The 72,089-nt window shown below is 44.2% G+C and overlaps 8 non-coding genes across 8 annotated transcripts; 4 read left to right on the top strand and 4 right to left on the bottom strand.

Annotated features, from left to right (window-relative positions):
• Positions 1-18,838: 18,838 nt before the first annotated feature.
• On the bottom strand, positions 18,839-18,912 carry trnan-guu (transfer RNA asparagine (anticodon GUU)). Its single transcript has one exon. It is a non-coding gene; the product is annotated as a tRNA-Asn (tRNA).
• Positions 18,913-20,798: 1,886 nt separating this feature from the next.
• On the bottom strand, positions 20,799-20,871 carry trnaf-gaa (transfer RNA phenylalanine (anticodon GAA)). The gene has a single exon. It is a non-coding gene; the product is annotated as a tRNA-Phe (tRNA).
• A 14,793-nt stretch (positions 20,872-35,664) lies between these two features.
• On the top strand, positions 35,665-35,749 carry trnak-uuu (transfer RNA lysine (anticodon UUU)). The gene is given in 2 exon segments: positions 35,665-35,701; positions 35,714-35,749. It is a non-coding gene; the product is annotated as a tRNA-Lys (tRNA).
• Positions 35,750-40,672: 4,923 nt separating this feature from the next.
• trnal-caa (transfer RNA leucine (anticodon CAA)) lies at positions 40,673-40,754 on the top strand. The gene has a single exon. It is a non-coding gene; the product is annotated as a tRNA-Leu (tRNA).
• An 8,041-nt stretch (positions 40,755-48,795) lies between these two features.
• On the top strand, positions 48,796-48,880 carry trnak-uuu (transfer RNA lysine (anticodon UUU)). The gene is given in 2 exon segments: positions 48,796-48,832; positions 48,845-48,880. It is a non-coding gene; the product is annotated as a tRNA-Lys (tRNA).
• Positions 48,881-58,455: 9,575 nt separating this feature from the next.
• On the bottom strand, positions 58,456-58,528 carry trnar-acg (transfer RNA arginine (anticodon ACG)). Its single transcript has one exon. It is a non-coding gene; the product is annotated as a tRNA-Arg (tRNA).
• A 6,236-nt stretch (positions 58,529-64,764) lies between these two features.
• On the bottom strand, positions 64,765-64,837 carry trnak-cuu (transfer RNA lysine (anticodon CUU)). The gene has a single exon. It is a non-coding gene; the product is annotated as a tRNA-Lys (tRNA).
• Positions 64,838-70,250: 5,413 nt separating this feature from the next.
• On the top strand, positions 70,251-70,340 carry trnap-ugg (transfer RNA proline (anticodon UGG)). The gene is given in 2 exon segments: positions 70,251-70,286; positions 70,305-70,340. It is a non-coding gene; the product is annotated as a tRNA-Pro (tRNA).
• Positions 70,341-72,089: the final 1,749 nt, after the last annotated feature.

Raw genomic sequence — 72,089 nt, 5'->3', positions numbered from 1 at the left:
CTCGCCCCACCCTGAAGCCCCTCAGGATGTTTTTATCCCCATTTAAGGCGTTGTATTATACAAGTTGTTGTTGCTGTTGTAATAACTCGGCCTGAATGGCTGCACACAGTATTTGGGCAGATGGTGGGAACAGAAGGTGGTTGAATTCGGACTGATATCCTCGTGTCAAGATGCCTTTAAATCTTTCAATGGCAGCATCCCTGCTCTGGCCAATTGTTAAACATTTCACCTCACACGCTAAATGCTCAAGAAATACTTAATATTAAAAATGGTACAGGGAAATTCAGACATGCCTGATTACTGCAATATTAATAGAATATAGTTCATCGATTTAAATATCGTTCTTAAACATTACTTAGCCTCCCCCTCAGCTTTCTTCCACATTCTTTAATTTATCTATTTATCTCTTTAATCTTGTTTTTTGTGCCTGTACCATCCATTTTAGGCCACATTGCTTTCAATCTCTACCGAACTGGCTGCTTCAGCTGAGCAATCAATGAGCTGATTGGCAGCTTTCGAAAAGAGCTGGGGTTGGTGGGGATGGTTTCTGTATTTGATATCCGAATGGGTGACTGTGTGGATAGAGAGGTCGCTGAACTGCGAGGGTAAAGAAGGTTTATTACAGGGAAGGAGAGTGGTGCAGGATGTGTAAAGCAGATATAAGCCCAGAATAAGCACTGGGAAACTTTACTCAACTGAGGTTTGGGTGTTGAAGAAAAACGTTTCAGGCCTCTTACTCCCCCCTCAAAATAATACCATTGAGGTTACGTGTTGGAGCAACTTCCTTGCTTTTTTAATTAATAAATCCCAGTGTCCCATAGGCTATGATTTGATCTATCTTCATGTGTGGGAGTTAAGTGGAGGTTTAAACCAGCGGCTTAGACACGATACTTTCCATCCTGCATTTCAGGAACAGAATTATTACAAGCAAGAATAATAGCTCGGCAGAAGAGTGCTTTGTCCAGTTGGAAATCTGTATGAAAGAACGTGCAGTCTGGCAGAGCTGGACGTCCAGCAGATTGAATTTTGTGCGAAGGAGATGATGAGGCTCCTTCTTGAGAGTTCTCTGGTCTTTCGTGTAACAGTTCCAGGGGTCAGAATGGCCTAACGGGTGTAAGTTGCTGAGTTCAGGTCGCAATCTTCCCTGCAGGCTTGGGCTCCAATCCCAATAATTCTCTGATTCTAATAAACTTGGGTGAGTTGCTTGCTTACGTATTTAAAAGCGATAAGTCCAGGGTCCAAGTCCCGGATAAAGCAAGCATTTTTAGTCAAAAATCTCCAATTCATATAAACGTTGAAAAAGACAGAAATATGTTTAATTACTAACTGCCACAAAATCTGATTTACGTTGAAATATTATTCATGTTTCAAACTAACAGCAACAAGCTTTGCATCAAAATATAAACGAAGGATTTTAACGAAACGCAGTAGAATGAATTCCAGCCGTTTTTTTGTCTCCTGTTCTTCACATTGAGAGGATTCAAATTCACAGGAGACACTTCGATTGTTGAGAGAATGCGCTGCAAACAAGGCGGGAACCTGAGCGGGGAAAACCGCAGTGAGTGTCGAGTCCAACGGCTTAACCTCCCGCCCAAGGTTTCAGCAGTCGGTGGGAAGGAAGTTGAGGCTGAGGCTGATCAGCGTCACGTGGGAGCAGACCACCAAATAATATTCATCGAATTACATCGAAACTGCAACACAGAAACAGGCCATTCGGCCCAACTGGTCTCTGCCGGCGTTTAAGCTCCACACGAGCCTCCACCCTCCCTACTCAATCTCACCCTGTCAGGATACCCTTCTATTACTTTCTCCCTCATGGGCTTATCTGGCTTCCTCTTCAATGTATCTCGACTATTTGCCTCAAATATTCCTTGTGGTAGCGCGTTCCACATTCTAACCAGTCTATTAGCGACTATTCCTTCTGTTTATATTCGTTATCCTGCAGAATATTCGATACTGTTTTCAACATCTTCTATTAGCGTTAATATTGGAAGGGTTTAGACTGTTGTAATGGTCGCTGCGATTATTTCCGATTTCATTAATTTCATGCAAATTGAACAATACAAACTAGCGAAACATTTCCTGCCGATATTAAAAACACCTTGAGGTGCAATCGTAACGTGTCTGACAACAACTTATAAAGCGACGTCTTTGAAACACGTTGGGGTCACAGTTTCTTATTGCACAGAACTAATCCTAAATCATTCAAGATTGGATTTTATTTACTGTATCAAAATAAACAATATCTTGCTATTAAGTTTGGCTGCTTAGTTCCCCAGTGTCAAAGGGAGAATTGTCTGATTTCCTCATTTATTTCATGTAAGGAACAAACACAAACATAAACACATGCATTAAATCAGAATCAAGTCACAGATGGACAAACAAAGAAAAACAGAGCGAGAGACACAGACAGTATCGGGAAACACAGAGAAACAGACAAAAGAAATGAATGATGACAAAATGGCGCCACAATCCTCAAACTCACCGTCTCGACTCAAAGGAAGCTCACATATCAGTGAGAAGATGTGGTGCTTCATCAATGTGATTTGGCGCCGTGTCATGGCTGATTAATGCGATTATCGAACTAAACAGCTGATCCTGGGTTTGATTCCTAGCGTGTGTCCTTTTTGTTTCCTAAGTGATATTTATAACTTTTGTGAATTTAAGCAACAAAATATCACAGGGCGGAATTGAGGTCCAGATCACCCATGATAAATTAAATAGCGCAGCAGGTTCGAAGGGCTGGATGGTCTTCTCCTGTCCCCATGTTCCCGTCCTGCTCAACGCGGAGCTGTATGACAGGTAAAGAACATCAGACTGACTCCAGATTGAAAATCAGGTGTTCAGAAGGAAGTCCCCTTCGATTGTTGGACAAATTGACCCAATGAAGCAAAGCCAATTGCTACCTTTCTGCCAGAAAAGGCAACCAATGTTACCAATGGGCCCGGCGATCTCTCGTCGTTTGCGCAGGAGACTCTTAATTTCAGGGTCGTGGGTTCGAGCCCCACATTGCATGGTTCACATTTTATTGCTCACAAAGGGTTCCAGGTGCAACCTCTTATCTGCAATTAATGAAATCCAGTTATGTGAACGGATGCAACAATGAGCTGTGTGAAAGAAAACCGTGAGCACTGGCAAATATCCAGTCCCGTCCCGATTCTACCTTTTCATTCCCTGCACGTGGGACACGGCAGATTATCTGTTCAATTCTGATTCATTTTTTGCTGTTATTAAATATTAAGAAATGTAATGTTTAGAAGATGACAACTCTGGATCCATGAGCCTCTCTGATACCTCCTGAACGCCCCTCTCCCTCTTTAATTCTCCCTGAGCTCATTGTCTTCTCTGATACGTTCTGTCTCTTACCTTCTCCGATAACCTCAGAGAGTCCATTATCCTCTTTCATACCCTGTCAGCGCCCTTTACGTTCTCTGATACCCTGAGTGCCCCTTACAAACTGATATGCCCGGAGACCCCTTACATTTTCTGATACCCTCTCACAATCCGTTCCCCCTATCTCAGATCCCCTTGCACTACCGCGTCACCACGAAGAAGCCATTAAACTCCCTGATACCATCTCAGAAGATTTACAGGTTTATTGTTCAATCTCGGGTTTCGGCAGCTCTCTCTGTTGGGAGAATCAAGAATGAAGGGGCTTAATCTGAAAAGTAGAGCAAAACAATTCAGCTGATCAATCGGGAAGCACTTTATCACAGAAAGTGTCGTAGAAATCTGGAACTCTTTTCAACAAAAGGCTGTAGATGTTGGGTCAATTCATATTTTGAAGACTGAGATCGATGGATTTTTCACCGAAAGTGTCACAATGGATATGTGTCACAGTCGGGTAAACAGAGTTGATGCACAGATTACCCTTGATTTAATTAAATGGCGCAGCAGGTTCGATGGGCTGAACAGTCTTTTCCTGTCCTCAATTTTCTACATTTATCAACGTCGGGCTCGATGACCCAAGTTTTTTCATCAAGTGATAAATGCGGGAAGGGCTCAGAAAGCCCTTTAATTTATTTCTTGCACAAATCAAAAGCACTGGACACCGACGAGAAAGAGCAAGAAAGCCGGATTTCAATCACTAGCCTCATGTTTCAGTAATCATAGTCTTGCTGCGTGGTAGTATGGCCGAGCGGTCTAAGGCGCTGGAATTACGCTCCAATCTCGACAGGGACGTGGGCTCGAATCCCAATGCTGCCAAGGTTTCAAGCAATGTATGTTTCGACATATTCGGAGAAAATCATGGTGGAGTGTGGTCCAGCGGAGGATTTTAAAGAAGCTGCATGTGCAGCACAGAGAATCATGGACTATTGCTGCACAAAGGGAGACCATTCGGGCCATCGTGTCCGTGCCGCTTTCAAATTCTTGCAGCGGTGCGATTCCATACCATGTACCCGGAGAGACTGGAGCTTTAATCCAGGATGAGTTTCATCAAGGGGAGAAGGCACTTTTTCATCGGTAAGGGCCGCTCACGTTTGCATCCTTTTCAGCAGAGTGGGACAGGTAAATATGCGGTATTTTTTGGTCAGGAAAGGCTCGGGGAATACCGAGATTGTGAGTTCGATTCCCACTTGGAACAAGCAATCGTTTTGCTTTTGAACAATTCGAAAGGAGTTGAAGGTACAATTGGTGTTTTTCAAACTACATCTCCTTATTGGTGTTGCCATGAGGTTCCTCCGTCTAATCGTGTTCCAACAGCAGTTGAGAGATTTAAAGTAGCGCTTCAGCATTACTTGTTCACAGGAGGGAGGCTGTGGTTTTGTGCCACAGGCTATGATTTTGATCCATCTACAAAATCTGGGATTTATCTGGAGCTTTGAAATGGCGCCTTAGTCCACTCAGACACGATACCTTCCAACCTGCACTTCAGGATCTACTGTTACAGGAATAGAATTACTGCAAGCAAGAATAGTACCTCTGAAGCACAAATGTTCGCAAGGCAGAAGAGTGTTTTATCCAGTTGGAAACCTGTATGAAAGAATATGCAGTCTGGCAGAGCTGGACGTCCAGCCGATTGAATTTTGCGCGAAGCAGATGATGAGGCTTCATCTTGAGAATTCTTTGGACTTTAGTGTAACAGATCCGGGGGTCAGAATGGCCTAACTGGTGTAAGGTGCTGAGTTCAGGTCGCAAACTTCCCTGGAGGTGCGGGTTACAATCCCAATAATTCTCTGATTCTAATAAAGTTGCATGAGTTGCTTGCTTTCGCATTTAAAAGCGAAAACTCCAGAGTCCATTTCCCGGAAAAAGCGGGAATTTTTATTCAAAAATCACCAATTCATACAAACGTTGAAAAAGACAGAAATATTTTAAATTAATAACTGCCACAAAATCTGATTTACGCTGAAATATTACTCATGTTTCCAACTAACAGCAACAAGCTTTGTATCAAAATATAAGAACATAAGAACATAAGAAATTGGAGCAGGAGTAGGCCAATCGGCCCCTCGAGCCTGCTCCGCCATTCAATAAGATCATGGCTGATCTGATCCCAACCACAAATCTAAAGAACACAAGAAGTCGGAGCAGGACCCGGCCACATAGCCCCTGGGCCCTCTCCGCCACCCACAGGGCATTGACCGATCCGAACTCAGCTTCATGTCCAATTTCCTGCCCGCTCCCCATAACCCCTAATTCCCTTTACTTCGAGGAAACTGTCTATTTCTGTTTTAAATTTATCTGATGATGTAGCTTCCACAGCTTCCTGGGGCAGCAAATTCCACAGACCGACCACCCTCTGAGTGAAGAAGTTTCTCCTCATCTCAGTTTTGAAAGAGCAGCCCCTTATTCTAAGATTATGCCCCCTAGTTCTAGTTTCACCCATCTTTGGGAACATCCTTACTGCATCCACCCGATCAAGACCCTTCACAATCTTATATGTTTCAATAAGATCGCCTCTCATTCTTCTGAACTCCAATGAGTAGAGTCCCAATCTACTCAACCTCTCCTCATATGTCCGCCCCCTCATCCCCGGGATTAACCGAGTGAACCTTCTTTGTACTGCCTCGAGAGCAAGTATGTCTTTTCTTAAGTATGGAGACCAAAACTGTATGCAGTATTCCAGGTGCGGTCTCACCAATACCTTATATAACTGCAGCAATACCTCCTTGTTTTTATATTCTATCCCCCTAGCAATAAAAGCCAACATTCCGTTGGCTTTCTTGATCACCTGCTGCACCTGCATACCAACTTTTTGATTTTCTTGCACTAGGACCCCCAGATCCCTTTGTACTGCAGTACTTTCCAGTCTCTCGCCATTAAGAAAATAACTTGCTCTCTGATTTTTCCTGCCAAAGTGCATAACCTCACATTTTCCAATATTATATTGCATCTGCCAAATCTCCGCCCACTCACCCAGCCTGTCTATATCCCCTTGCAGGTTTTTTATGTCCTCCTCACTCTCTACTTTCCCTCCCATCTTTGTATCATCTGCAAATTTTGATATGTTGCACTCGGTCCCCTCCTCCAAATCGTTAATATAGATTGTAAAGAGTTGGGGACCCAGCACCGACCCCTGTGGAACACCACTGGTTACTGGTTGCCAGTCCGAAAATGAACCATTTATCCCAACTCTCTGCTTCCTGTTCGATAACCAATCCTCCACCCATGCCAGAATATTACCCCCAATCCAGTGATTTTTTATCTTAAGTAATAATCTTTTATGTGGCACCTTGTCGAATGCCTTCTGGAAGTCTAAATACACTATGTCCACTGGTTCCCCTTTATCCACCCTATACGTTATATCCTCGAAGAACTCAAGCAAATTTGTCAGACATGACTTCCCCTTCATAAAGCCATGCTGACTTTGTCCTATTAAATTATGCTTATCTAAATGTTCCGTTACTGTCTCCTTAATAATAGACTCCAAAATTTTACCCACCACAGATGTTAAGCTAACTGGCCTATAATTTCCAGCCTTCTGCCTACTACCCTTTTTAAATAACGGTGTTACATTAGCAGTTTTCCAATCTGCCGGGACCTCTCCTGAGTCCAGGGAATTTTGGAAAACTATCACCAAAGCATCCACAATCCCTACTGCCACTTCCCTCAAGATCCTCGGATGGAAGCCATCAGGTCCAGGGGATTTATCCGCCTTGAGTCCCATTATTTTACTGAGTACCATCTCCTGAGTGATTTTAATCGTATTTAGCTCCTCCCCCCCGAGAGTCCCCTGTTTGTCCAGTGTTGGGATATTCTTAGTGTCCTCTACTGTAAAGACTGAAACAAAATATTTGTTCAGCATTTTTGCCATCTCCATGTTTCCCACCATTAATTTCCCGGTCTCATCCTCTAAGGGACCTATGTTTGCCTTAGCCACCCTTTTTCTTTTTATATAACTATAGAAACTCTTGCTATCTGTTTTTATATTTTTTGCTAATTTCTTTTCATAATCTAACTTCCCTTTCTTAATCAATCCTTTAGTTACTTTTTGCTGTCTTTTGAAGAATTCCCAATCTTCTATCCTCCCACTAAGTTTGGCTACCTTATATGTCCTTGTTTTTAGTCGGATACTATCCTTGATTTCTTTACTTAGCCACGGATGGCTGTCATTTCTTTTACACCCTTTTTTCCTCAGTGGAATATATTTATTTTGAAAGTTGTAAAATAACTCCCTAAATGAACACCACTGCTCATGTACCGTCTTACCCTTTAATCTATTTTCCCAGTCCACTTTAATCAATTCCGCTCTCATACCATCATAGTCTCCTTTATTCAAGCTCAGTACGCTTGTTTGAGAATCAACCTTCTCACCCTCTAATTGGATATGGAATTCAACCATATCCAATTAGATATGGTCGCTCGTTCCAAGGGGATCCTTAACTAGGACATTATTAATTAATCCTGACTCATTACACAGGACCAGGTCCAAGGTTGCCTGCCCCCTTGTAGGATCAGTTACATACTGCTCAAGAAATCCATCCCTGATGCACTCAATGAACTCGTCCTCAAGGCTGCTCTGCCCAATTTGATTTGTCCAGTTAATATGATAATTAAAATCCCCCATAATTATGGCTGTTCCCTTATTACATGCCCCGACTATCTCCTGATTAATACTTCTTCCAGCAGAGTTGCAACTATTAGGAGGCCTATATACTACGCCCACTAATGTTTTCTTTCCCTTATTATTCCTTATCTCCACCCAAACTGTTTCATTATCTTGATGCTTTGTCCCAATATCATTTCTCTGTATTACAGTGATTCCTTCCTTTATTAACATAGCCACCCCACCTCCCCTTCCTTCCTGCCTGTCCTTCCTGATTGTTAAATACCCTGGCATATTTGATTCCCAGTCGTTGTCACCCTGCAGCCATGTTTCTGTAATGGCCACAAGATCATACCCATACGTAGTTATTTGTGCCGTTAACTCGTCCATTTTATTACGAATGCTACGTGCATTCAGATAAAGAACTTTCAAATCTGTTTTGTGACGCTTAGTTCCTGCTTTTTCCTTTTTTAACACTTTACCTATTACTCCATACCTTCTGTCCCTTCCTGTTACGTTTTCCTCTCTCTCCCTGCTCAGGTTCCCAACCCCCTGCCACTTTAGTTTCAACCCTCCCCAACAGCACTCGCAAACACTCCTCCTAGGACAGCAGTCCCGGCCCTGCCCAGGTGCAGACCATCCGGTTTGTACTGGTCCCACCTCCCCCAGAACCGTTTCCAGTGTCCCAGGAATTTGAATCCCTCCCCCTTGCACCATTCCTCTAGCCACGTATTCATTTGAAATGACAGTTTTTTTACGAAACGCAGTAGAATAAATTCTAGCTGTTTTTGACTGCTGTTCTTCATAGGGAGAGGCTTCAAATTCACAGGAGACACTCAGATTGTTGAGAGAATGCGCTGCAAACAAGGCGGGAACCTGATCGGGGAAAACCGCCCAAGGTTTCAGCAGTCGGTGGGAAGGAATTCGAGGCTGAGACTGATGTGCGTCACGTGGGAGCTGAACACCAAATAATATTCATCGAGTTACATCGAAACAACAGCACAGAAACAGGCCATTCGGGCATTTGGTCTCAGCCGGCGTTTATGCTCCGCACGAGCCTCCACCCTCCCTACTTTATCTCACCCTATCAGGATACCCTTCTATTACTTTCTCCCTCATGTGCTTATCTCGCTTCCTCTTCAATGCATCCATACTATTGGCCTCACCTATTCCTTGTGGTAGCGAGTTCCACATTCAAAGCAGTCCCTGAGTAAAGAGGTTTCTGTTGAATTCCCTATTGCAATTATTGGCGACTATTATTTCTGTTCATATTCATTATCCTGCAGAATATTCGATACTGTTCTTAACATCTTCTACTGCCGTTAATATTGGAGGGGTTTAGACTATTGTAATGGTCACTGCGATTATTTCCGGTTTCATTAATTTCATGCAAATTGAACCATACTGAACTGGCGAAACATTCCCTGCCGTGATTAAACACACCTTGAGTTGCAATCGTAACGTGTCTGACAACAACTTATAAAGCGACGTGTTTGAAACACGTTGGCGTCACAGTTTATTTTTGCACATCACTGTACCTGAATCATTTAAGATGGCATTTTTTTACTGCATCAAAATAAACAATATCTTGTTGTCAAGTTTGGCTGCTTAGTTCCTCAGTGTCAAAGGGAGAATTGTCTGATCACCTCATTTATTTCACGTAAGAAACAAACACAAACACAAGAACATGCATTCGATCAGAATCAATTCACAGATGGACACACAATGAAAATTACAGCGAGAGACACAGACAGTATCGGGAAACACAGAGAAACAGACAAAAGAAATGGATGAATACAAAATGGCCCAACACTCCTCAAACTCACCTTCCTTGCTCAAAGGAAGCTGACAGATATCAGTGAGAAGATATAGTACGGTAGCAACGGGATTTGGCGCCGTGGCTTAGCTGGTTAAAGCGCTTGTCTCGGAAACAAGAGATCCTGTGTTCGATTTCCAGCAGTGCCTTTTTGTTTCCTTCGTGAATTTAAGCAACAAAATATCACAGGGCGGAATTGAGGTCCAGATCACCCATGATAAAATAAATAGCGCAGCAGGTTCGAAGGGCTGGATGGTCTTCTCCTGTCCCATGTTCCCGTCCTGCTCAACGCGGAGCTGTCTGACTGGAAAAAAACATCAGACTGACTCCAGATTGAAAATCAGGTGTTCAGAAGGAAGTCCCCTTCGATTGTTGGACAAATTGACCCAATGAAGCAAAGCCAATTGCTACCTTTCTGCCAGAAAAGGCAACCAATGTGGCACATTTGAGGTCCAGATCACCCATGATCAAATTGAAGAGCGCAGCAGGTTCGAGGAGCTGAATGGTCTTCTCCTGTCCCGATGTTCCCATATTGCTCAACGCGGGGCTGCACAACAAGTAAAAAAACATCAGACTGACTCCAGATTGAAAATCGGGTGTTAAGTCGGAACTCCCCTCCGATTGTTGGACAAATTGACCCAATGAAGCAAAACCAATTGCTTCCTTCCTGCCAGAATAGTCAACAAATGTTGCCAGTGAGCCCGGTTATCACAGTCGTTCGAGCATGAGACTCTTAATTTCAGGGTCGTGGGTTCGAGCCCCACGTTGGGTGGTTCACATTTTATTGCTCACAAAGGGTTCCAGGTGCAACCTCTTGTCTTCAATTAATGAAATCCAGTTATATGAACGGATACAACAATGAGCTGTGTGAAAGAAAACCTTGAGCACTGGCAAATATCCAGTCCCGTCCCGATTCTACCTTTTCATTCCCTGCACGTGGGACATGGCAGATTATCTGTTCAATTCGGATTCATTTTTTGCTGTTATTAACTATTAAGAAATGTAAAAGAATATGACAACTCTGGATCCATGAGACTCTCTGATCCCTCCTGAACACCCCTTACCCTCTTTAATTCTCCCTGAGCTCATTGTCTTCTCTGATACGCTCTGTCTCTTACCTTCTCCGATACCCTCAGAAAGTCCATTATCCTCTTTGATACCTTGTCAGCGCCCTTTACGTTCTCTGATACCCTGAGTGCCCCTTACAAACTGATATGCACGGAGACACCCTTAGATTTTCTGATACCCTCTGACAATCCGTTCCCCTATCTCAGATCCCCTTGCCCTACCGGATCACCACGAAGAAGCCATTAAACTCCCTGATACCTTCTCAGAAGATTTACAGGTTTATAGTTCAATCTCGGGTTTCGGCAGCTCTCTCTGTTGGGAGAATCCAGAAAGAGGGGGCTTAATCTGAAAGTAGAGCAAAACCATTCAGCTGATCAATCAGGAAGCACTTTATCACAGAATGTGTGGCAGAAATCTGGAACTTTTTTTGAAACAAAGGCAGAAAATGTTGGATCAATTCACATTTTGAAGACTGAGATCGATGGCATTTTCCCTGAAAGGGTTTCAAGGGATATCTGTCACAGTCGGGTAAATTGAGTTGATGCACAGATCACCCCTGATCTAATTGAATGGCGCAGCTGGTTCGATGAGCTGAATAGTCTTCTCCTGTCCCCAATTTTCTACATTTATCAACGTAGGGCTCGAAGACAAGTTTTTTCATCAAGTGATAAATGCATTAAGGGCTCATGAAGGCCTTTAATTTCCTTCTTGCAGAATTCAAAAGCACTGGACCTCGATGATGAAGACCAAGAAAGCCGGATTTCAATCACTAGCCTCATGTTTCAGTAATGGTACACTTGTCCCGTGGTCGTATCGCCGAGCAGTCTAAGGTGCTGGATTTAGGCTCCAGTTTCTGCGGAGACTGTGGGTTTGAATCCCACTGCTGCCAGTATTTCAAGCAATGTGTACTTTGACATATTCACAGAAAATCATGGTGGAGTGTGGTCTAGCGGAGGATTTCAAAGAAGCTGAAACGACAGCAATGACAATCATGGACAGTTACTTCACAAAGGTCGGCCATTCGGCCCATCATGTCCGTGCCGCTTTCAATTTCTTGCAGCGGTGCGATTTTATACGATGTAGCCGGAGAGACTTTCGCTCCAATCCAGGAGTAGTTTCATCAATGGGACAAGACATATTTTCATAGGTGAGGGCCGCTCACATTTGCATCCTTTCCAGCAGAGTGGGATGGTTAAATACGCGGTATTTGTCTGTTAGTTGAAGGTTCGGGGAATGCCGAGATTGTGAGTTCGATTCTCACTTAGAACAAATAAATGTTTTGCTTGTGAACAATTCGAACGGAGTTGAAGGTGCAATTGGTCTTCTTCAAACTACATCTCCTTATTGGTGTTGCCATGTGGTTCCTCCGACCCATCGTGTTCCAATAGCAGATGAGAGGTTAAAAGCAGCGCTTCAGCATTACTTATTTACAGGAGCGACGCTGTGGTTTTGGAGCCACAGGCTATGATTTTGATCCATCTAAAAAATGTGGGATTTATCTGGAGCTTTAAAATAGCGCCTTAGACCACTCAGACACGATACTTTCCACCCTGCACTTCAGGATTTCAGCAGCGAACCCAATGAGACAATCAACGATCCGGAACAGCAGACAGGGGGATCCGCGGTACAGCAACCGAAGAAGAAAGCGTCAAGCTGGACTCCTGAGGAGGGTCGCTGCCCTAAGCTTGACATGTATGCTCAAGCTGTCAGGAGATGCGTCAATGCCAGATTCATCAGCCGCACTCACAAGACAGTCCAGAATGTCACGCGAGCACAACGCAACTTCATCAATGCTCTCAAGACCAACCGCAACATCGTCATCAAACCAGCGGACAAAGGAGAAGCCATTGTCATACAGAACAGAACGGACTATTGCAAAGAAGCATACCGACAACTGGACAACCAGGAACACGACAGACGGTTACCCGCTGATCGGACCAAAGAACACACCCACCAGCTCAACAAACTGATCAAGACCTTCTATCCAGAACTTCAAAGCATCCTACGCACTCTCATCCCACGTACTCCCCGCGTGGGAGACTTCTACTGCCTCCCAAAGATACACAAAGCCAACATACCCGGACGTCCTATCGTATCAGGCAACGGAACCCTGTGTGAGAACCTCTCTAGATACGTCAAGGGCATCCTGAAACTCATCATACAGGGAACCCCCAGCGTCTGTCGCGACACTACAGACTTCCTACAAAAACTCAGCTCCCACAGACCAGTTGAGCCAGGAACCGTTCTCATCACGATGGACGTCTCGGCACTCTACACCAGTATCCCCCACGATGACGGCAACGCTGTAACAGCCTCAGTACTCAACAACAACAACAGCCAATCCCCAGACGCCATCCTACAACTCATCCGCTTCATCCTGGATCACAATGTCTTCACCTTCGATAACCAGTTCTTTACCCAAACACACGGAACAGCCATGGGGACCAAATTCGCACCCCAATACGCCAACATTTTCATGCACAAGTTCGAGCATGACTTCTTCACTGCACAGGACCTCCAACCAACACTATACACCAGATACATCGACGACATTTTCTTACTGTGGACCCACAGCGACGAATCACTGAAGAGACTACACGACAACATCAACAAGTTCCATCCCACCATCAAACTCACCATGGACTACTCCTCAGAATCGGTTTCTTTCTTGGACACACGAATCTCCATCAAAGACGGGCACATCAGCACCTCACTCTACTGCAAGCCCTCGGACAACCTCACGATGCTCCACTTTTCCAGCTTCCACCCTAACCACGTCAAAGAGGCCATCCCCTATGGACAGGCCCTACGAATACACAGGGTCTGCTCAGACGAGGAGGAACGTGATGGACACCTACAGACGCTGAAAGACGCCCTCGTAAGAACGGGATATGACTCTCGATTTGTCGATCGACAGTTCCGACGGGCCATAGCGATGAATCGCATAGACCTCCTCAGAAGACTAACACGGGACGCAACCAACAGAGTACCCTTCGTCGTCCAGTACTTCCCCGGAGCGGAGAAACTACACCATGTTCTCCGCAGCCTTCAACATGTCATCGATGACGACGAACACCTCGCTAAGGCCATCCCCACACCTCCACTACTCGCTTTCAAACAGCCACCCAACCTCAAACAGACCATCGTTCGCAGCAAATCACCCAGCTTTCAGGAGAACAGCGTCCACGACACCACACAACCCTGCCACGGTAACCTCTGCAAAACATGCCACATCATCGACACAGATACCACCATCACACGAGAGGACACCACCCACCAGGTGCATGGTTCATACTTCTGTGACTCGGCCAACGTTGTCTACCTCATACGTTGCAGGAAAGGATGCCCCAGAGCATGGTACATTAGCGAGACCATGCAGACACTGCGACAACGGATGAACCCTCCTGTCTGGCAACAATCGCCGGACAGGAGGGTTCCCTCCCAGTCGGGGAACACTTCAGCAGTCAAGAACATTCAGCCACCGACCTTCGGGTAAGCGTACTCCAAGGCGGCCTTCGAGACACACGACAACGCAAAATCGTCGAGCAGAAATTGATAGCCAAGTTCCGCACCCATGAGGACGGCCTCAACCGGGATCTTGGGTTCATGTCACGCTACACGTAACCCCACCAGCAAGGAAAATAAAGTTATCTGTTTTTAATACAACTGGAAATTCTCTCTCTCTCTCTGCCTTTCGGGTCTCTTTCTCTCTGTCTGTTTAATTTGACACATTGTGTATTCAGCATACTGGGACCTACTGTTTTCCGTGGCTAACCTGTCTGAACACCAACGACACCTTAGATTGGTGTGATGTTGTCCCAGCCTAATATAAGATAAGCGATTTGAGAACCTCTCATTCACTACTCACCTGACGAAGGAGATAATCTCCGAAAGCTTGTGATTTTAAAATAAAATTGTTGGACAATAACCTGGTGTTGTAAGATTCCTTACATTTGTCCACCCCAGTCCATCACCGGCATCTCCACATCAGGATCTACTGTTACAGGAATAGAAATACTACAAGCAAGAATAGTACCTCTGAAGCACCAATGCTCGCACAGCAGAAGAGTGTTTTGTCCAGTTGGAAACCTGCATGAAAGAACATGCAGTCTGGCAGAGCTGGACCTCCAGCAGATTGAATTTTGTGTGAAGCAGATGATGAGGCTTCTTCTTGAGTGTTCTCTGGACTTTAGTGTAACAGCTCCAGGGGTCAGAATGGCCTACAGGGTGTAAGGTGCTGAGTTCAGGTCGAAATCTTCCCTGGAGGCGTGGGTTCCAATCCCAATAATTTAATGATTCTAATAAAGTTGGATGAGTCGCTTGCATCGTGACTTGCACTGATTGAAATGCGAGAAGCCCAAGGTCCAAATTCCGGATAAAGCGGACATTTGTAATCAAAAATCTCCAATTCATAAAAACGTTGAAGAAGACAGAAATATTTCTAATTAATAACTGCCACGAAATACGAATTACGCTTAAATATTATTCATGTTTCCAATTAACTGCAACAAGCTTGTGCATCAAAACATAAACGGTTTTTTTTTAACGAAACGCAGCAAAATTCAATTCTCGCCGTTTTTTGAATCCTGTTCTTCACAGGGAGAGGATTCAAATTCAAAGCCGAAACTTAGATTGTTGAGAGAATACTCTGCAATCAAGGCGAGAACCTGAGCGGGGAAAACCGCAGTGAGTGTCGAGTCCAACGGCTTAACCTCCCGCCCAAGGTTTCTGCATTCGGCGGGAAGGAAGTAGAGACTGTGGCTGATCTGCGTCACGTGGGAGCAAAACACCAAATAATATTCATCGAGTGCCATTGAAACAAGAACACAAAAGCAGGCCATTCGGCCCAACTGGTGTCTGCCGGCGTTTATGCTCCACACGAGCCTCCTCCCTCCCTACTTCATCTAAACATATCAGGATACCCTTCTATTCCTGACTCCCTCATGGGCTTATCTCGCTGCCTCTTCAATGCATCTATGTTATTTTCCTCATCTATTCCTTGTGGTAGCGCGTTCCACATTCTAACCACTCTCTGGGTAAAGAGGTTTCTGTTGAATTCCCTATTGGAATTATTGGCGACTATTCCTTCTGTTTATATTCATTATCCTGCAGAATATTCGATACTGTTCTCAACATCTTCTGTTACCGTTAATATTAGAATGGTTTAGACTGCTGTAATGGTCGCTGCGATTATTTCCGATTTCATTCATTTAACGCAAATTAAATAATACGAAACTAGCGAAACATTCCCTGTCGAAATTAAACACACCTTGAGGTGCAAACGTAACGTGTCTGACAACAACTTACAAGGCGACGTGTTCTAAATATCTTCGGGCCACAGTTTCTTTTTGCACATAACTGAACCGAAATCATTCAAGGTGGCATATTTTATTTACTGCATCAAAGCAAACAATATCTTGCGATTAAGTTTGGCTTCTTAGTTCCCCTGTCTGATCTCCTCATTTATTTCACGTAAGAAACAAACACAAACACAAACACAGGCAATAAATCAGAATCAACTCACAGATGGACTCACAAAGAAAAACACAGCGAGAGACACAGACAGTATCGGGAAACACAGAGAAATCGACAAAAGAAATGGATGACTTCAAAATGGCCCCGCATTCCTCAAATTAACCGTCTCTGCTCTTCGGCAGCTCACAGCTATCAGTGCGAAGATGTGTTTGTTTAGCAACGTGGTTCTGCGCCGTGGTTCAGCTGGTCATAAACAGGCGATCGTGCGTTCGACTCCCAGTCGTGTCTTTTTGTTTCCTTACTGATATTTAGCACTTTGTGAATTTGAGCAACAAAATATCACTGGTCGGTATTTGTATCGGTTGAGAAGCCAACAAGGAAAGGATTCCAGAATTGCAGTGCGGAAGTCCTCTTTCGTTCTGCAGACAGGCCTCTAACAGAAAGTGTCCTGAATACATTTCGCGGTTACTGCTCTTGACGGCTGATTATACAAGATTCTTTACTTTCAAACAGCAACCCACCTCCCACCCAAAGATGCGATGCGAAACTGGTATGAGAGCAAGTTTCGGTGTTCAGCTTTTGTCCGCAATGTGCAATTCGGAGAAACTCATTTATAGCACATCTTAGTAGCAATGATAATGTCAGGCACAAGACAGTTGGATTGGATCCGTCTCTTGCAATAATTACAAAGGATAATAGATTACAAAGTAAAAAGCCAATCCAATCTCTCAATCTCTCCGTCACATTCTCGGTGAGTGGACGTAAACCAGTAGAAGAAGCGATAACAAAGAACTGAGTAGTTTAGTTTGTTTCCTTTTCCTTCAGGCAAGGACAGATGAAGAGAATGATCGCTGTTTCCTGCTAAACAAGTAACTGGAATGAGCATTGTATCTGGTTCCCACGGTACCATCCACGTGTATATCTGATATTTACACAGATACCTTCCTTCCTTACTAATTGTAGGAAACGTTTGGTACGGTTCGATCACACTTCAGAAGGACGGAAACACGTAAAATATAGCCACCGCCTGGTGACATCTTCTAGGTGAGAGAAGTTTTAGGTTTGTAGAACCATAGAATCTTAGAATTTTACAGCACAGAAGGAGGCCATTCGGCACGTCGTGCCTGTGCTGGCTCTTCGAAAGTTCAGTCCAATTTAGTCCACTTTACCCCGATAGCTCTGCAATTTAGTCCTCTTCACATAAATGTTTAATTCCCGTTTGAAAGATCATGTGCAATCTGCTTCCACCGCCCTATCAGGTAGTGCGTTCCATCTCTTAAGAACCCTCTGTGTGGAAAGAAATTCTCCTCAATTCCCCTTTTGACAACTATTTTCAATCTAAGACCTCTGGTTACCGGCCCTCTTGCCAGAGGAAACAGTCTCGCCCTCCTTGCTCTATCACAACCCCTCATGATATTGAATGCCTCTATTAGGTCTCCACTTAACCTTCTCTGCTCTAAGGAGAACAATCACAGCTTCTCCGATCTCTCCACATAACTGAAGTCCCTCATCCCTGGTATCATCCTGGTAAACTGCCTTTGCACCGTCTCCAAAGCATTTTCATCCTTCCTCAATGGTGGTGCCTAGAATTGAACAACGTACTCCAGCTGAGGCCTAACGAGTAATTGGTAAAGGTTTAGCCTTGACTTTCTTTGTTGGACTATAACCGGGTGTTGTGCATCTCCTTACATTTGTCCACCCCAGTCCATCACCGGCATCTCCACATCGTGGCCACTATCGACACCACAAACTGCCGGCTAAAAGTGGAGAGAATCTCCAAGAAGATCGCGCATATCGACACAGACATCAAGTTTCTACAGAGCTGAAAGAAAGCAGACAAGATCCCGAAAGGACTACAGATCACGAACCCACTCAAGTCGATATACAACACAGACTACGCTGAGAGACTCTGCCTTTGTACCTCTCGCACACACCGCAACCATCTCATACACCAGCTCTACAACAGACGCCGCAACCTCGAAACCAAGATAGAGTCCATACTGTCAACCTGTGCTCAGGACACAGCAGACCAGCTACGAGACACCGCCAAACAGACGAGGCAACAGAACTACGCTTCCTGCATGCAAACCAAGAGCAGGAAGCTTGAGAAACTCGGCATCACCACCAGCATCGACCAAGCTTCCCCTAGTACCACGGTTGCAACCACAGGGAAGTCTATCGTCCATTTGTCCGACCACACCCTTCAACCAGACGAAATCGAAGTTCTCAGCCGAGGGCTCAATTTCTGCCCCACTACCAAAATGGACCCCACTAGTCTCGCGCCGGACACAGAGGAATTCATCAAGAGAATGAGGCTCCGGGAATACTTCCACAAACCACAAGATGCCTGTTATTCGACAGCAGATGAAATGGCAGAGAATCAGACGCACTCAGCTGGCAGTGTTCACTGTATATTTTCTTTCAAACAAGACAGACATTCGAAACCTGGAAATGCGAGACATTGAATGTTGAGATAAAAGTTACTCCAGCGTCCCCGGGTGGGCTCGAACCACCAACCTATCAGTTAACAACCGAACGCGCTAACCAATTGCGCCACAGAGACACAACTTTAGGGCTGCTGAAGGATTAATTCACCGAGCTGAAGCTTCAGCTTGCCGCGATCAATACAACAGCTGTCTGACTATCAGTTTACTTTTCCAAAATAAAGGGTGTGCAGCTTGCACGAGTGAAAATCTGTGCTGTATTATTTCTGAACATTAAACTCACCTGTATGTTGGAAGACTCAGTCCCCTCGTGGTACAGAGGATTGATTTTTTGAGCTGTAATTCGCCATTCTATATTCCAGTAATATTCAGGTTTGCTGAAAATGAGATGAGATGAAATGAGCAGGTCCAACGAGCAGGTCTGTGACACGACACGGTGTCTACAGAGTTGTCTCTTGCACTTACAGTGCAGCGGACGGCAGTTTTCACTATTTCACCAGTAACTACGATGTTGAGAAAAAATGTGGCCGAGAAATACTCTATTTCAGCGCGGTGACACTGGGCCAGAGTAAAGTTCAGTTAATGCGATTGGAGAGTGGCGAGAGGGTGGATTTGGAACTCCTGTGCGGCTGCGCTGCGCATTGTCCAGATCTGATTGGAGCGATATTCACTTCAGTTCATCACTGACAGTTTGATTCCACGTTTCTTTTCTCTGGTGCTTGGTGAGATTTCAGAAGTTGAAAACGACCCGTGCTTACCCCAAACTCGTCAATTACACGCTGACAGAAACAAGGCGGTCACACTCTGGTTCATTGAGATGAAAACCGAGAGCGATTGCACGGTTGAATGTAATGGCGAACAAAACTCATTCCAAGAAAGTGCAGGTCATTGAGGTGCCTTTAAATTCCTGATTGTTTGCACTGAACTTCTTCCCAAATCGTTTGAGATTCATGTGGAGCGATTTGGGGACTTCTTTTCCATCTTTGCAAAAGTTTAATCCGCTGTTCAAGATCAAAAGTCAAGGGCAGAATGAAACGATTTGCTCAAATTTGAGAACCAGGGAAGCAGACTTTAAATCAACGTACCGTCAACTGAGAAAAAGCAGATAAAACATTCATTCCGGAACGATCCAGAATCCTATTAGCTCTAAAAGCAACGGTTACCCCGTGATTTGAACACGCAGCCTTCTGGTGGAGCAATAAGTAATGTAGATGGAAACAGCAAATTGAAAAGTGTGAACTGATAGATTCAGTGAGTGGGCAAAACTGTGGCAAACCGATTTCAATGTGTGGGAGAGCGAGGTCACCCACTTTAAGTATAAGAAAAATAAATCAGAATATTTTCTAAATGCTGAGAAACTAGGAACTGTGGAGGAGCAGAGAGATTTTGGGGTCCGTGTATAGAAATCGTTACACAAAATAATGAAACAGCCGAATGTGCTGTTAGTAGGGCCGGTTAACTCATTTGCTTCGAGTATACCGTAATGTCATGATCACGGATTCGATTCTTGTAATTTACCTTAATTTATTTCGGGTTTTTGCAACTTTTAAAATCGAAGCTTTGCAAAAATATCCACAGACAAATTCACGGGGCCAGCTTTTCGAATCACATCCATTGTAACTTTACCCCTGGGCCGGAGAAACACGTCTTTCTTTTTATTTGTTTTTCTCCGGTTTGCAGTTAAACGTTTCACTCGCGGCCTGTTCCCATTAATGATCATCAGTAGCAACAAACAGACAGAGCGGGTCTGACCGCCCCGAGATGTGGAAAAGGCATCAGTTTCGGACAAATGCATCCAATCAAATAGTCACCCGGCACCGAGAGAGACAAAAACAACAGAAAAAGGCAGCAGACAACAGAGAAATAAAAACCAAATACAGACGATATAAATATTGCCCATCCTTGATGCCTTTCTATTCCATCCCCAATCCTTCAGTGGCGGGTAGCAAATTTCACTGCAAATAAATGCGAGAATCGAAGAAGAAGAAACTCAATAACCAAAAACTGCCGAAACTCGGGATTGAATCAAGGACCTTTAAATCTTCAGTCTCACGCTCTCCCAACTGAGCTATTTCGGCCTCATGTTCAAGTTTCACTTTATGTCATTGTCTTAAAAAAATAACCGCAGGAGGAATTGCCCCTCTGTTCATTCCGCATTTCAAATAAAAACATCGCATTCATATATACATACCCACAGTTCGTATATAAACATCGCACTCATGTATACACACCCACAGTTCAAATATAAACATCGCACTCATGTATACACACCCACAGTTCATATATAAACACCGCCCTCATATATACACACCCACAGTTCATATATAAACACCGCACTCATAATAAACAAAGCACTCATATATACACACCCACAGTTCATATGTGAACATCACACTCATATGTACACTCCCACACTTAATAAAACAACAGCGCACTCCTACAGCACACCAACTTAATATCTACCCAATGTCCTGTTCATCGTTCTCACTAAAGTTTGAACACTGAAAGTTTAACAGTTTTCCAGATACTGCCCGTCCTGCTTTGTATTTTCAACGTTAAATTTGCTGAAGGCCGGCAAAGGGAGAGTGATATCGATCCTGCCGGTGAATGCTGCTTCGACGGATGTGTCGGTGTCCAGTAGCTGGCGGGGATTGGAAAGTTATTGTGTCACACGAAGTGTCTAAAAGGCCCGTATACACATGAAGGTCATCAGCGCGGTGCCTGTACCTCGTGCTGCAATGTTAGCGAGCCTGACATCAACTTAAAAGGCGGCGTGTTGCAAACACCTTGTAGTCACAATTTCTTTTTGTACATAACTGTACCTAAAACATCCAAAATGCAATGTTTTCTTCGCTGCATCACAATAAACAATATCTTATTATAAAGTTTCGCTCATTGGTTCCTCAGTGTCAGAGGGAGAATTGTCCAAACCCCTTCATTTATTTCATTGTTCATTCAGAATCAGCCGACGGATTGACACAGAGAGATAAACACAGGGAGAGATACAGAGTATCGGTAAACACGGCGAGAGATACAGAGTATCGGTAAACACAGCGAGAGATACAGAGCATGGGTAAACACAGCGAGAGATACAGAGTATCGGTAAACACAGCGAGAGATACAGAGCATGGGTAAACACAGCGAGAGATACAGAGAATCGGGAAACACAGCGGTAGATACATAGTATCGGTAAACACAGCGAGAGATACATAGCATCGGTAAACACAGCGAGAGATAGAGTTTCGGTAAACACAGCGAGAGATACATTGTATCGGTAAACACAGCGAGAGATACATAGTATCGGTAAACACAGCGGGAGATACAGAGTATCGGTATACACAGCGAGAGATACATAGTATCGCTAAACACAGCGGGACATACAGAGTATCGTAAACACAGCGGGAGATACAGAGTATCGGTATACACAGCGAGAGATACAGAGTATCGGTAAACACAGCGGGAGATACAGAGTATCGGTAAACACAGCGAGAGATACAGAGTATCGGTAAACACAGCGAGAGATACATTGTATCGGTAAACACAGCGAGAGATACAGAGTATCGGTAAACACAGCGAGAGATACAGAGTATCGGTAAACACAGCGAGAGATACAGAGTATCGGTAAACACAACGGGAGATACAGAGTATCGGTAAACACAGCGGGAGATACAGAGAATCGGGAAACACAGCGAGAGATACAGAGTATCGGTAAACACAGCGGGAGATACAGAGTATCGGGAGACACAGCGAGAGATACAGAGTATCGGCAAACACAGCGAAATAGACAAGAGAAATGGAAAAATACAAACTATCTCTAACGCTAACAGATAGTGACAGGTAGATGCTCGGTGTCAGTCAGAGGAGCTGGGACTTTTGCAGCTTAATTGGGCAATTGGGACTAGCTTAGTGGTATAAACTGGGCGACATGGACATGTTGGGCCGAAGGGCCTGTTTCCATGTTGTATGATTCTATGATTAATTTGTCTCCTTGGCGAAGCTGAGCAAATTGCCTCTTTCGTAACAAGTGGTCATCGGTTCGATTCCCAGTGGAGCCGTTTTATTCTCTCTGATGTTTATCTCATTTTTGAATTAAACAACAAAATAACACAGGGCGGGATTTGCCTTAACTCCGGAGCCAACAAGGAAAGGACTGCAGAACTGCAATGCGGAAGTGCTTGTTCTTTGTGCAGACGGACCTCTCATTGAAGTAGCAAGCACTTTGAGCTTGACAAATCATTGAATCGTTGGAGCACAGAAGGAGGTCATTCGGCCCGTCGAGTCTGTACCGGCTCTTTGTAAGAGTATTCCAGTGAGTCCCATTCCCTCGCTCTTTCCCTGTAGACCTGCAATGTTTTCCATTACACTATTTATCCAATTCCCTTTTGAAAGCCACGATTGAATCTGTTTCCAACATCCTTTCAGGCAGTGCATTCCAGATCAGAACTTCTCGCTGCTTATTATTTTTTCCTCATGTCGCCTTTGGTTCTTTTGCCAATCACCTTAAATCTGTGTCCGCTGGTTCTTGAGCCTTCCGCCAATGGGAACACTTTCTCCATACTTACTTTATCTAAAGCCGTCATGATTTTGAACACTGCCATCAAATCTCCTCTCAACCTTCTCTGTACTAAGGAGAACAACCCCAGCTTCTCCAGTCTATTCGTGGAAATGAAGTCCCTCATCCCTGGAACCATTTCTGCACCCTCTTTTCTGCAGCTGTTCTGCACCCTCTCTAATTCCTTCACATCCTTCCTAAACTGTGGTGCCCAGATGCTCCAGTTGCGGCCGAACCGTGTTTTATAAAGGTTTAACATAACTTCCTTGTTTTTGTGCGCTACGCCTCTATTTATAAAGCCCAGGATCCAGTATCCTTTTTAACTTCATTCTCAATCTGTCCTGCCACCTTCAAAGATTTGTGCACAGATCCCACCAGGTCGCTGTTCCTGCACCACCTTCAGAATTGTAACATTTCCTTTATTTTGCCTCTCCTCGTTCTTCCTTTCAAAATATATCAGTTCGCACTTCTCTGCATTAAATTTCATTTGACACGTGTCCACCCATTCCACCAGCCAGTATATGTCCTCTTGAAGTCTTTTACTATCCTCATCACTGTTTACTACACTTCTAACTTTTGAGTTATCTGCAATTTTTGAAATTGTGCCCTGTACACCCAAGTCCAAGTCATCATTATATATCAAGAAATCAGTGGTCATCGTACCGACCACTGGAGAACACCACTGTATATCTTCAAGAAACAACCGTTCACCACTACACTCTGTTTCCTGTCATTTAGCCAATTCGCATCCACGCTGCCACTGCCCCATCTTATTCCAATAGCTTCAATTTTGCTGACAAGCGTATTATATTCCCTCAAGACTGGATTATTCCAATGGTCTCCTGGCTGGCCTCCCATCTTCCCCCCTCAATAAACCTGAGCTCATCCAATACTCTGCTGCCCGTAACCTAACCCCGTTCTCCCATCTCCCCTGTGATCACTGACCTACATTGACTCCCAGTACGGGAACACCTCGATTTTAAAATTCTCATCCTCGTTTTCAAATACCTCCAAAGCTTCACCCCTCCCGATCTCTGTAGCTTCCACCAGCCGTACAATTCTCATCTTTGTTTTCAAATCCCTCCATGGCCTCCCCCTCTCTATCTGTATCACCTCCTCCAGCCCCACAACCCTCCGAGATCTCTGTGCTCCTCCAATTCTTGCTTCTTGTGCATCCCCGATTTTAATCGCTCCACCATTGGCGGCCGTGCCTTCAGCTGCCTAGGCCCTAAGCTCTGGAATTCCTGCCCTGAATCTCTCCGCCTCTCTACCTCTCTCTCCTCATTTAACATGCTCCTTAAAACCTCCATCTTTGACCAAGATTTTATTCACCTGTCTTAATACCTCCTTATGTGGCTCAGTGTGAAATTTTGTTTGATTACGCTCCTGTGAGTTGCCTTGATAAGTTTTACTACGTTAAATGCGTTATATAAATGCAAGTTGTTCTTCTTGTTGTGTGGCATTTTATCAACCGCATTGCCCTCATCAACCCTCTCCGTTACCTCATTCAAGTTAGTCAAACATGGTTTGCCTTTAACAAATCCATGCTGGCTTTCCTTTATTAATCCACACTTGCCCATGTGACTATTCATTTTGGCCCAGATCATCGTTTCTAAAAGCATCCTCACCTCCGAGTTTAAATTGACTGGTCTGTAGTTGCCGGGTTTTTCCTTACACCCTATTTGAACAAGGATGTACCATTGGTAATTATCCAGTCCTCTGGCATCACCCCCGCTTCCACGGCGGATTGGAAGATTATGACCAGCACCTCTGAAATTTCAACCTTTACTTCCCTCAGCAACCTTGAAAGCATCCCATCTGGACCAGGTGACTTATCAACTTTAAGCATAGCCAGCCTTTCATTTGCCTCCTCTGTATTAATTTTCAACCAACCAGTATCTCAACTCCCTCCATTTTTACTGTGACTTTGGCAGCATCTTCTTCCTTGGTAGAGGCAGATGCAAAGTATTCATTTACTGCCTCAGTCATGCCCTCTGCCTCCATGTGTAGATCTCTTTTTTGGTCACTAATCGGCTCCACCCTTCCTCTTATTCCCATTTCGCTAATTATATGCCTACAGAAGACTTTTGGATTACCTCTTCTGTTAACCGCCAATCTATGTTCATACTCTCTCTTTACCCCCCTTATTTACTTTTTCACGGTACTTCCTATATTCAGCCTGGTTCTCACTTGTATTGTGAAACTGACATCTGTCATTAACCCCCTTTATCTGCTTCATTTAACCCCCTATCTCTTTCCTCATCCAGCGGGCTCTGGCTTTAGTTGCCCTGCCTTCCCCCTCCTGGGAATCTACTTAGAGTGCACCCGAAACATCTTCTCTTAAAATGCCACCCATTGTTCGATTACATTTTAGCCTGCCAATCTTTGATTCCAATTTACACGGGCCTGGTACGTTCTGAACCCACTTGAATTGGCCCTCCTCCTATCAAGTATTTTACTTGAAATAGCTCCTTCTCCTTTTGCATAACTAATCTAAACCTTATGATACTATGATCACCGTTCCCTAAATATTCCCCAAGTGACACTTGGTCCACTTGACCCACCTCATTCCCCAGAACCAGATCCTTCCTCGATAATATTAACACTTGTGACGTATTTGAATATTTGTTGTATTTGATGTAAGATGTTTGAGCTGCGAATGTGTCCAAAACACGTTTTGAGGATACTGCTCTCGAGGGCTTATTTTACAAACTTCTTTACCTACAACCAGGTACCCATCTCCATTAAAGGTTGCGAAGTGAAGCTGGTTTCAGAGCAGTTTTCGGCGATCAGCTTTTCTCCACAATGTGCAATTAGTAGAAACTCATTTAGAGCACATCTTAGTATCAATGAGAATGTCACGCACAGAACAGTTGGGATGGAACCGTCTCTTACAATAATTACAAAGTGTAATAGATTACAAAGTGAAAAAGCGAATCCAATCTCTCAGTCTCTCTCTCTGACACTTTCTCGGTGAGTGAACATAAACCAGCAGAAGAAGCTAAAACAAAGAACTGAGCAGTTTTGTTTGTTTCCTTTTCCTTCGGGCGAGTACAGTTGAAGAGAATGATTTCTGTTTCCTGCTGGACAAATAACTGGAATGAGCAATGTTCCCATGGTTACCCAGTGAAACATCCACGTTTATATCTCACATTTACACTGATACCTTCATTCCTCACTAATTATAGGAAAGTTTTGTTAAGGTTCAATCACACTTCAGAAGTCCAGAAGCACAAAGAAAGGTGGACATTTCATGGTGACGTCACCGACAGGCGAGGGAGGTTTGCAGTTTTACCTGGAGCTGTAAATGTATAAACTCCTTGCAATCGACAAACTCCCTTCACCAACAGCATTCAATTCTAACTGATCTGAGACTTTGGTCATTATTGGTGTTAAAACTTTGTGGAGTTAAAGCAGCAGTAAATATGTTCTGTGTTGTGTACATAGCAGTTCAGTCAATATAAAACATTGTCATCCGACCTACCATGAGCAATGCCACACGGGGTATGTTAATTACGGACAGTCCTGCCTCCTGCAGTTGGTCTCTCGGTCACACATCCGGCATCACCTCTCGGTGCCACACTTCAGAGTCACGCCTAAATAGAAACACATTTCTGCTTCAGTCTTTTACATGGAGATCAACAATTCACAAGTCAAGATGGAGAGAGCAAACAAATCAAATATTTAAGAACGTTAACAGATAGAAAATTCACCATAAATGACTGAGGGGAAAAATGAAGCAAACGGAACGGGATGAACAATTAGCAAAAGGTAACAATTAAAGAAAGGAGAAGGGGAACCGATCAAATCGTTTTTGAAAAATCCTTTCGGTTTTCATCTTAGTTTCTCCGTTAAGTTAGGGAGGTACATCGAGAAATGTTTTTCGTAATATCATAAAGACAATTAGAATAAACATTTCACAAAGTAGGCCTTAATCTTACTTATACGACAGCGTGTTATGTGATTGTAAAATCTGCAATTGTTTTACCATTCTTCAAGTTTATAGCGATGCTCTGAATATATGTTCTACATTGAAACGTAAGTGGATTAATAAAATAAATTGAGGAAATTTGTTTATGAACATGAAGAGCTGTTTTTCCATCTTACAGATCGCGATATATTTATTTACACAACTGTCATTTGTGAAATGATGGAATGTATTTATTTATATATCTGTACGGGTAAGGAAATCCCCATTGGATCATTTCCAGGAACCAGTCAAGTACTTAAATTAATTTGTCAAACCCAAAACACCCGTTGGGAATTGCTGATTGAAAATTTGAATGGAAATCGAGACCATCACAAAGCATTGGAACAATTATACCCATTGAGGTTTCGGGGTTGTTACTGATTTATTTCTATCACTGAGTAACCTATTTTAAACAGGGTGAAGCTGCAAATCTAATGATAAGGGTCTGGGTTGGAGAAGGAACAGATGAAAGTATCACATTTAATTACACTGATTCCACAAACACTGCACACCACATCCCTTAAACATTGTTAACTGTTTCTACATAAAACTGGAGAGGGTGTAAATAGAAAGTAACAGGAAAAAAAGCTCATTAATGTAACAAATTTAATTTTGTTATTGTTGCACAAACACTGAACATCCCATCACTAAAACACTGCCCCGATCTAAAATCAGTCGGCATGACCCTGAGCCACAGTGAAAATTCTGTGATTTCAACCTCGTTCAAAACATACAACCTTCTGATTTGGAGTCAGACGCGACTGTTCTTGTTCCAGGCCCACAACAAGCGGCTGGAGCAGGATCCATTGGAGGGCGATCAGTGCAGACTGCCGCCGCGGCTCTCGGAATGTGAAAGGCGGAAGCCGCAGCAGTCAGACGACCTCAACGACAACACAAGAGCCCCGCTCTCCTTCCACCACGCTAGCTAACTCTGTGGCGCAATGGATAGCGTGTTGGCCTTCTATTTCGTGGGTTTTGGACATATTCAAACGTGTGGGTTCGAATCCAACCAGAGTTGGGTTTTAGTTCACGGATCGGGAGCTGGGAAGTGAAATTTTGCAGCAAAACCGAAACAGGGTCATTAATGTCCGTCAAGGACGGGAAACTGCCCCCTGCACTTCATCTTACACAAACGGCTCCAGTTCCACCAGAATTCATGATTCTTAATCCACTTTGAGCAGGATTGGCGAAACACTCTCAAGAAGGAGACTCATCAACTGCTCAGACCGAAAGTCAATCTGCTGGACTTCCGGTTCTGTCAGACTGAATGTTCCTTCAGACAGGTTTCTAACTGGACACATGCATCCTGCTGCCGTGCGAGCATTGGTGCTTGAGGGGTTGAATTCTTGCTTGTAGTAATTCTATTCCTGTAAAACTAGCTCCTGAAGTGTCGAATGGAAAGTATCCTGGCTGAGCGGTCGAAGGCGCTGATTCAAAGCTCCAGTTGAATCCCACAGTGTATGGATGGATCAAAATCATAGTTTGCGTCTCCAAAACCGCACCCTCCCTCCTGTAAAGAAGTAATACTAAACATCTCATCTGCTATTGCAACAGCGTGGTCCGGAGGAACCACATGGCAATACAAATAAGTAGATGCATTTTGAAACAAACCAATTGTACCTTCAACTCCGGTCGAAATGTTCACAAGGAAAAGGATTGTTTGATCGAGGTGAAACTCGAATTAACAACCTCGGTATTTCCCTATCCTGTACTGTCATATAAGGACCGCGCACTGAACGATTGCGCCGCTGCAGTCCGGTCACTCTGATCACCTGTCCCACTCTGCTGGAAAGAATATTAAGGTAAGAGGCCCTTACCTGTGGAATCGTGTCCTGTCTCCTGCAGTTGATGAAAATAATATCTTCACTTTCACTTTCAGCTTCTTTCACATCCTCTGCTCCATCGCACTACATTCGTGTTTTCTGTGAACATGTCAAAATGAACATTGCCAGAAATTCTATCAGTAGTAAGATTTGAACCCAGCGCCCACGCAGCGATTGTATTTATTGTCTGAAAGCAGTGAGCTCCGCTTGCACACCGCCTTACCAGTCTTTCACGTTTTGTTTAATGCCCAAATAAATAAATTGGAGCTAATAGACTGGATTTACGCCGTGCTGGGGTTGTTCTCCTTCGAGCAGAGAAGGTTCAGAGGAGATTTGATAGAAGTGTTCAAAGTCATGGAGGGTTTAGATAAAGTTAATAAAGAGAAGCTGTTCCCATCGGGGGAAGTGTCGAGAACCAGAGGACACAGATTTGAGGTGATTGGCAAAAGAACCAAAGGCGACATGAGGAAAATCTTTTTTAACGCAGCGAATGGTTATGATCTGGAATGCGCTGCCTGAAAGGATGGTGGAAGCAGATTCAATCGTGGCTTTCAAAATGGAATTTGAAAAATACCTGATGGGGAAAATGCAGGGCCACGAGGAAAGGGACCGGGAATGGGACCAAAGGGATTGCTCTTACAAAAGGCAGGTAAGGAATTGATTGGTCGAATGGCCTCTTTCTGTGGTGTGTTCATTCTGTGATAAATATTATTTTACATACAGTGAATGGACCACCCCTGAAAAGATGGACAGTTACATGGGTAAGATGGTTATAGAGGGATATGGGCCAAGTGCAGGCAATTGGGACTAGCTTAGTGGTATAAACTGGGCGACATGGACATGTTGGGCCGAAGGGCCTGTTTCCTTGTTGTAAACTTCTATGATTCTATGCCCCGCGATAAAACAGAGTAACACTGAAACGTTGCGAAAATGTGATCCAAACACGCATCCTTTTGATTTGGAATCAGACGCGCTACCCTTGCGCCACGAAGCTCACAACGAGCAGCTGGAGCCGGATCCATAGGAGGGAGATCGGTACCGACCGCCACAGGGACTCGAAGAGGCGGAAGCAGCAGCAGCAACAGCGCAGGAACGACGATCTCGAATCCAGCCGTTACCAGCGGAGATCTGCCAGTCCCGGCCTGAGCCCTGTCTGGGAGCCGACTGCCATTCTTTCTTTACAGAACGGGACCGATCCAGTTTCAGCTCACACATAGGCTCAGGTATCTCACTCCTGACAGATTCACTTATTTAAACCTTATTTAGATTCAGTGAATTGGGATTTAATTCAATCCTCATCTGCCCGCCGCTCTGTCAGTTCAGGACTTTATTTGAACCGACACTTGGAGCTCTGTTTTACAGGGTGCTGGCTGTTTAAGCATTTCTCAGACCCACCACGAACACTTTTTGCTGCTAACTTCTGCTTAATACAAAGTTCCCAGGAACGAGGGAATTTCTCCTGGGTACTGAGTTCGAGTTGAAGAACAATAGAGGTGCGATTACACTACTTGGTGTGTTCAATAGGCTAACAGCAAGTGGGACGGATATAGAGGAGCAAATTTGCAGGGAAATTACAGAGAGGTGCAAAAGCCATAGAGTAGTGATAACAGGGGTTTTCAACTATCCTAAAATAGACTGGGATAACCAGAATATAAGGCGCAAAGAAGGAGAAGAATTTTTGAAATGTGTTCAGCATAACTTTCTCGACCAGTACGTTTCTGGCCCAATGAGGAAGGAGGCATTGCTGGACTTGGTTCAAGGGAATGACGCGGGCCAAGTGGAGCAAGTGTCACTGGGGGAGCATTTGGGAGCAGCGATCAGCATCATAAGGATTAGAATAGCTATGGAAATGGACTCTGTCCAATCTAAAGTAAAATTACTCAATTGGAGGAGGGTCAATTTCAATGGGATGACAACATATCTGGCCCCGGTAAATTGGAATTAAAGATTGTCAGGCAAAACTGTAATTAAACAGTGGGCGCCTTTTAAAATGATGATTCGGGTATAGAGAAGGTACATTCCAACGAGGGAGAAAGGTAGGGCAACTAAAGCCAGAGCTCCCTGGATAATAAGCGAGATAGAGAGCAAGAAAAAGTGGTGTATGACAGGTGTCAGATTGTTAACACAAGTGCCAACCGGAGAGAATATAGAAAGTTTAGAGGGGAAGTGAAAATAGAAATACGAGGGCCAAAGAGAGAGCATAAGAATAGCGGACAACATAAAAGGGAATCAAAAAGTCTTCTACAGACATGTTAACAGTAAACGGGTAGTAAGAGGAGGGGTGGGACCGATTAGGAACCATAAAGGAGATTTACTCATGGAGGCAGTGGGCATGGCAGAGGTACTAACTTAGTACTTTGCATTGATCTTTACCAAGGAAGAAGATTCTGCTAGATTCTCGATGAAGGAAAATATAGTTAAGATACTGGATGTGCTAAAAATGAGAAAGAAGAGGTACTAGAAAGGCTTGCTGTAATTAAAATAGATAAGTCACCTGGTCCGGATGGGGGCCAGAGTTAAGTTCAGTTAATATGATCACCGAGTGGCGAGAGGGTGGATTTGGAACTCCTGATCGACCGCACTGCGTATTTTCCAGATCTGCTTCGAGCACCAATCCCTTCAATTCATCACTTACAGGGACAATTCGATTCTCGGTTTCTTTTCCCTGAGCTTGACGAGATCTTCAAAATTATAAGCGACCCATATCAGAGCGAACCTCGTCACCGACATGCTCACAGATACAAAGCGGCCAGACTCTGCTTCAGTGAGATGAAAGCCCAGAGCGGTTTCAAGGTGGAAGGCAATTGCAAAGAAAGCTCGATCAATGAAAGTGCAGATCATTGAAGTGCCTGTAAAGTCCAGATTGTTTGAACTGAACTTCTTCCGAAAGCGCTTGAGATTCAGGTGGAGTGATTTGGAGACTTCCTTTCCCTCTTTACAAAAGTTTGTACCGCAGATCAAGATCAAAATTCTAGGGCTGAATTTGGGCTTCTCCGTGATATGTACCTCGAATCGAGACTTATATCCCGACTACAACGAGCCCAGAAACAAATCAAGGGGATTCAGTCTAAGTAAAATAATGGTATTGGAGAAAATAATTAGATTAAAGATAGACAAATCACCAGGACCTGATGGTGACCATCCCAGGGGATTAAAAGGAGTAGGTGAGAAAATTGTACATGCTTTAGTCATGATCGTTCAAACTCTTGTTTCAGGAATTGTTCCATGGATTGAAAAATTGTCAATGCCATTCCATTATTTAGGAATGGGAGGAGAGATAAAGTAGGAAATTATACACCTATTAGTCTGACATCTGTTGTGGGGAAGTTAGCAGTATCTGTTATTAGGGAAGAGAGACTGAGCACTTGGATAAATATGAATTGATCAGAGAAGCCAGCATGGATTTGTAAAGGGTAAGTCAAGTCTAACGAAACTAGTTGAACTTCTTGAAGCTGTAATAACGTGGTAGATAATGGAGTGTCTTTGGGTGTTATATGTATATTGACTTCCAGAGGCATTCGATAAGGTATCACATAAGAGACTGTTTACAGAAATGAGTGCACATGGAAATTAAAGCAACCTATTGACATCGGTGGGGAGTTCGTTAGAAGGTAGGAGACAGAGAGTCGGGATAATGGATCTGTGCTCAAATTGACAGGATGTGATTAGTGGTGTCCCCCAGGGATCTGTACCGGGGTATTAGCTTTTTACTATGTGTATAAATGAGGCAAATGAAGAAATAGAGAGCCATATATCCAAGTTTGTCGACGACACCAAGTTAGGTGGCACAGTGAGCAATGTAGATGGGAGCATAAAGTTGCAAAGCGAAATTGATAGATGAAGTGAGTTGGTAAAACTGTGGCAGATGGAGCTTACATAGAATTACATAGAATGTACATCACAGAAACAGACAATTCGGCCCAACTAGACTATGCCGGTGTTTATGCTGCAGACGAGCCTCATCCAACCCCGCTTCATCTAATCCAATGAGCAAATCCGAATATTCCTTTCTCCTCCATGTGTTTATCTAGCTTCCCCGTAAATGCATCCATGCGTTTCGCCTTAACTACTCCTTGTGGTAGCGAGTTGCACATTCTAGCGAGCCTCTTTGCAAATATGGTTCTTTTGAATGCCATATTGGATTAAATGTGACTATCTTATATTTATGGCCCCAATTTTGGACTCCTCCCCCCAAAATTGCAAACACCTTATCTCCGTCTGACCTATCAAACCCTTGCATAATTTTAAAGTCCTATTTCAGGTCACCCTCAGCCTTCTATTTTCGATGGAAAAGAGCCGAAGACTGTTCAATCTTTCAATATTGGGAAGTGTGAGGTCATCCACTTTGGACCTAAGCAAGATAGATGAGAATATTTTCTAACTGGTGAGAAACTAGGAACTGTGGAGGAGGAAAGATGTTTACGGGTCCAAGTGCAGAAATCATTAAAAGTCAGTGGACAGTTACAAAAATAATTAAAAAGGCTAATGGAACTTTGACCTTTATCTTAAGGGAGCTCGAATTCAAAGGGGTGTATATTATGTTACAGTTATATAAACTCTGCAAAGAGCAAATTTCGAGTACTGCATTCAGTTTTCGGCACCACACCTCAGGGAGGATATATTGGCCTTGGAGGGGGTGCAGCGCAGATTCACCAGAATTATACCGGAGCTAAAATGTTTAAATTATGCGGACAAGTTGCAGAGAAAAGGTTTGTATTTCCTTGTGTATAGAAGATTAAGTGTTGATGTATTCGAGTTGTTGAAGGTGATTAAATGAGCTAATGGTGTGTGTGTGAGCTGTGAGACAGCTTGAAATACCAATCCTCTCCACCACTGGGGACTGAGTCTTCCAACAAACAGGGATTTTCACTCGTGCAAGTTTCATCCACATTTTCTGCTCTTCATTTCTCCGACTTGCTTGTTGCGCCTTTCCATTCAATTCAGGATTTACAGGAAAAACTCGATTCTGCCATCAATCTTCGGGTCACATGGTGAGATTTCAAATAAGTGAAATCGACCCTTATCAAACCCCAATATCGTCACCTACACGTTTGACGAATGCAAAGCGGCTTCTATCGCGGTTTGGCTGCACAACTCGTTCAAAGATACTGTCGGTAATTGGAGGGTCTTTCAAGTCATGACCCGAACATAACAGTTCGCACTGCCGTTTTCCCCAAGACGCTTCAGATTCACGGGGAATGATTTCGGTCTGGTGGTTAAATCCGTTCCCTCTTTACGAATCCACCTTTGAACCCGGGAATTTTAGTATTTTTGATAACCGAGACCAAACTGGTTTGTCCTGTATTTTACATTACTTTCCAGATATTACAGATAAGCAGAGCACTTGAGCTGTCACAGCTGTGACTTTGACATTTCTCCCTCTCTTCTGGATCTCCCCGGCAACTGCCACTAACCACAATCTTCTGTCACACTTCTCCATCAGAAAGTTCAGAGTCTCGTTTCCAAATGAAATATCGCCCATCTCTTCAATCAACGACAGCCCAGAGAGAGTTCCTTACTTTCAGCTCCCAATTTCCCCAAATCCTCAAAGTAGCATGGAAATAATTGTCCTTAAGTTAATAATAATAATATAATTCAAAGTTCTTATCGTCTGGGGCTTTGTTTCAGATTCCACGGCTTTTAAGGTTCACTGCTGATGTTTAACAAAGCGCCTCTTGGTTGGAGGCTTCTGTGTGGGAAAGATCACGAAGCGCTCATTGAGAGACCGAGGATGAAGCTGTTTGATGGGAGCACTGGTGACTCAAACCGTGCGCGGCTCCAGTGGCGCAATCGGTCCCCACGCGTTATTTCTACAATAATTATACGCTCGAGAAATGCTGGAGGTGTGAGCTCCAGCGCCATCGAAAGTAGTTGAACCTTCTAAATATTTTGACTGGAGTTCAAGGTACATCCGGTTCCATAACGCATCGACTTCTTCATGTCCCCATATGGGCACTGAGGCTCCTCTGGCCTACCGTCTTGCAATTGCAGGCGAGAGTTTAATTGTTTAGAAGAGGAGAGGGGGCAATTGGCGACAGCTGAAATGGTAAAGGGGCCGGCACGACAACTTTAAATCCAAAGAACCAAAAACACAATTCTTCTTTCCGTGAAGCAGGTATTGATCGATTTGAAGTGTCGTGCAGGGAAAATTCGGGAGGCAAACCTGCTGCCTGGTGTCACCGTGTATCGGGTGAAATTATTCAGCTTTCAATTGTTGATCGGCTGAAAGGTCGAGAGGCCTATTCCAGCTCCCGTGTGGAACACGTTTAGCTTTTGAGCCATTGGGTAAAGTGTTTTTGTTTAATTGCTGCAAACGAATGACAAGACATTTTGTACAACCAAGAAGAACTGCAAAATCACGATTTCGCTGCCCATGTTTCTTACATCATGTTCAACAGAAACAAGAATTCTCCTCAACACGTTGCTGAAAATTGTTTAAAAGGAATAATCCCCCTAATTCTGCATCGACAGGGATAATTCAGAGTCCCACCATGTATCTGTGTGTTGGAAACCCATCCAACAGTGAGCCTGGATATCTCAGTTGGTAGAGCAACAGACTTTTAAACCAGATAGTGATCTGAGGGGCCAGGGTTCAAGTCCCTGTTCAGGCTAAAAATTTTAAAACAGCTGGCCAGCTCTGCTTTTCCAGCGGACCAACATCAGCGAAAGGAGCAAGAGTTGGCCAGACAGTCCCTGTCGCCTGCTCCGCCATTTGATAACGTCATCGCTAATCTTCGACGTCAACTCCACTTTCCCGACCTATCTCCATTTCCCTTGAGTTCCTCAGTGTCCAAAAATCGACCGAACTCAGTTTTGAATCTATTTAATGGCTCAGCATCCACAGCCCTCTGGGGTAGAGAATTCCAATGGCTCACAACCCTCTCAGTGAAGAAATCTCTGCACGAAATGGCCGGCCCCTGATCATGAGATTACAACCATTAGTTCTGGACTCTCCAGCCAGGGGAAACAGCGTCCCAGCATCTACCCTGTCAAGCCCTCTAAGAATTTTACATGTTTCAATGAGATCACCTCATCATTGTAAACTGCAGAGAATGTAGGCCCACTCTACTCAATCTCCCCTCACAGGACAACCCTCTCATCCCGGGAATCAATCTGGTGAACCTTTGTTGCACCCAATCTAAGGCAAGTGTATTGTTCCACAGATCAAAACTGTACACAGTGCACCAGGTGTGGTCTCACCAAAGCCCTATATAATTGCAGCAAAACTTCCTTATCTTTGGAATTCAACCACCTCGCAATAAAGGCCAACATACCATTTGCTTTCCGAATTGCTTGCTGCACCTGCATGTTAACTTTCTGTGATCCGTGTACAAGGACACACAAATCCCTCTGAATACCAACATTTCGTAGTCTCTCATCTTTTAAAAGATATTGTGCTTTTCTATTCTTCCTACCAAAGTGAATAACCTCACATTTCCCCACATTATACTTAATTTGCCAACTTCTAGCCCACTCACTTAACCTGTCCGTATCACTTTGCACCCTCTTTGCGTCCTCCTCACGGCTTACTTTCCCACCTAGTTTTGTATCGTCAGCAAACTTGGATACATTATACTCGGTCCCCTCATCAAAGTCATTAATATAAGTTGTAAATAGCTGAGTTCCGAGCACTGATCTTCACGACACCCCACTAGTTTCAACCTGCCAACCAGAAAATTACCTGTTTTTTCCGACTTTCTGTTTTCTGTACGTCAACAAATCCCCAATCCATCCTAATATATTACGCACAATCCCATGAGCCCTCATCTTGTTTAACAACCTTTTGTTTGGCATCTTGTCGAATGCCTTTTGAAAATCCAAATATTCTACATCCACTGGTTCTCCCTTATCTACCCTGCTATCTACACCCTCGAAACCTTGAATAGAGTTGTCAAACACGATTTCCCTTTCATAAAACCGTGTTGCATGTGCCTAACCAGATTATGATTTTCTAAGTGCCTTGTTAACACGTCCCTAGTAATAGATTCTCGCAATTTCCCTGCTACTATTGTCAGGCTAAATGGGCTGTCGTTCCCTGCTTTCCCTCTCCCTCCTTTCTTGAATAGCGGGGTTATTTTGGTACCTTCCAATCCATGGGGACCTTTCGAGAATCATGGGAACTCTGGAAGATAAAACCAATGCATCCACTTTCTCTGCAGCCACCTCTTTTAAAACCCTATGATGTAGGCTATCAGGTCCAATGAATTTGTCAGCTTTTTCTCCCATTAATTTGTCTAGTACTTTTTCTTAACTAATCTTAATTGCTTTAGGTTCCTCACTCTCATTAGAACCTTGGTTCCCCAATAATTCTGGTATGATTTTTGTGTCTTCTACTGTGAAGACAGATACAAAATACTTGTTTAACGTCTCTGCCGTTTCCTTATTCTCCATTTTTAATTCTCTTATCTCTGACTCCAAGGGACCCATGTTTAATTTCGCTAATCTCTTCCTTTTTACGAACTTGCAGAAGCCCTTATGATCCATTTTTATATTTCTTGCTCGTTTACCCTCATTCTATTTTCTCGCATTTTTGCAATTCCTCGGTCATCCTTTGCTGATTTCTAAAAACCCTGCTAATCCTCAGACTTTCTCCTCTTTTTGGTAACATTGTAAGCCTCTTTTAACCTAATTCTATCATTAATTTCATCAGTTAACCAAGGTTGGACCACTTTTCAGGTTGAGTTTTTAATCCTCAAGCGAATGTTATTTTGTTGAAGAATTATGAATTATTTTTTTAAATGTGCGCCATTGTTTATCTACCATCATATTTTTAATCTAATTTCCCAAACTACCTTAGCCCACTCACCCCTCATAACTAAGTTATTGGTTTTATTTAAATTTAAGACCCTAGTTTCGGACTTAACGACATTACTTTCAAACTCAATATGAAATTCGATCATATTATGATCATTCTTCCCCATGGGATCATTTACTGTAAGATTGCTAATTAATCCTGTCTCATTACACAATACTAGATCTAAAATAGCCTGTTCCCTTGTTGGTTCTTCGACATATTGATCTAGAAAACTGTCTCGACTGCATTGAATGAACATAAAACAGCTTATCTTGAGTTGCTATAGAATGATACCCGGACATCAAGGGTTAAGTTACGAGGAGAGATAACACAAATTGAGGTTGTATTCTCTAGAGTTTAGAAGGTTAAGGGGTGATCTGAACGAAGTTTATAAGATATTACGGGGAACAGATAACGTGGATAATGAGAAACTTTTTCTGCTGGTTGACAATTCTAGGAGTAGGGGGCACAGTCTAAAAATAAGAGCCAGACCTTTCCGGAGTGAGATTGGAAAACATTTCTACACACAAAGGGTGGTAGAAGTTTGGAACTCTCTTCCGCAAACCGCAATTGATACGAGCTCAATTGCTAAATTTAAATGTGAGATAGATAGCTTTTTGCCAATCAAAGGCATTAAGGGATTATGGGCCAAAGGCATGTATATGGAGCTGGATGACAGATCAGCTATGATCTGATCAAATGGCGGAGCAGGCACGATGGGCTGAATGGCCGACTCCTGTTCCTGGAGTCATAGAGTCATAGAGTTATACAGCACGGATAGAGGCCCTTCGGCCCATCGTGTCCGCCCCGGCCATCAGCCCTGTCTACTCTAATCCCATATTCCAGCATTTGGTCCGTAGCCTTGTATGCTATGGCATTTCAAGTGCTCATCCAAATGCTTCTTGAATGTTGTGAGGGTTCCTGCCTCCACAACCCTTTCAGGCAGTGAGTTCCAGACTCCAACCACCCTCTGGGTGAAAAAGTTCTTTCTCAAATCCCCTCTAAACCTCCCGCCTTTTACCTTGAATCTATGTCCCCTTGTTATAGAACGCTCAACGAAGGGAAAAAGCTCCTTAGTATCCATCCTATCTGTGCCCCTCATAATTTTGTACACCTCAATCATGTCCCCCCTCAGCCTCCTCTGCTCCAAGGAAAACAAACCCAATCTTCCCAGTCTCTCTTCATAGCTGAAGCGCTCCAGCCCTGGTAACATCCTGGTGAATCTCCTCTGCACCCTCTCCAAAGCGATCACATCCTTCCTGTAGTGTGGCGACCAGAACTGCACACAATACTCCAGCTGTGGCCTAACCAGTGTTTTATACAGCTCCATCATAACCTCCTTGCTCTTATATTCTATGCCTCGGCTAATAAAGGCAAGTATCCCATATGCCTTCTTTACCACCTTATCTACCTGTTCCGCTGCCTTCAGGGATCTGTGAACTTGCACACCAAGATCCCTCTGACCCTCTGTCTTGCCTAGGGTCCTCCCATTCATTGTGTATTCCCTTGCCTTGTTAGTCCCTCCAAAGTGCATCACCTCGCACTTTTCCGGGTTAAATTCCATTTGCCACTGTTCCGCCCATCTGACCAACCCATCTATATCGTCCTGCAGACTGAGGCTATCCTCCTCGCTATTTACCACCCTACCAATCTTTGTATCATCAGCGAACTTACTGATCATACCTTTTACATTCATATCCAAGTCATTCATGTAGACCACAAACAGCAAGGGACCCAGCACCGATCCCTGTGGTACCCCACTGGCCACAACTGGACATTGCTGTACATCGGATTAGAAAACGTGATTGGATGGACCGGTCGGATGTGGTTTTACCGAATTCTGCATTGTTTGCACCCCTCTGTTATCAGTGGCTCGTTGATCTTGGGCTCTGATTCTCACTTTAGGGATTTGCTGATTGACATGTGAGAGAACCCAGACGAGCTCTGCGGTGTTCCCATTTTTAATGCAAAATCACTAATTGGCTTCTCATGTCTTGTCAGCGGTGTAGTCGGCAGGATTGACTTAATTCCAGTGCATGGAGGAGGACATAATGCAAAGGTTCTGTCGACGACAACACACATAGAGAAAGGAAAATGTCTCACGATGGTGTTCAGATTGAAACTGAATGTGACTGTATCCCAATTAACTTGACATCATGAATGGAAAATGGAAATGGTCCACCATTGGCCGGTAAAGGAACGCGGATATCCCGCATGACAGGCGAGAATTTTACCCCAGAAACAGCAATGCCCGCACGGGAGTCGGCTGCATCTGTCCAGCTGGAAACCTGTCTCAAGAACATACAGTCTCATAGATCTCCAGTGATAACTTTCCTCATTCTGATCTGAAGCCGTGTAGGCTTCGTCGCTTGCAGCTGCGATGACCCAAAGATTAAGGCGTTGGAATTCGCAATGTGATTTTCCTCCCCAGCTTCGACGCAACACACGTGGAGAAAGGAAAATATTTCAGAATGGTGAGCAGATTGAAGCAGAGTGCAAATAGATCCCAATTCACGCGATCTTATGAATGGAGAATGAAAATAATCCTGAATTGAGCGGAAATCGAAGCCCAACCTCACCACGTGACAGAGGAGGATTCCATCACAAAAACAGCAATGCCCGCGCGTCAACAAGCTCCAACGATCGAGTGGGAAACCTGTCGGAGAGAACACAGTATCACAGATCGCTTGTGATAAACCCACGCATTCTGATTTTCAGCCGTGCATCACAGACATTTGTGGCTGCGATGGCCGAGTGGTTAAGGCGTTGAACTCAAAGTCTAATTGGGTTTTTCTGCGCAGGTTCGAATCCTGCTCGCAGTGCAACTTCTTAAAGTAATGTTTACTGCACAAATAAATATGAACTGGAGTTGACGAATCGCATTCCGTCCTTCAGAGAGATGCTTCAGCACAGCACATGCTTTTAATTGGGAGCCCAAATGGTCTCTTGCAAAATTGCAAGACACGTGAATGAATCTCTCCCAAGCTCCATCTGAAAATTCTGCCCGTTCGCAGAACTTGACATTTATACGATTTCTTCCTATACTTTGATCTCACATTTTCCCTGTCTCTGACTCTCTGTGTTTTCCCCTCATCGAAATGGCAGGCTTCCTTGAACGGCCACGGATGATTGAACCTGGAACACCAACAGTGAAGGGTAAAGATGGAAAGACTGAGACGGGGGGAGAAGCAAAGGTGCAACCCAGCTGATGAATTCGTTACTAATGTCCACACATTTATGTCTCTTCGCCCTCACAGAGAAAAAATCAGCAATTTGAGTACAGTACACTAATGGTAGAGTGTATAATATGCGGATGTTGAGACAGACACCAATCGAACCGTTGCCTTGGTGATGAAAGCGCCGAATCCTAAACACTGGACCGCAAGGAAACGCATGAAAATTCTTTACTGGGAACAAGCAGACCAACGCGGCCTTTCCCACTTGCCCCTTTGTAATTCAGGTCATTTTTGTGGCAGACAAGCTGCTCGCACAAAATGGCATTTTCTGTTCGAACTTCTATCGCGACAGAAGGTGATGTTCAGGCAATGACAGCACCAAGTACTAGTAGGCATGTACATGAAATGGAAAGTGAGGTAAAATACCACCACAAGCTGCTGATGGACATGTTTCCATTTCCAAAATTCACGCACCGAATCAATGGAAAAACTGCAAGGCAACGCAGGTCCATCGTGCATCATTTGAAGCAACTGGCAGTTTAAAGTGGCATTTCCTGCTGCTCCTGTCGGGGGTGAGGGAGAGACGCTGTCGGTACCTGCGTACAGTTTGATTTTGTACTGAACTGTACAGAGAAGGAGCAAATCTACCGAGGCTGTGAGATATTCTATATTATTCATATTTAACGACAGGAATATCCGCAATCAGAAGCTGAAAAGAAGGGAGAGATAAGCGACCTGAGAATAAACACAGAGCTGAATGAATCACGGAAGAGTGAAAGAAAAATAAATGTCATCAGTTCCACTTTATCTCGTGCGCAAACCTGGGAGCTCCCCGATGGACTGATGGTTAAAATTCAGTGCTCCCACCGCCGCGTGGTTCCATTCCCAATCAGGGAATTAACTTCAACAAGAGTTATGAACTTATTAAATTAAACACATGAAGCTAATTAAACTCTGTTCGGAGTTGAATGACTGTTTTAATCATCATTAATCAACCGATAACTTTCTATTTTAGGCTGAAGGAGATACTGACCTGATTACCGAGAGACAGTCAAAACTTTAATAAGATTTTTGTGCTTTGCATGCGATGAAATTTCTTCATTTTATAGACTGCATCTTAAGAGTGCGATTATAAGCTCAGTGCAGTCGTTGTTAAATTTCAAATTAACAGGCAATTGTCACTGTTTTTCACAGGAACACCCGAACCGGTTCTACAATCAAGATGAAAGTAACGCAACGAGGAACATCTGATACAATAGGAGAGGCATCGGGCGATGACAAAAATCGCCACCGTTTTGCTTTTCCAAAATGAAGGGTGTGACATTTCTTCTCTGAACATAGAAAGAGTCTGGTCTCGCTCATCACAGAAATCTCTATGTCACAACGAACCGTCTCTCCTGCAGCTAGTGCGGCCTCCCTTCGGGCCTTTCGGGGGCTTGTCTCTCAAGATGAATTGTGATTTCCGTGAAGCCAATGTTCCATTCCTTTATATGATTCATGTGCCTGATTTCCGACCGCAGGGTAAATGGTGGACTATCAGCCCTGCTCAGCTGGTAATGATCACGGTACATTTTCTTGCAGACAAAAGACACATTGAAACCCTGGAATTTTGAGGCGATGAATCCTGAGGAAAAATAAAATAAGAACTCGAACATCAAACTTTCGCACCACTGAAACAGACGGAAAAACCCTCTGCTAAATGCGTCATTCACTGAGCTGAACCTTGAGGCGGCAGCAGCCGATATAACACTTGTCAATGTCAGTTCACTTTTGCAAAATCAATAGTTGAAGCTCGCAAGAGTGAAAATCGAACGAGCCGGTCTTCACTCTTAAACCAGCAACTATGAAGTTAAGAGAAACGTGCCGGAGAAATACTCGATTTCAGCGGGGTGACACTGGGCCAGAGTGGCGAGAGGGTGGATTTGGAATTCCTGAGCGACCGCACTGCGCAATTTGCAGGTCCGCTTGGAGCACCAATCCCTTCACTTCATCACTTACAGGGACAATTCGATTCTCGGTTTCTTTTCCCTGAGCTTGGGGAGATGTTAAAAATTGAAAGCGACCAATATCAAAGCGAACCTCGTCACCGACATGCTCACAGATACAAAGTGGCCACACTCTGCTTCAGTGAGATGAAAGCCCAGAGCGGTTTCAGGGTCGAATGCAATTGTAAGCAAAGCTCGTTCAATGAAAGTGCAGATCATTGAGGTGCCTTTAAAGTCCTGATTGTTTGAACTGAACTTCTTCCGAAAGCGCTTGAGATTCAGGTGGACTGATTTGGGAACTCCTTTTCCCTCTGCAAAAGTTTGAACCGCAGCTCAAGATCCAAAATCTGGGGCTAAATTAGGGTTTCTCCGGGGTATGAACCATCGAATCAATAATTATACCACGACCTTGAAGAGCGCAGAAACAAGAACGTGTCACGGACACATTCTCTGAGAGGACTGTCCGTATGATGAAAAGGCATTTCTGAAGAGACTTGCTGATCAGTTCCATGTTGGCTCCTGAAAAAAACACAGCACGGTGTGCTTCTCAAATTCACTAAACACCGTGAATTACAAAAAAGGCACCGCTGGGAGTTGAACCCAGGATCTCCTGTTTATTAAACAGCGCGCTTTAACCAACGAAGCCACGGTGCGAATTCACGGGCTTGTTTCCCACCTCCTCATTAATATCTATCAGCTACACGTCACATTCTGTTGGGGGTTCAGACTGTTTTATCTTTGTCTATTTCGCTTGCCAGTTCACCTGTGAATCCCGATACTGCCTGCATTTCAAGCTGTGTTTATCTTTCTGTGTCCATCAGTGCTTTGATACACGAATGAATATGTGTGCTTGTGTTTGTTTGTTACTTTAAATAAAAATTAGTGATGGACAATTCTCGCTCTGACACTGATGAACTAATTAAGCAAATTTCACAGCGAAGTGTTGTTTATTGTGGTACTGAAACTAAAAAAAATCGTCGAAGGTGCAAAGAGGGAAAACGAGAAAAACTTGTGATTGAAATTAAGGACAACTTTCAAGGTTTTTACACGTATATTAAGAGAAAGAAGGGTGACTAAGAGTAATGTGAGCCCCTTAAAGACATGATGTAGAGATGCCGGTGATGGACAGGGGTTGACAATTGTGAACAATTTTACAACACCAAGTTATAGTCCAGCAATTTTATTTTAAATTCACAAGCTTTCGGAGGCTTCCTCCTTCCTCAGGTGAACGTTGTTCCCTTAAAGACAGTGAACCCTTAAAGACAGAGGGAGGTGATATTGTAATTGAAAATCAGGAAATGGCAGACTTGCTGATGCTCACAGAAAGGCATAAGGACAATATACCACAGACAGAGGAAAACTGAAAATAAATCAAGGGTAAGTAAAATAATGGTAACGGAGAAAATAATTAGACGAAAGATAAACAAATCTCCAGGACATGATGTTTACCACCCGAGGGGATTAAAAGGAATAGGTGAGGACATTGTACATGCTTTAGTCATGATCTTTCAAAACTCTCTTGATTCAGGAATTGCTCCACGGATTGAAAAATTTCAAATGTCATTCCATTATATACGAAGGGTGGGAGAGATAACGCAGGAAATTATAGACCTATTAGTCTGACGTCTCTTGTGGGGAAGTTACCAGTATCTGTCATTAGGGAAAGAATAACTGAGCACTTGGATAAACATGAGTTGATCAGAGAGAGCCAGCATGGATTTGTAAAGTTTAAGTCAAGTCTAACGAAACCAGTTGAACCTTTTGAAGATGTAACTAACGTAGTAAATAATGGAGTGTCTATGGGTGATATATGTATATTGACTTCCAGAGGCATTCGATAAGGTTTAGCATCAGAGACTGTTAACAGAAATGAGAACATGTGGAATTCAAAGCATCCATTGACATGGGGAGGGAGTTAGTTAGGAGGTAGGAGACAGAGAGTAGGGTTAATGGGTATGTACACAAATTGACAGGATTTGATTAGTGGTGTCCTCCAGGGATCTGTACCGGCGAATCATCTTTTTATTATATGTATAAATGAGGTAGATAAAGGAATAGAGAGCCGTATATCCACGTTTGTCGACGACACCAAGTTAGGTGACACAGTGAGTAGTGTAGATTGGAGCATAAAGTTGTAAAGGGAAATTAACAAATTAGGTGAGTTGATAAAAGTGTGGCAGATGGAGCTTACATAGAATTACATAGAATGTACATCACAGAAACAGGCAATTCGGCCCAACCAAACTATGCCGGTGTTAATGCTGCAGACGAGCCTCCTCCAACCTCTCTTCATCTAACCCGATGAGCAAACCCGAAAATTCCTTTCTCCTCCATGTGTTTATCGAGCTTCCCCGTAAATGTCTCCATGCTATTTGTCTTAACTACTCCTTGTGGTAGCGAGTTGCACATTCTAACGACTCTCCGGATAAATATGTTTCTCTTGAATGCGATATTTGATTTATTGATGACTATTATATTCATGGCCCTAAGTTTTGACGTCCCCACTCCCAAAAGTACAAACACCTTATCTACATCTGACCGATCAAACCCTTGAATAATCTTAAAGTCCTATATCAGGTCACCCTCAGCCTTCTATTTTCTATTTAAAAAAAGCCCCAGACTGTTCAAAGTTTCAATATGGGGAAATGTGAGGCCATCCACTTTGGCCCTGAGCAAGATAAATCAGAGTATTTCCGAAATGGTGAGAAGCTAGGAACTGTTGGTGGGCAGTGATATCTTGGGAAATCAAGAAGAGTTGGCAGACAGGTGCAAAAATAATTAAAATGGCGAGTGGAATGTCGGCTTTTATCTCAAGGGAGCAGGAATTCAAACGGGTGGAAGTTATGTTGCAATTATATAAACTCTGTTGAGACCAAATTTAGAGTACGGCATTTAGTTCTGGGCACCAGACCTCAGGGAGGATATATTGGCCTTGCGGGAGGTGCAGCGCAGAAAGACCAGAATGATACCGGGGCTAAAATGGTTACATTATGAGGACAAGTTGCGTGGACAAGGCTTGAATTTCCTTGTGTATTGAAGATCCAGTGGTGATGTAATTCAGGTATTGAAGATGATTAAACGATCCAATGGTGTGTGTATGAGTTGATGCTGAATCGGTCCCCTTCAGTGAAGAGAGGGTCGGCAGGCGCCCAGCAGACACGGCTCGGAACAGGACTCGCTTCTCTCCTGCGGCAGCGGCTGGTTTAGAGAGATCACTCTGTGTGCTGCTGTTATTCCGCCTCCCGCACTCTTGGAGAACCGCGGAGATCGGTCCTCATTTTTCTGTTATGAATCCGGCTCCATCCGTTTCCTTTGGACGGGAGTGCGTCTGATCTCAAGTCAGTCAGAAGCGGGTGCAAATCATAGCACAGGCTTTGGGACTGGCGACTGTTTTTTTTTATTGGGTCTTTTTTAAGGAATAAGCTGTGCAATGTTTGCATAATAATAATCAGAATTAAGTTTGATACAATGAAGGTTTCTTCAGTTATTTTCCATTTCCACCCTCACCAGTTTTATACAGTAACAGGTAACAATGTTTAAGGGATGTGATGTCCAGTGTTGGTGGAATCAGTGTAATTTAACTTGACACATTGAAGAATCTCTTGTCTATCCCAGGCTCTTACCTTAGGTTTAGACCCTCACCTAGTTTAAAATCGGTCACTCACTGATATAAATAAACCAGTAACATCCCCGAAACCTCAGCGTGAATGTTTGTTCCAATATTTAGTGACGGTCCCAATTTCTACTGAAATTCTCAATCAGCAAATCCCAGAGGCTGTTTCGGGTTTGACAAACTGTGAAACAGATTGTTCTAAAAGCCGGAAAGAGGGAAACGCCGGTGGTTGATATAAAGTGTTAAAAATTATCTCTTTCTGTTTCAGATTCATCTTTGTGTGTTACTGACTGGAGCGACTATAACGGAGCCCAGTGACTGGTTAACGAGTTGAACTGAGTCATTGGCCTGTGTTACAGACCGGCTCGTTGGACCTGCTCATTTCGACTCATGTCATTGTCAGCAAACGGGAAATTGCTGAAGTTGAGGCTGGTGAATAAAAGCTCGAAATGTCAATCCTCTCCGCAACTGGGGACTGAGTCTTCCGACAAAGAGGGATTTTCACTCGTGCAAGTTCCATCCACGTATTCTGCTCCTCATTTCCCTGATCTGTTTGATGCGCCTTTCACTTCAATTCACGACTTAAAGGAAAAACTCGATTTTACAGTCAATTTTCGGGTCATATGGTTAGATTTCATAAAATTGAACTCGACCCTTATCAACCCCAATATCATCACCTGCACGTTTGACAAATACAAAGCGGCTTCAATCGCGGTTTTGCTGCACAACCGGTTCAAAGATACTGTCGGTAATTGGAGGGTCTTTCAAGTCATGACACGAACATAACAGTTGACGCTGCCGTTTTCCCCAAGACGCTTCAGATTCATGTGGAATGATTTCGGTCTGGCGGTTAAATCCGTTCCCTCTTCACAAATCCGTCTTTGAACCTATGTCTTTTAATATTTTTGATAACTGATACCAAATCGGTTTGCCCCGTACTGTACATTACTTTTTAAACATTACAGATAAGCAGAACACTTGAGCTGTCACAGCTGTGACTTTGACTTTTCTCCCTCTCCTCCGGATCACCCCGGCAACTGTCACTAACCACAATCTTCTGTCACACTTCTCCATCGGAAAGTTCCGAACCTCAGTTTTCAAGTCAAATAACGCCCATCTCTTCAATCAACGACAGCCCAGAGAGAGTTTGTTAGTTTCATCTCACATTTTCCCCAAATCCTTCTTAAAGTACCATCAAAAATTTTCCTTAAGTTAATAATAATAAAATTAAAAGTTCTTATCTTCTGGGGTTTTGTTTCAGATTGCACGGCTTTTAAAGTTTACTGCGGATATTGAACGAAGCGCATCTTGTTCGGAGGCTTCTGTTTGTCATGAAACGATAGTCGAGAGACCGAAAATTAAACGCTTTTGTGATCTTGTAGCGCAATCGATCAGTCCGCGAAACTTTTCTGGTGCGCCAGAAATGCTCAGATTGTGAGTTCGAACCTCACCGATAATAGTCGAATCTTTCGCTTCAAACATTTTGACCGGAGTTCAAGATACAACTGATATGTTCCATCTCGCATCTACTTCTTAGTGTTCCCAGTTGGGTTCTTCTGGCCTACCGTCTTGCAATAGCAGGTGCGAGTTTGCTTGTTTATTGGGGGAGAGGGGGGCTATAAGCAGCAGTTCTTATGACAAAGGGGCCGGTACGAGATCTTTAAATCTAAAGAACCAAAGACAAAATTCTTCTTTTCGTTAAGCGGATATTCATCGGTTGGAAATTTCGTGTATTTAAAATTTGGAAGGGAAATTTGCTGCCTGGTGTCACTGTGTAACGGAAGAAATTATTCAGCTTACAGATGTTAATACGCTGAAAGGTTGAGAGGCCTTTTCCAGCTCCCCGTGTGGGACAATTTAGCTTTTGAGCCGCTGGGTAAAGTGTTTTTTTTAATTGGTGCAAAATAATAACAAGATATTTGGCAAAAAAAAATTCTAAATTCACGAGTTCGGTGTCCATGTTTCTTACATCCTGTTCAACACGTTACTGAGAATTTGAAAATCGGATAATCACCATGGTTCGACGTCTCCGAGGGATAAGTCAGAGTCCTGCCATGAATCTGTATAATGGAAGCTTTCCGAAAATGGCGCCTGGGTAGCTCAGCCGGTAGAGCATCAGACTTTTATGGTGGGTAGTGATCTGAGGGTCCAGGGTTCAAGTCCCTGTTAAGGCTTTGAACTTTGAAACAGCTGGCTTTGCAAAGTTTTGCTTTGCTTCGGAGCAACAACTGCGGGACAGACAATGCCTGCGATGTGTTGTCAAAGCTTCCGTGGCATCTTGTTTCCCAGGGATGGGCAGTAATACTTTGTCTGAAGCGGAATTTTCTGATTTCCGCCAGCAACGAAGGAAGAACATATTTGCATTGGAGGCAGTTCAGAGAAGGTTCACGAGGTTGATTCCGGGTATGGAAGGTTTGTCTTATGAGCAATGATTGAACAGGTTGGGTTTATACTCATTGGAGTTTAGAAGAATGAGAGGAGATCTTATGAAACATACAAGATTCTGAGGGGACTCAATGGGGTCGATGCTGAGAGGATGTGACCCCTCACGGGGGAATCTAAAACTAAGGGACATAGTCTCAAAATAAGGGGTCGCCCGTTTAAGACGGAAATGAGGAGGAATTTCTTCTCCCAGAGGGTCGTGAATCTTTGGAATTCTTTACCCCAAAATGCTGTGGAGGCCAACTCATTGAATACGTTCGAGGATGAGTTCAAAAAAATGATCAGCAAGGGAGTCAAAGGATATTGGGAAAGGGCTGGAAAGTGGAGTTGAGGTAATAATCAGTTCAGCCATGATCTCATTAAATGGCGGAGCAGGCTCGATAGGCAGAATAGCCTACTCCTGCTCCTATCTCTCTTGGTCTAACTTATGAGTGGAGAGAGTGAGGCCGGACAGGCGACCTGAATGTTGTTGCTGTCGTGGCCTCACTCAATCCGGGAGCTCGGGAACATCGAACATCGAAAAACTGATGTGTTTGTTGCCGCGGCTGCAATGCTGTTTTTAACTGTAGTTATTAACCGAGGCAGCGCTGCAGGATCATTTAATGATCTCTCACAAATCAACTGAAACCAGTCGCAATGTGCAGCTTTGAGAGAGGCTTTCTGCACCGTCAGGGCAGGAAACGGGAGTGAGGGAGAGACACTGTCGGTATATGTGCAGCGCTTGAGTGTGTGTAGAACTGGGCAGAGTAATGAAACTCTACCGGTTCTGTGAGGCGTTGTATTTTGTTAATATCTAAACATAGAGTGAATTCTTCCTTTTTTATATTTATTGATTTTGAGTGGACTAATTTTTCAAAATATTTTAGTTTGGTTTTGAATAGAGGACTTTTCCCGGGTTAGTTGAACGTGATAACCACTACACTACGGAAACTCTACTGTTGGAACTATTACAGGAAAAACTCAGAAGATAGCTGCCTTCTGCAAACTCTCTCAGTGCGGGAGACGGCTCCGGTTCCCGTTCAGGGAATTAACTTTTACAAAATGTTCCACTGTATCAATTACGCAAAACTCATTAGCTCTGTTAAAAAGACGAATGTTTGTTCAAATCGCCATTAATCAACCAGTAACTTCTGTTTTAGACTGAAGGAAATCCTAACATTTTTTTTGTTCATTCATTCACCACGCCGAATATGGAAAGTTCAGAGGGGAAGTGAAAAAGGAAATAAGAGGGGAAAGAGAGAGTATGAGAATAGACTGGCGTCCAACATATAAGGGAATTCAAAAGTCTTCTACATGCATGTAAACATTAAACGGGTCGTAAGAGGAGGGGTGGAGCCGATTAGAGACCATAAAGCAAATCTACTCATGGAGGCAGAGGAGATGGCCGAAATCCGAAATGAGTACTTTGTATTTGTGTTTACCAAGGAAGAAGATGCTGCCAGAGTCTCACTAAAGGAAGATATACTTGAAATACTGATGGGCTAAAAATTGATACAGAAAAGGTACATGAAAGGCTGGCTGTACTTAAATTAGATAATGACTCGGTCCGGGTGAGATGCATCCCAATTAGCTGAGGGAAGTAACCGTGGAAGTGGCGGAGCTACTTGCCATAATTTTCCAAACATCCATAGATACGGGGGTGGTGCCCGAGAACTGGAGAATTGCAATGTTACACCGTTCTTCAAAAAAGGGTGGAAGGATTAACCCAACAACAATGGGCCGTTCAGTTTAAACTCAGCAGTGAGGAAATTTTTAGAAACGATAACCTGGGAAAGAATTAACAGCCACTTGTAGGAGTGCGAATTGACTAGGGAAAGCCGGCACGGATTTGTTAAAGGCAAATCGTGTTTAACTAACCTGATAGAGTTTTTTCATGAGGCAACAGAGTGGGTAGTTGAGGGTAATGCAGTTGATGTGGTGTGTATGAACTTTCAAAAGGCGTTTGATAAAGTGCCACACGGTAGGCTTATCATTAAGATTGCGGCCCATGGAATAAAGGGGACAGTAGCAACAGATGCAGAATTGGCTAAGGGACAGGAAACAGAGAGTCGTGGTGAACGGTTGTTTTTTGGACTGGAGGGAGGTGCACAGTGGTGTTGCCAGCGGTCAGTGCTGGGACCATTGCTTTTCTTGATATAAAGTGATGACTTGGACTTGGGTGCAAAGAGCACAATTTCAAAATTTGCATATGATACAAAACGTGGAAGGGTAGTAAACAGTGAGGAGGATAGTGATAGACTTGAAGAGGTTATCGACAGGCTGGTGGCATGGGCGGACAAGTGGCAGATGACATTTAACGCTAAAAAATGCTAAGTGATACATTTTGCTGGGAATAACGAGGAGAGGCAATATAAACTAGAGGGCACAACTCTAAAAGGGGTACAGGAACACAGAGATCTGGGGGTTTATGTGGACAAATCGTTGAAGGTGGCAGAGCACGTTGAGAAAACCATTAAAAAGCATACGGGATCCTGGGCTTTATATAAGGAGGCATAGAGTACAGAAGTATGGAAGTCATGATGAACTTCAATAAAACACTGGTTCAGCCACAACTGGAGTATTGTGTCCAGTTTTGGGGATCGCACTTTAGGAAAGACATGAAGGCCTTAGAGAGGGTGCAGAAGAGATTTATTAGAATGAATCCAGGGATGAGAGACTTTAGTTACGTGGATAGACTGGAGAAGCTGGGGTTGTTCTCTTTGGAACAGAGACGGTTGCGAGGAGATTTAATTGAGGTATTCAAAATCATGAAGGGTCTGGACGAAGGAGATAGTGAGAAACTGTTCTCATTGGCGGAAGGTTCAAGAAGCAGAGGACACAGATTTAAAGTGATTGGCAAAAGAACCGCATGTGACATGAGGAAAAACTTTTTTACACAGCTAATTGTTAGGATCAGTAATGCATCGCCCGAGGGTGTGGTGGAGGCAGAATCAATCACGGCCTTCAAAAGGAAACTGGATAAGTACATGAAAGGAAAAAAAATGCAAGACTACTGAGAAAGGGCGATGGAGTGGGATTACCTGGATTGCTCTTGAATAGAGCCGAATGGCCTCCTCCCATGCTGTAACCTTTCTACAATTTCTTTGTTTTCATGGGATGTGGGCGTCGCTGGCAAGGCCAGCATTGATTGTCCATCCCTAATGGCCCTTAAGAAGTTAGTGGTGAGCCGCCGCCTTTAACCGCTGCAGCCCGTGTGATGAATGTTTTCCCACAGTGCTGTTAGGAAGAGAGTTCCAGGATTTTGACCCGGCGACGATGAAGGAACGGCCATATATTTCCAAGTCGGAATGGTGTGTGCCTTGGAGGGGAACGTGCAGGTGGTGGTGTTCCCTTGCGCCTGCTGCCCATGTCCTTCTAGGTGGTAGAGGTCGCGGGTTTGGGTGGTGTTGTCGAAGAATCCTTGGCGAGTTGCTGCAGTACATCCTGTGGATGGTACACACTACAGCCACGGTGCGCTGGTGGTGAAGGGAGTGAATTTTTAAGGTTGGTTTAAGGGCTGCCAATCAAGCGGGATGCTTTGTTCTGGATTGCGTCCAGATTGTTGACTGATGGTGCAGCTGCACTCATCCAGGCAAGTGAAGGGTATTCCATCACACTCCTGACTTGTGCCTTGTGGATGGTATAAAGGCTTTGGGGAGTCAGGAGGTGAGTCACTCGTCGAAGAATATCCAGCCTCTGACCTGCTCTTGTAGCCACAGTATTTATGTGGCTGGTCCAGTTAAGTTTCTGGTCCACGGTAACCCCTAGGATGTTCATGGTGGGGGATTCGGTGATGGTAATGCCCTTGATTGTCAATGGGAGATGGTTAGCCTCTCTCTGGTTGGAGATGGTCATTGGCTGTCACTTCTCTTTCGCGAATGCTACTTGCCACTTACCGCCCTCCCTCAGCTGATGAATCAGTCCTCCTCCATGTTGAGCACCACTTGGAGGAAGCACTGAGGGTAGCAAGGGCACAAAATGTACTCTGGGTGGGGGACTTCAAAGTCCATCACGAAGAGTGGCTCGGTAGCACCACTACTGACCGAGCTGGCCGAGTCCTGAAGGACAGAGCTGCCAGACTGGGCCTGCGGCAGGTGGTGAGAGAACCAACACGAGGGAAAAACTTACTTGACCTCGTCCTCACCAATCTACCTGTCGCAAATGCATCTGTCCATGACAGTATTGGTAGAAATGACCACCGCGCAGTCCTCATGGAGATCAAGTCCCGTCTTCGCACTGAGGACACCATCCAACGTGTTGTGTGGCACTACCACCGTGCTAAATAGGATCGATTCAGAACAGATCTAGCAGCTCAAAACTGGGCATCCATGAGGCGCTGTGGGCCATCAGCAGCAGCAGAATTGTATTCCAGCACAATCTGTAACCTCATGGCCCGGCATATTCCTCACTCTACCATTACCAACAAGCCAGGGGATCAACCCTGGTTCAGTGAGGAGTGTAGAAGAGCATGCCAGGAGCAGCACCAGGCGTACCTAAAAATGAGGTGCCAACCTGGTGAAGCTACAACTCAGGACTACATGCATGCTAAACAGCGGAAGCAACATGCTATAGACAGAGCTAAGCGACTCCACAACCAACGGATCAGATCAAAGCTCTGCAGTCCTGCCACATCCAGTCGTGAATGGTGGTGGACAATTAAACAACTAACGGGAGGAGGAGGCTCTGCAAACATCCCCATCCTCAATGATGGCGGAGTCCAGCACGTGAGTGCAAAAGACAAGGCTGAAGCGTTTGCAACCATCTTCAGCCAGAAGTGCCGAGTGGATGATCCATCTCGGCCTCCTCCCGAAATCCCCACCATCACAGAAGCCAGTCTTCGGCCAATTCGATTCACTCCACGTGACATCAAGAAACGGCTGAGTGCACTGGATACAGCAAAGGCTATGGGCCCCGACAACATCCCAGCTGTAGTGCTGAAGTCTTGTGCTCCAGAACTAGCTGCGCCTCTAGCCAAGCTGTTCCAATACAACTACAACACTGGCATCTACCCGACAATGTGGAAAATTGCCCAGGTATGTCCTGTCCACAAAAAGCAGGACAAATCCAATCCGGCCAATTACCGCCCCATCAGTCTAATCTCAATCATCAGCAAAGTGATGGAAGGTGTCATCGACAGTGCTATCAAGCGGCACTTACTCACCAATAACCTGCTCACCGATGCTCAGTTTGGGTTCCGCCAGGACCACTCGGCTCCAGACCTCATTGCAGCGTTGGTCCAAACATGGACAAAAGAGCTGAATTCCAGAGGTGAGGTGAGAGTGACTGTCTTTGACATCAAGGCAGCATTTGACCGAGTGTGGCACCAAGGAGCCCTCGTAAAATTGAAGTCAATGGGAATCAGGGGGAAAACTCTCCAGTGGCTGGATTCATACCTAGCACAAAGGAAGATGGTAGTGGTTGTTGGAGGCCAATCATCTCAGCCCCAGGACATTGCTGCCGGAGTTCCTCAGGGCAGTGTCCTAGGCCCAACCATCTTCAGCTGCTTCATCAATGACCTTCCCTCCATCATAAGGTCAGAAATGGAGATGTTCGCTGATGACTGCACAGTGTTCAGTTCCATTCGCAACCCCTCAAATAACGAAACAGTCCGAGCCCGCATGCAGCAAGACCTGGACAACATCTAGGCTTGGGCTCATAAGTGGCAAGTAACATTCGCGCCAGATAAGTGCCAGGCAATGACCATCTCCAACAAGAGAGAGTCTAACCACCTCTCCCTGACATTCAACGGCATTACCATCACCGAATCCCCCACCATCAACATCCTGGGGGTCACCATTGACCAGAAACTTAACTGGACCAGCCATATAAATATTGTGGCTACGAGAGCAGGTCAGCGGCTGGGTATTCTGCGGCGAGTGACTCACCTCCTGACTCCCCAAAGCCTTTCCACCATCTACAAGGCACAAGTCAGGAGTGCGATGGAATACTCTCCACTTGCTTGGATGAGTGCAGCTCCAACAACACTCAAGAAGCTCGACACCATCCAAGATAAAGCAGCCAGCTTGATTGGCACCCCATCCAACACACTAAACATTCACTCCCTTCACCACCGGCGCACTGTGGCTGCAGTGTGTACCATCCACATGATGTACTGCAGCAACTCGCCAAGGCTTCTTCGACAGCACCTCCCAAACCCGCGACCTCTGCCACCTAGAAGGACAAGAGCAGCAGGTACATGGGAACAACACCACCTGCACGTTCCCCTCCAAGTCACACACCATCCCGACTTGGAAATTTATCGCCGTTCCTTCATCGTCGCTGGATCAAAATCCTGGAACTCCCTTCCTAACAGCACTGTGGGAGAACCGTCACCACACGGACTGCAACGGTTCAAGGCGGCGGCTCACCACCACCTTCTAGAGGGCAATTAGGGATGGGCAATAAATGATGGCCTCGCCAGCGACGCCCACATCCCGTGAACGAATAAAAAAAAAGCCCAAGCCTGAATGTTGTCCAGGTCTTACTGCACGCGGGCAGCGTCTACACAGTTATCTCTTGCACTTGCATTGAAGTGGAGCGCAGTTTTCACTTCTAAACCAATGTTATGAAAAAAATGTGTCCGAGAAAGACTCGATTTCAGCGGGTGACTTTGGGCCAATGGATAGTTCAGTTAAAATTTGTGATTGCCGAGTGGCGAGAGGGTGGATTTGGAGCTCCTGTATGGCTGCACTGCGCTTTGACCCGATCTGCTTGGAGCGACATTCCCTTCAACTCATCGCTTACAGGGACAGTTCGACTCTAAGTTTCCTTTCCCTGGCGCTTGGTGAGATTTCAAAAATTGGATAAAACCCGTGCCTAGTCCAACCTCATCACTTACAGGCAGACGGATACAAAGCGGCGACACTGTGCTTCGGTGAGATGAAAGCCGAGACCGATTTCACGTTCGAATGAAATGTCGAACAAAACTTACTCAAAGAAAGTGCAGGCCATTGAAGTGCCTTTAAATTCCTGATTGTTTGCACTGAACTTCTTCCCAAAAGTGTTTGAGATTCACGTGGAGCGATTCGGGGGCTTCTTTTCCTTTTCTGCAGAAGTTTCAACTGCAGTTCAAGATCAAAAGTCCTGGGACCACTGGTGTTCACAATTTATTGGTGCTGGGACCACTGTTGTTCACAACTCATCATTGCTGGGATCACTGTTGTTCACAATTTATCGGTGCTGGGATCACTGTTGTTCACAATTTAACGGTGCTGGGGCCGTTGTTGTTAAAAATTTACATTATTGATTTGGACACGGAAATCGGAAGTACATTTTGAAAAGTTGAGGACGAAACCTAATTGGGAGCTCCAGTTAATACAAAGGAAAAATGCGAAAAATACAGGCAGTCATTCGTAAACTTACAGAACGTGCGTGTAAATGACAAATTAATTTCCATATATACAAGTGTGAGGTGGTGCATTTCGGTAGGAAGAATAATTGGGCCAAATCCTGCTTGGAGAATAAGAGTCTAAATGGGATAGAGGAGCAGAGGGATCTTGGGGCACAGATACACAAATCACGAAAAGTAGTGACATTAGTTAATAAGGCCACGTGAAAACAAACTAAACACTGGGGTTCATTTCCAGAGGGATAGAATTGAAAAGCAAATAAGTTATATTCGTAGTGAACCTTGGTTAGAGAACACTTGGAGCACTGGGCACAGTTCTGGTCTCCATATTATAAGAAGAATATAGGGACATTGGGGAAGGTGGAAAAGACTCACAAGGGTGATAGCAGAACTGAGAGGATACACTTATCAGGAAAGGATGAACAGGCTCGGGTTCTTTTCTCTAGAAAAGAGAAGGCCGATGGATGACCTGATAGAAGTCTTGAAGATAATGAATGGGTTTGATCGGGTAGACATAGAGGAAATGGTTTAACCTGACCTTATGGGGGAGTCCAAAACTAGAGGTCACAAGTATAAGATAGTCACTATTAAATCCAATTGGGAATTCAGGATCAACTTCTTTCCCCAAATAGTGTTCGGAATGTGGAGTGCGCTACCACAAGGAGTAGCTGAGGCAAATAACATAGATCCATTTAAGGGGAAGGTAGATAAAATCTTGAAGGGTCTAGACAAAGTAGCTGCTCCCATTGGCAGAAGGGGCAAGAACCAGAGGACAAAGATTTATGGTGATTACAAAAGAATCAATGGCGACATGAGGAAAAATGCTTTTACACAGCGAGTGGCTAAGATTTGGAATTCACTGCCTGAGTGAATGTTGGAGGCAGATTCAATCAAAGGGGAATTGGATAAATACTTGAAGGGAAAAACGAGAAGGGCGATGGGTAAACTGCGGGGGAGTGGGACTAGCTGGATTGGTTTTGCAGAGTGCCAGCACGGACTCGACGTGCCGAATGGCCTCCTTCCTTCTTATAACCATTCTATGTTTCTAGGATTCAAAGAAGCAGAAACGAAATAACACGAACTGCCGAAACCCGAGATCTTTAGTCTAACGCCCTCCCAACTGAGCGATTTCCGCCCAACTGTTAAATGAACTTTGTGTCATTAGTTTGAAGAACATATAAGCCCAGGAGGAATTGCCCCTTCAGGTCATTCCGCACTTCAGATATAAACATCGCACTCAAATAAACACATCCTCAGTTCATATATAAACATTGCACTCATACATACACACACACAGTTTATATATAAACATTGCACTCATATATACACACACACACACACAGTTTATATATAAACATCGCACTCATATATACACCCCACAGTTTAAATATAAACATCGCATTCATATATACACACCCACAATTCATGTATAAAAATCGCACTCATATCTACACTCCCACAGTTCATATATAAACATCGCGTTCCGACTACACACCTAGTTAATATCTACCCAAACTCCTGTTTATAGTTCTCACCAAAGTCTGAACACTGAAAGCTTAACTGTTTTCCAGATACTGTCCGTCCTGCTTTGCATTTTCAGCATCGGATTTCCTGCAGATCGGCAAAGGGAGCGCGATATCGGTCCTAGTGGTGAATGCTGCTTCTAACGGACGTCTCGGTGTCCAGGAGTTGGCGGGGATTGGAAAGCTCTTGTTTCACATGAAGTGTCTGAAAGGCCCGTACACACCTGAAGGTCATCAGCGCGGATGTCCACACCTCGTTCTGCAATATTAGCGTGCCTGACATCAACTGAAAAGGCGGCATGTTCGAAACACGTTGTGGTCACAGTTTCTGTCTGTACATAACTGATCCTAAATCATTGAAGATGGAATGTTTTCTTTGCGACTTCACCATAAATAATATCTTATAATGAAGTTTGATTTTTAGTTCCCCACTGTCAGAGGGAAAATTGCATAAATCCGAGCCAAGTAGGAGTCGAACCTACAGTCTTCTGATTCGTAGTCAGACACGTTATCCATTGTGCCACTGACCCAGGTGATAGCTGGTGTGTTTTATTTCATTTTTCATTCAGAATCAACCCATAGATTGACACAGAGAGGTCAACACAGCGAGAGATACAAACAGTATCGCTGAACACAGCGAAATAGACAAGAGATATAGAAATGTACCAAACGGCCTCAAACTCCAACAGACAGTGGTGAGTATCTGACAGGTATCAGTGAGAGGAGGTGGTGAATTTGCAGCTTGATTTGGCTTCGTGGCTTTGCTGCTCAAAGTGCCCGTTTGGTCAGGTCCTTTATTGTCTTAAGCCTCCGATGTGATATTTACCCAATTTGTGAATTAAACAACAAAGTAACACAGGGCGGTGTTTGTATTAGTTCCGGAGCCAACAAGGAAAGGATGCCAGAGCTTCAGTGCGGAAGTGCTCCTTCACTGTACAGACGGACCTATCATACAATGTGTCCGAAACACGTTTCGAGGATACTGCTCCAGAGGGCTGATTTTACAAATTACTTTACTTACAACCAGCAACCGAATCTCTATTAAAGGTTGCGAAGCGAAATTCGTTTCAGAGCAGTTTTCGGTGTTCAGCTTTTGTAAAATTGGTAGATACTCATTTTGAACACATCTTAGTATTAATGCGAATGTCAGGCACAGGATAGTTTGGATGGAACCGTCTCTTACAATAATTACAAAGTGTAATCGATTACAAAGTGAAAAAGCCAATCCAATCTCTCAGTCTCTCTCTGTCACTTTCTCGGTGAGTGAACGTAAACCAGCAGAAGAAGCTAAAACAAAGAACTGAGCAGTTTTGTTTGTTTCCTTTTCCTTCGGGCGAGTACATTTGAAGAGAATGATTTCTGTTTCCTGCTGGACAAATAACTGGAATGAGCAGTGCATCTGGTTCCCATGGTTACCCAGTGAAACATCCACGTTTATATCTCCAATTTACACTGATACCTTCCTTCCTCACTAATTATAGGAAACTTTTGGTCAGGTTCAATCACACTTCAGAACTCCAGAAGCGCAAAGGTAGGTGGACATCTCATGGTGACGTCACCTACAGGCGAGAGAAGTTTGCAGGTTTCCCTGGAGCTGTAAATGTATAAACTCCTTCCAATGTACAAACTCCCCTCACCATCAGCAATTCAATTCTAACTGATCTGCGACTTTGGTCATTTATGGTGATTATACTTTGTGGAGTTAAAGCAGCAGTAAAATCCGTTGTGTGTTATGTACATATGCGTTCAGTCAATATAAAACATTGTCATCCGACCTACCATGAGCAATGCCACATTGGGTATGTTAGGTTACCACCAGTTCGCGTCCAGTGGCTGTTATCTCGTTCACACATCCGGCATCACTTCTCGGTCTCACACGTCAGAGTCACGCCTGAATATAAACACATTTCTGCTTCAGACTTTTACCTGAAGGTTAACAAATCACAATTCAAGAGGGAGGGAACAAACAAATCAAATACTTAAGAATGTTAACAGATAAAACATTCATCATAAATGCCTGAGAACAAAATGAAGCAAATGGATCAAGTTGAACAATTAGCAAAAGGTAACAATTAAAGAAAGGAGAAGGGGAACTGTTCATATCGCCCCAAGTAGTTTTTGAAAAATCGTTTCGCTTTTCATCTTAGTTTCTCCTTAAGTTGGGGACGAGCATCTGGAAATATTTTTCGTAACATATTAAAGAGAATTAGAATAAAATTTCTGCAATTGTTTTACCACTCTTTAAGTTTAGAGGGATGTTGTGAATATATGTTCCACATTGAAACGTAAGTGGATTAATAAAATAAAATGAGGAAATTTGTTTAAGAACATGAAAGGTTGCTTTTCCATGTTGGATATCGCGATATACTTATTTACGCAACTGTTATTTGTGAAATGATGGAATGTATTTATTTCTATATCTGTACAAGAAAGGAACTCCCCTTTGTATCATTTCCAGGAACCAGTCAAGTGCTTAAATTAGTTTGTCAAATCCAAAACATCTGCTGGGATTTACAGATTGAAATTTTCACTGGAAATCGAGACCATCACAAACCATTGGAACAAATATACCCGCTGAGGTTTCGGGATTGTTACTGATTTATTTATATCACTTAGTAACCTATTTTACACAGGGTGAAGGTACAAATCTAATGATAAGTGTCTGGGTCAGAGAAGGAACAAATGAAAGTATCAAATTTAATTACACTGATTCCACAAACGCTGCACACCACATCCCTTAAACATTGTTAACTGTTTCTACATAAAACTGGAGAGGGTGTAAATAGAAAGTAACCGATAAAAAGCTCATTAATGTATCAAATTTAATTTTAATATTGTTGCACAAACACTGAACAGCCCTTTGCTAAAACATTGTCCCGGTCTAAAATCAGTCGGCAGGTCCCGAAGCCAAAGTGAAAATGCAATGATTTGAATCTGGTTCAAACATGCAGATTTCTGAACGGGAGTCACACTGTTGTTCTTGTACCAGGTCCACAGCAAACTGTTGAAAGTGGAGTTGGAGCCATTGGAGGGCGATTGGTCCGGACCGCCAATGCGGCTCTCGGAATATTCAAGGTGGAAGCAGCTGCAGTCAGACCGCCTCAACAACAGAACACGATCCCCGCTCCCGAGCAAAGAGCATACTTGAATCTGTGGCGCAATGGCTAGGGTGTTGCTATTTCTACGTAATGTGTTAGCGAAGGTGTTCAAAAGTTGTGGTTTCGAGTTTCACCAAAGTTGGATTTTAGTTCAGGGTTCGGTGTTTCGGGCGATGGGAAGTAAAATTTTGCAGCAAAACCGCAACAGGATCATTAATGTCCGTCAGGGATGTGAAACTGCCCCCGACACTTCATCTTATACAAGTGGCTCCAGTCAAACCCGAATTCATGATTCTTAATTCACCCTGAGCAGGGTTGGTGAAACACTCTCAAGAAGGAGACTCAACATCTGCTCAGATGTAAAGTCAATCTGTTGGACTTCCGGCTCTGCCAGACTGCACGTTCCTTCAGACATGTTTGTAACTGGACACATGCATCCTGCTGCCGTGCGAGTATTGGTGCTGAAGGGATAGAATTCTTGCTTGTAGTAATTCTATTCCTGTAAAACTAGCTCCTGAAGTGTTGGATGGAAAGTGTCCTGCCTGAGCGGTCGAATTGCGCTCGAAGCAGATCTGGAAATTGCGCAATGGAAATCTTAGTGTCTATTCATCCGGGAATGTGCAAAATCTATCCCTTCTCAACGGTCAGCACCGTTCTCTCCCTCTTTCTTCCTGTTGTCCATGTGAGGATGGGTTTCATGAATTCCCTGTGTTTTCATCAAGCATTTAACTCCCCTGGAAGCTGGAGAAGGTGTGGAAGCAGGCGGGAAAGAAGATTCAGAAACAGGAGATGCCCGTGAAACGGGCCGAAACTTGTGCGTGCCAATTGCTTCAAATGATGCACGGCAGCTGTGCGTCGCCTCGCAGCTTTCCCAGGAGCTACATCGATTCGGCCGCTGCGTGCGTGCATTTTGGAAATGGAAACAGAGACATCCGCTGCTTGTGGTAATATTTCACCTCACTTTTCCATTTCACGCGCAGGCCCACCTGCATTCGGTACTGTCATGGCCTGAAGAAATATTTCATGTTCTCTCATAAAATCTCACTTTGAGCAGCTTACCTGGACTGTACTGAGCTCGGACACTGAAGACAGTCAAATACTGAAATCAGTACTTTAAGCATTATTCCCTCACACATCCTGATGCATTAGGATCTATATACTTGAATTATTGTTTCATTCATTGGAACATAGGACCAGGAGTAGGTTATTCAGCACCTCGATCCTCGAGGCTAATATATCCTTCCTGAGGACCGGTGCTTAGAACTGAATGCAGTACTGCAGATGAAGTATAACCAGAGCTCCGCACAGCTGTAAGATAAGTTCCACCCCTTTGCATTCCAGCCCACTTGAGATAAAGGAGGAGAGAGAGATCGCAACAGAGTGAGAGAGAGTAAAATGGAGAGAGTGACGGCACTCTGTATTGAACAAACTGTCGCTGTGCAGATTTCTCAAGAACTGATTTGAGCTCCCACTGAGCTTTCGAACCATTTGTTACATTTTGGCAGGAGTTCCTTAGCAGCATGTAGGTAATGTGATTGAGTGCGTTTTTAATGGGTTTGTGGCGCAATGGATAGCGCATTGGACTTTTAATGCAAATAGTTAAAAAGAATTTCAACCGTTGTAATTTCGAATTTCACCAGAGTTGAGTTATAGCGGTGGGATGTGAAATTTTCAAGCAAGTTGCAACAGGGTCAACAATATCTTCACAGGTAAACTGCCCCCGACACTCCCTCTTATACCAGTCGCTCCAGTCCGACGCAAATTCAAGATGCCAGACTGGCTGATTCAAATTCATAGCTTGTCGCTCCAAAGCCGCAGCCTCCCTGCTGGAGACAAGTAATACTAAAGTGCTGCTTTGAACCTCTCGTGTGATATTGGAACACTGTAGGGAGGAGAAACCACGTGGCAACACTAAGAAGTAGAACCATTTTGAAACACACCAATTGTACATTCAACCCTGGTCGAAATGTGCACAAGCAATAGAATTGATTGCTTTAAGTGAGTCTTGAACTAACAAACTCGGTATTTCGTGATCCTGCACTGTCATATAAACACCGCGCACTGACTAATTACACCACTACAGCCCAGTCACTTTGAGCACCTGTCACACTCTGGTGGAAAGAATCTTAAGGTGAGAGGCTTTTACCTCTGGAAACGGCTCCTGTCCTCTTGACGAATCTAATGTCTGCGCTAAAAACAGAAAATGCTGGAAACTGTCAGTAAGTCAGGGAGCAACTGTGGAGAAAGAAATAAAGTTAACGTTTCAGGCCGATGACCCTTCTTCAGAACTTGATATGAAACTTGTCATCAAGCCCCGCGCTGAGAATTTTAGGAGCAGGGACAGGAGAAGACCATTCAGCCCCTCGAATCTGCTGCACCATTTAATTAGATCCGGGGTGATCTGTCTATCAACTCTATTCACCCGACTTTGGCACATATCCCTTGATGCTCAGTCTTGAAACTTTGAATTGACGCAGCATCGAAAGCCTTCTGTTGGAGAGAGTTCCAGATTTCTATTACACATCCTGTGATAAAGTGCTTCCTGATGTATATCCTGAATGGTCCAGCTCTACTTTTGAGAATAAGCCCCGTCATCCTGGATTTTCCCAAAAGAGAGAGCCGCCGAAACCCAAGAGTGATTCATGGACCTGTGAATCTTCAATCTAACGCTCTCCTAACTGAGCGATTTTGTATTCGGTACAGGCAGCGTTTTCTTTTTCTTTGATGAACCCACAAAAGGGCAGATGGCAACTCCCTCTCGGTGAATGCGGCTCCTCGGAGGAATGGGATCAAACAAACTCCGGATCTCATACATAACACAGGCAGGTAGATCCACCTGTGAAATTAAATTGCATTTGGGTATCAGTGAGGGTAATGGGTTCTGAGAATGTATCAGGGAGTCTGATGGCTTCTTAGTGACGATCCGGTGGGGCAAGGGGATCCCAGAGAAGAGAAGGGACTGTCAGAGGGTATCAGAGAGAGTAAGGGGATCTCAGAGAGTGGAAGTGACTGTCAGAGGGTATCAGAGAGAGTAAGGAGATCTCAGAGAGTGGAAGGGACTGTCAGAGGATATCAGAGAATGTAAGAGGATCTCAGAGAGGGGAAGGGACTGTCAGAGGGTATCAGAGAGTGTAAGGGGATCTCAGAGAGGGGAAGGGACTGTCAGAGTGTATTTGACAGTGTAAGGGGGCTGAGGGCGTATAAGTGGGTAAGGGGCACTCAGTGGGTACCAGGGAGTGTAAAGGGCGCTGACAACGTTGAAAGAGTATAATGCTCTCTCTGTGGGTATCGAAGACGGTAAGAGACAGAGCGTGTCGGAGAATATAAGGAGCTCAGGGCGAATCCAAGAGAGTAAGGTGGATTCAGGAGGAATCAGAGAGGCGAATGGATCCAGAGTTGTCATCTTCGAAATATTACATTTTCTCACCATCAACATATTTAATAACAGCAAAAAAAAAATGTATTCGATTGAACTGATCATCTGCCGTGTCCCGTGTGCAAAGAATGAGAAGGTAGAATGGGGAGGGAGTGGATATTTGGTAACGCTCACGGTTTCCTTTCACACGGCACGGTGTTGAGTCTGTTTGGAGAACTGGATTTTATCAACTGGAGATAAGAGGTTGCACTTTGAAACTTTTGTCACCCAGTATGAAAAATGGGACACAAACCGCCCAACGTGGGGCTCGAACCCGCAACCCTGAGATTAAGAGTCTCATGCTCTACCGACTGAGCTAGCCGGGCTCGTTGCAAAAAAATTTCCCTTTCTCTTATTGCAGAGCTGCAGCTGTTGGCTTTGCTGCAGGGGTTCAGTTCGTCCGAGGATCTCAGGGTGGCTCTTTATGGACACCCGCTTTTCATTCTGGACTCAATCTGATGCCTTTTACCTGTCATCAAGTCCCGCGCCGAGCAGTATAGGAACATCGGAACAAGAGAAGACCATTCAGGCCCTCGAACCTGCTGCCCCATTCAATTCGATCATGAGGTGATCTGTCATGCAGCTCTATTTATTTTAGGATACGGTTGCAGAGTGGTTGTGTTCCAAAAGCCTGGTCAAATAATCTCAGAGTCATGAGTTCAAATCCTGCTAACGGCAACTGGGGAATTTAAGTGGAATTAAATTTAAAAATCTGGAATTAAAAAAAAGTAGCATCAGTAATCGTGGCCATGACACGACATGCGCTGACTGAGGCTGCATTCGCTGCTTTCCGCCGGTAGCGGGTGATTGGAGAGAGCGGGGCCGGACAACATTGCTGCTGACACGGCCTCACTCACTCGGGGAGCTGGGGAACAGCGAAAAACTGATGGGTTTTTTGCTGAATCAAAAATGCGGCTCAGAACTGCTTTTGTTGATGGAGGCAGCGCTGCAGGATCCTTTAACGATCTCTCACAAATAAACTGAAATCTGCCGGAATGTCAATATCATTTTACTTTAACAGTGAGTCCTCACTTGGAACCTTGTCTCTTAAGTAGTATTCTGACTACCTTGAAGCCATTCTCAGTTTCTTGGATATTGTTCAGGTGCCTGTTATCCGACCGCAAGTGGAATATCAGCCGCGCTCAGCTGGCAATGTTTACGGTATATTTTCTTGCAAACAAGACACACATCAGAAACCTGGAAATGCGACACAAAGAATGTTAAGGTAAAAGTACCCTGCTGTCCTTGAATGGGCTCGAACGACCAACTTTTTAGTTAACAACCGAACGCGCGAACCAATTGCGCCAGAGAGTCACGACATTTAGCTTCATGCACAACGAATTCACCGAGCTAACGTATCAGCTTACAGCGATCAATGTAACAGCTGCCTTACTATCAGTTTAATTTTCCAAAATAAAGGGTGTGTAGCTTGCACGAGTGAAAGTCTGTGCTGTATTATTTCTGAACATCAAACTCCCCTTGCCCCTACATGCCTGAATGTTGGAAGATTCGATCCCCCAGTGGTAGAGAGGATTGATTTTTCGAGCTGTGATTCACCATTCTCTATTTTAGTAATATTCAGGTTTGCTGAAAATGAGATGAGATGAAATGAGCAGGTCGAACGAGGAGGTCTGCGACAGTACATGGTGTCTACTAATTTATCTTTTGTTCTTACACTGAAGCTTACGGCAGGCTTTTACTCTTGAAACAGTAACTATGATACCAAGAAAAAATGTTGCCAAGAAATACTCGATTTCAGCGCGGTGACACAGGGCCAGAGTAAAGTTCAGTTAATGCGATTGCCAAGTGGCGAGAAGGTGGATTTGGAACTCCTGTGCGGCTGCGCACTGTCCAGATCTGCTGGGAGCGATATTCCCTTCAATTCACCACTTACAGGGACAGTTTGATTCTAAGTTTCTTTTCTTTGGTGCTTGGTGAGATTTCAAAAATGAAAGGTATCAGAGAGTGTAAAGGGATCCGAGAGAGGGGAAGGGACTGTCAGAGAGTATCAGAGAGAGTAAGGGGATCTCAGAGTGCGGAAGGGAATATCAGAGGGTATCAGAGAGAGTAAGGGGATCTCAGAGTGCGGAAGGGAATATCAGAGGGTATCAGAGAGAGTAAGGGGGCTCAGGGCATATCATTGGGTAAGGGGCACTCAGGGGGTATCAGAGAGTGTAAAGGGCGCTGACAAAGTTGAAAGAGGATAATGGACTCTCTGAGGTTATCGGAGAAGATAAGAGACAGAGCGTGTCAGAGAAGATAAGGAGCTCACGGAGAATCAAAGAGGATAAGGGGGGTTCAGGAGGTATCAGAGAGGCGAATGGATCCAGAGTTATCATCTTCTAAACATTGCATTTTCCAACCATCAACCTATTTAATAACAGCAAAAAATGAAGCCGATGGAACCGATAATCTGCCGTGTCCCATGTGGACGGAATGAGAAAGTAGAATCGGGAGGGACCGGATATTTGGCCACGCTCACGCTTCCCTTTCACACAGCTCAGTGTTGTGTCCGTTGAGATAACTGGATTTTATTAACTGGAGATAAGAGGTTGCACTTCGAACTTTTTGTCACCCAGTGAGAAAAATGGAAAACAAATCGCTTAAAGTGTGGTTTGAACCCACGATCAAGAGTCTGATGCTCGACCGACTGAGCTAATCACGCTCGTCAGAGCGCTAGTTATCATTTCTGTCATTGAAGAGAGGCAGCTGTTGGATTTGCTGCAGGGGTTCGGTTAGTCGGACAATCCAAGGGCAGCTCCTTCTGGACACCCGATTTTCATTCTGGAGTCAGTCTGATGCCTTTTACCTGCCATGCAGACCTGCGCCGAGCAGGACAGGAACAGCGGGGCAAGAGAAGACCATTCAGATCCTCGAACCTGCTATCCCATTCAATTGGATCATGAGGTGGTCTGTAACTCAACTCTATTTCCCCGCCTTGGACACATATTCCTTGGGACCCGAACCGAAAAAAGATCTATCAATATCAGTAATGAAAATTTGAATTGAGACAGAATCCACATCCTTTTGGAGGGATTTCCAGCTTTCGGCCGTATTTTTTTTTGCTGAAGTGATTCCTGATTTCTTCCTCATTAATCGAGCTCCAATTTCAAGATTAAGCCCCCTCATTATGGATTCCGCCAAAGAGAGAGAGTAAAAAAAGGCCGCCTTAAGCGGAGATTGAACAAAGGATCTCTGGATTTTAATTCGAATGCTACCCCATCTGAGCTATTTTTGTTTTCTGTACATGCAATGTTTAATTTTTCTATGAAAATCACATAAACGTAGATGAGATTTCCCTCTCGGTTAACAGAGTACTTCGGAGGAATGGGAGCGAACAAACCGTGGATCTGATCCTTAACAAAGACTGGAAGATCCACATGTGGAATTAAATCGCACTTGGGGAGCAGAGAGGTTAATGGCTCCTGAGAATGATTCAGGGAGTCTAAGGGTTTCTTCGTCTCGATCCGGTGGGGCAACCGGATCCCCGAGGCTGTAAGCGAATCAAAGGGCTTCTCAGGGGTTATAAAGGGGTATGAGGCTATGAGGTATCAAAGAGTTTACGGCACTCTCAGAAGTTAACAGTTCGGGCAAGAGACTGCCAGGTGTTATCAGGGAGAGTCAGGACGTGTCGGTGGGTAAGGGGCACTCCGAGCGTATCAGAGAATGTAAAGGGCACGGAGGAGGTATCAAGATAACAGAGAGGGAGAGAAAAGGCTCCTGAAACCCGGGATTGAACCCTTCAGATCTTCAGTCTGACTGAGTTTTTTCGGTGCTCTGAACATCCCGGCAATTCACGTGAGGGTCTGTTAAATTTGCAATAAAACTCTTCCCACAATCGCATCCTCTAAACCTCCACCCAGGACTTTCAATGGTGCAAGTTTGATGAACTTCTGCTACTTTTTAATTTGTTCTCAGCAGCAACTGTGCACATCCTTTATTTGGCCCATGACATGGCATCGAGAAGAAAATGTCGATTGCAGCTTGAGTGAAGCGGGGGACGCTTTGTACTCGTGAAATATCAAACGCGAAAGAGAGGGTTTGAGCGAGGTGACACCAGGCCAGAGTATTTGGAACTTCTGTGCGGTTGCACTGCGACTTTCACAGATCTGCTTGGAGCGATATTCTCTTGAATTCATCACCTACAGGGACAATTTGATTCTCAGTTCCGGTTTTCTCCTGGTGCGCTTCTGAGATAAAAGAAAACGAATCGATGATATCAACCTGAACCTCGTCACGTGCACGCTGCAGACTCAAAGCTCAGCACAACTCCAATCTGTTTCTGTGGGAAATTGTTTCCCAGGGTTGGACAGTAATGCGCTGTCTGAGACTGCATTCGCTGCTTTCCGCCGGCAGCGGGTGATTGGAGAGAGCGGAACCGGACAATGTTGCTGCTGTCACGGCCTCACTCACTCGGGGAGCTGGGGAACAGTGAAAAACTGATGGATTTGTTGCTGCGTCAAAAATGCGGCTGAGAATTGCTTTTGTTACCTGAGGGGGCGCTGAAGGATCATTTCACGATTTCTCACAAATAAACTGAAACCTGTCGGAAGGTGAATAACATTTCACTTTAATCGTGAGCCCTCCTTTTCAACCTTGTCTGTCAAGAAGTATTCCGATTTCCTTCAAGCCACTCTCGGTTTTTTAGACATTGTTCAGATGCCAGTCATCCGACCGCAGATTAAATGCGGAAGATCAGCCGGCAATGTTTACGGTATATTTTCACGCAAATAGAACACACATTCGAAACGCGAAACAACGAACGTTACGGTGAAAGCTCTTTGTCGTCCCCGGGTGGGCTCAAGCCACCGACCTTTACAATTAACAGCCGAACGCGCTAATCAATTGCGCCACAGAGACACGACATTTAGATGCATGAACAACTAATTCACCGAGCTAAAGTTTCAGCTTGCAGCGATCAATGGAACAGCTGTCTTGCTATGATTTTACTTTTCCAAAATAAAGGGTGCGCAGCTTGCAAGAGTGAAAATCGGTGCTGTCTTATATCTGAACATCAAACTCCCCTTGCCCCTAAATGCCTGTATGTTGGAAGACTCGGTCACCCAGCAGCAGAGAGGATCGAATTTTGGAGCTGTGATTCACCATTCTCCATTCCAGTAATGTTTCGGTTTGCAGAAAATGTGATGAGTTGAAATGAGCAGGTCCAACGAGCATATCTGTGAAACTACACGGTGTCTCCAAAGTTGTCTCTTGCACGAACAGTGAAGCGGGCGGCAGTTTTCACGATTAAACAAGCAAATATGATGTTCAGAAAAAGTGTACCTGAGAAATACTCGATTTCAGCGCGGTGACACTGGGCCAGAGTAAAGTTCAGTTAATGCCAATGTTCGAGCGGCGAGAGGGTGGATTTTGAACTCCTGTGCGGCTGCACTGCGAGTTGTCCAGATTGTCCAGATCGCCGACCGGCTGAAAATTATGGTGAAATTTTCGATTGGCTGCAAGGCGTTATGTCAAGCCGCTTGTTGATCGAGGGGGATGATTCTCGATTTGGGCGTTTTTCAATTGGGATATTTGCGAGGTCACGGGTTCAAATCCCCAACAAGCCGTGTCATATCACTGCTTTTTGGTGAAAAGTGGAAATTGGGAATGCACAACTTGATATTGCTGCACATTGGAATAGAAAACGAGATTGGGTGGACAGAAGTGGTTGGAAAGGATAGCCGATCGGCTGAAGACTATGGTGAAACTTTAGACCGGCTGCAGGGATTTCTAGCAAGCGGCTGGTTGGTCTAGGGGTATGATTCTCGCTTTGGGCGTTTTTCTAATGGAATATGCGAGAGGTCCCGGGTTCAAATCCCGGACGAGCCCTGTCGCACTGCTTTTTAGTGAAAAGTCACCAATTGGATTCTGACATCTTTGCAGTTGTTCGAATTGAATTATATTTGAGCTCCAGAGGACAAAGTGCAGAAGTTTCCAATGCGCAACACACACGGAGTAAATAAAATGTCTCAAGATGATGTGGAGATTGAAGCTGAATGTGAATTTACCCCAATTTAGGCGGTCTCATTGATATTAGATGACGGGATCGAGAACCACATATCCAAGTTTGCCGATGATACAAAGATAGACAGAATTATAAGCAGTTTGGATGGAAGAATGAGATTACAGAGAGATATTACTCGATCAAGTGAATGGGCAAAACTGCGGCAAATGGATTTCAACGTAAGCAAGTTTGAGGCCGTCCACTTTGGACCTCAAAAAGATAGATCAGAAAACATATTAATGGATGTTACTCCAAAAAATTGACCTCATGACATTTTCTGTGGATTCACTTGTTTCGAAAGTCTGCCAAACTTTTAAAACTTACCAAAATATTGCAATAGGAACCGTACGGGGATCGAACCCGTGACCTTGGCGTTATTAGCACCAACGCTCTGAACAACTGAGCGAACCGGCCATGAATACATCTTAGTTTTATGGGCTTACCCGCGTGTTGGTTAGTTTGTGTTTATTTATGCACCAGTTGACAGGGTTTCACAACGAATATTGAATAAACCACATCCCTTAAACATTGTTACTTGTTTCTGTATATACTGTCGAGGATATAGATCAAAATTAACAAACAAAGAGCACTTTAATGTAACAAATTAAATTCCGATCAATATTATTTTACTAACAATGAACAGCCCATCCAAAAAACACTGCCCCGCTATAAAACCTGTGGGCAGGAGCCTGAGCTGCTGTGAAAATGATATCACCGCAACGTGATTCGATCACCCTGCGTTTTGACGTTGAGTCAGATGTCTGTCTGTCTATTCGTCTGATTGGGTCTCTGCCTTATTCTCAGGCCAGGCTTTTTCTTTCCTGGCTGCAGGCCTCGCTCCCCGACTGACTGAACAACGATTTTTCAGAATCAATGACTGTGACTGACTGTCTGCCCATTTATGGCCACATTTCTGAGTTCCTGCCTTCGCTCTGTGTCGCAGGCCTGTCTCTGTCCCTTCGGATCACAACACACCCACAAGCTTCACGACTGAACGCAGAATTGGTCAGTCTGTCCTCGTAGGTCCTTCGGAAGCTCATGATTTGAAATGAATTATTTTTCTTGAGTGTCTTGTGAAGTTTTGTTCAGTGATATGTTTGCGAAAGAGAACGGAGGAAATAGTTAGTGTGCAACTCGACATTTCTCTACATCGGAATAGAAAACGCGATTGGATGGATAGAAGAGGTCTGAAAGGATGGCCGATCGGCTGTGGGTGGCACCGAATTCTGCATTGGCTGCAGTGGTTCATTACCGGTAATGAAAATGAGGAAATATACTACCACAAGCTGCCGGTGAAAATCATTCAATTTCCCAAACTTGACCCACCGAATCAAATGAAGCTCCTGGGAAAGCTACAAGACAACGCCGGTCTATCGGGCATCGTTTGAAGCAACTGGCAGTTTAAAGTGGCATCTACAGCCATGTAAGTACTGCCATGTGCCGCTGCGATCGACGAGTGGTTGAAGCGTTAAATTCAAGATCAAATGGAGTTCTCCTTCGCAGGTTTGATTTCTGCTCGCTGAAGTATTGTTCAAAGATCCGTTCAATGCTCAAATGAATGAACTGGATCTAAC

Source organism: Heptranchias perlo, chromosome 20, assembly GCF_035084215.1.
Source record: "Heptranchias perlo isolate sHepPer1 chromosome 20, sHepPer1.hap1, whole genome shotgun sequence".
NCBI classification, from domain to species: Eukaryota; Metazoa; Chordata; class Chondrichthyes; order Hexanchiformes; family Hexanchidae; genus Heptranchias; species Heptranchias perlo.
Note: the sequence above shows the minus strand (reverse complement) of the source record. Positions and strands in the feature narration are given on the sequence as shown.